This window comes from Pelobates fuscus, chromosome 2, assembly GCF_036172605.1.
Source record: "Pelobates fuscus isolate aPelFus1 chromosome 2, aPelFus1.pri, whole genome shotgun sequence".
Lineage (NCBI taxonomy): Eukaryota > Metazoa > Chordata > Amphibia > Anura > Pelobatidae > Pelobates > Pelobates fuscus.
Window position 1 is genome coordinate 149,002,344 of NC_086318.1, and position 58,264 is coordinate 149,060,607.

The following is a 58,264-nucleotide window of genomic DNA, read 5'->3' on the forward strand; positions in this document are numbered from 1 at the left end:
TTCCCCATAGGATTGGCTGAGACTGACAAAGAGGCAGATCAGGGGCAGAGCCAGCATGATTCAAACACAGCCCTGGCCAATCAGCATCTCCTCATAGAGATGAATTGAATCATTGAATCTCTATGAGGAAAGTTCAGTGTCTGCATGCAGAGGGAGGCTGAATGTTTGGATGCATTTTAGGCAGCACTGCCCAAGGAAGGATCTCTAACAGCCATCAGAGGAGTGGCCAGTGAAGTTATCACTAGGCTGTAATGTAAACACTGCATTTTCTCTGAAAAGACGGTGTTTACAGCAAAAAGCCTGAAGGTAATGCTTCTACTCATCAGAACAAATTCAATAAGCTGTAGTTGTTCTGGTGACTATAGTGTCCCTTTAAGATTTTTCACGTACGTTCAAATCCCTTTGTGATAAGTTGCAATCACTCAGTTGCTTCTGGTACCGGGGTGGTAGTAGGTAGACCAGATAAGTACCAAAGAAAAAAGTTACTTGTCCATTATCTCAAATTCAAGCAAATATTTCCATAACTAGAGGTGTTTAGTACCACTCCAATGGCCATTAGCTGTAAGCTTCCATGCTACATCAAGGCAAACCTCTTATGGGATTCCTAAACTAACAATTCACCTTGCTTCCTTCAGATTCACGTAAAAAAATCTCTAATGAGACAGAGAGGGGTACTTTTCTAAACCCATACATACTTAATAACCTTTATTAGGTAACACATGGGGTGGGCAGCAGCATTGTATCATGGCTGTGTGATACAAGAGCAAATACACAAAAATAAGTCCTGCGATTAGGGAGGCAGCAATGACCATCGTAGACATTAGCCCCGATACATACAATAAAAAAATCAAAGAAAAGAGTTCCAAAATCACAAAGTGCTGTGTGCTTAAAGGCGCTTATATTCTAATCAAGTGTAATCATGTGATATATTAGCAGCTACCACATACATATAGGGGCTCTCAACCCCTACACAATAGATTCCAAAAAAGGTACAAGTGATAAAATATACGTTTCATCACTAGTTGCAATTGTGGAGCGCTTCAAAAATTTAACATTTACCCCTAAGGGTTAACACTACTTTTCAAAGCTGTAGAGATAATAAAACCTATATAGTGTGATATCATTAAAAATAATATAAGGAGTAAAGAGTCGCAATGGGCACACTCACATGGAAACGAGCCACTTGCAACAGTCTCAGATCACATCCACTTGCATATGCTCAGTTGACATTAACCCTCTTCTTTCTTAGATAGTCCTCATATGAGGAAGAGGGAGGAAAAGAAGCAATGTGGCTCCTAGTGCAATAAATCCCAAAAGCGCAAAAAAAAGTGCAGCAAGTAAATGGCTTCTCACCTTTATAGGAGCACAGACTTGGGTCCTGGTATATAAGATAGATGTGCCTTTAACCCCTTAAAGGGAATCTCCAGTGCCAGGAAAACAATCCGTTTTCCTGGCACTGGAGGTTCCCCCTCCCTCCCACCCCTCAACCCCCGGTTACTGAACGGGTGAAAACCCATTCAGTCACTTACCTGAGGCAGCGACCATGTCCCTCGTCGCTGTCTCCTCCTCCGCGACGCTCTTCCTACTGTCTCCGTTGGCCGGTGGGCGAGACTGATCCCGCCCATTGGCCGGGGAGACATAGCCATGCATGCGCATTAGCACTCCCTATAGGAAATCTATGGGGAGGACGTCAGCGTGAGGATGTCCAGCGACGTTCTAGCAAAGGAAATCTTTGCTATGATTCAGGAAGTGACCTCTAGTGGCTGTCTAGTAGACAGCCACTAGAGGTGGAGTTAACCCTGCAAGGTAATTATTGCAGTTTATAAAAAAAACTGCAATAATTACACTTGCAGGGTTAGGAGTAGTGGGAGTTGGTACCCAGACCACTCCAATGGGCAGAAGTGGTCTGGGTGCCTGGAGTGTCCCTTTAAGGACCAAACTTCTGGAATAAAAGGAAATCATGGCATGTCACACATGTCATATGTCCTTAAGGGGTTAAGGGGGCTACTACCCTTCTCTAACAACACATCTTTCTATATAGCAGGAGCCAGGTCTGGGCTTCTAGAAAGGTCAGAAGCAATTTACTTGCTGCACTTATCATTTTGCTTTTGGGATTGACCACACTAGATGCCACATTGCTTCTTTTTGCTCCCACTTCCTAACAGAGTGAGTTGTGACATAACCCAATGCTAAGGAAACCTTTGGTAATATCCATTCTGATATTGCAAAAGGATTTTCTCGTTAAAACAGTAGATAGTGGCCTGTGACCTCCATCTACTGGCTGTCTTTATAATTACATTCAATGTAATTATGAAGGGCACCTGCTTTCCAGCCAATTACACTGTGATCAGCGCTTGGCAGCTGGCAAAGCCTAGCACCAATCACAATCAGCTGTGGACAGGCAGAGAGACCCTGTCAGGGGCTATTCAGAAGTTGGGGGCCTCCCTGAAGCAGCCTGTAGCCCAGAAACACCACGTCTGAGTGCGATCGCTCAGGCACAGTTTTATGAATGAATTTAGAGGGCCCTATAGAGTGCTGCCTTCCAGCTGCCTTAACTATGCACATTAACTATGCCCATTTGTTATTTTATACCACTCAATTTGTGCCAATAAAGTATCACAAAACAAAACACCAAACGTTAGATTTATGCTGTACAGTGCACACCTACAAATTCACCTTCTCAGAGTAACTTTAAAATATTCGGAGTCACATTAGTAACCACAAACCAAATTTCTACCTGTGTGCCTTCCTGTGTATACAGACCCATAATTTTTCTTGCAAAATGTTTTGGGTTGGTACAGCACATCTAGGAAATCAGTATGGAAAGGGAACAATCAGTACTCTGCATGCACTCCTTATACGCATCCACAATTCTGCTGTTAACAAAAGTCCCTGCTGCTTCACCATTAGCAGTATCCTCCTTAAACACCTTGGGTTGACACTCAGTATCGTATCAGTGAATGGAAAGCATTCTGGCCACCGGGGCAGTCCATCAAATTGTAAGGAAGTGCATCTACAATATTAATCATGTGCCCATTCAACAGTGCAGCTCAAGAATGGTACATCACTACTGACTACATTAAAGAACTACTAAACTCACCCAGACATCGTAATTATGTGACCTGGGTGCAGAGGTCCTGTAAAGCATTGCAGGACTAAAAGGACACTATAGTGTTAGGAACACAAATTTGTATTCCTAACGCTATACACTCTTTGACCCTATTTAGGTTTTGGGCCATATCCCATGTGTAGTATAATGTAGTAAAAAAAAAAAGCGCAAAGAAAAATGTTGCTTTCTTTTTTCTCCACAGCGCCGTGTCGTCATTTTAATAGTTGGAAAGGTTGAAATCACGGCTTCGAGCCATGCCTCCAAGCTCTTTGGATAGGGGACCCAGGAAAGTAAGTTCCTGGCTCTCCTATCCAGAGAGCTTGGAGGCATGGCTTGAAGCCGCGATTTCAAGCTTTCCAATTATTAAAATAAAATGTTTTAGGGCAAGTTTTAAAAAACTACCGTAGGCACTATAACAATTTCAATGAGATGAAGTTGTTTTAATGAGTACAGTGTTTCTTTAGATCCATCTGGTGGCTGTCATACCTCTGGCATAGTGGTGCTACCATGGCACTGACCAAGTAAAACTACAAAAAAATAAAAAAAAGTTCAATGCTTTCCTATGAGGAAACATCGAATGTGACTCTGGCCCTCACTGCGCAGCAAGTTCCCAATGCCTCCCTGTGAGTATCATTGGCTAGGACCAACCATGGAATTGGCCATGCCTCTTCCAGGGCGCCATAGGAGCAGTGGTAAAGAAGACTTAGAAAAAGGTAAGTAAATCCCTTTATTTTAATATTTTTATCAAACACGGGAGGGATGGATAGGGGGAACGAGAAGGAGATCCACTTTAAACTTAATTACTTTTCAAATGAATAACATATCACAACACTCTGTATACTGTAATCTCTTTTAAGCATAAAGACAATCCCTATCCAACATTAGGTGCTTGTGAATTCAGCTATTTAAGCTATTGTAAATCATTACAAAAGATTGTATTTAGTATACATGTAAAGAAAGGAAGGGTTCCCACAGGTCCCTATAAAACTAAAATAATAATCATTCAAATATCTCTATCTATAAAAACACAATCCGAGAATGGTCCTTACTGGACGCACATTACAATAAGAATGTCTAGATATTATTGTTCCCATTATCATGTTTAGATATTATTGTCAATATCATGTTTATATATTATTTCCATTATGTTTATATATTATTCCCATTATAAAGTTGATATATTATTTCCATTATGTTTATATATTATTCCCATTATAAAGTTTATATATTTTTGCCATTATAATGTTTAGATATTATTCCCATTATAAAATGTATATATTATTGCCATTATATTGTTTATATATTATTGCCATTATACTGTTTATATATTATTTCCATTATGTTTATATATTATTCCCATTATAAAGTTCATATATTTTTGCCATTATAATGTTTAGATATTATTCCCATTATAAAATGTATATATTATTGCCATTATATTGTTTATATATTATTGCCATTATACTGTTTATATATTATTTCCATTATGTTTATATATTATTACCATTATACTGTTTATATATTATTCCCATTATAAAGTTTATATATTATTCCCATTATACTGTTTATATATTATTCCCATTATAAAGTTTATATATTATTCCCATTATACTGTTTATATATTATTCCCATTATGTTTATATATTATTCCCATTATACTGTTTATATATTATTCCCATTATAAAGTTTATATATTATTCCCATTATACTGTTTATATATTATTCCCATTATGTTTATGTATTATTCCCATTATACTGTTTATATATTATTCCCATTATAAAGTTGATATATTATTCCCATTATACTGTTTATATAGTATTTCCATTATGTTTATATATTATTCCCATTATACTGTTTATATATTATTCCCATTATAAAGTTGATATATTATTGCCATTATACTGTTTATATATTATTCCCATTATAAAGTTTATAGATTTTTGCCATTATAATGTTTAGATATTATTCCCATTATAAAATGCATATATTATTGCCATTATATTGTTTATATATTATTCCCATTATGTTTATATATTATTCCCATTATACTGTTTATATATTATTGCCATTATAAAGTTTATATATTATTCCCATTACACTGTTTATATATTATTCCCATTACACTGTTTATATATTATTCCCATTATAAAGTTTAGCTATTGTACTTTTTCTGTTTTGCCATGTTTTGGCTCAGTATCTATCCGGAGAGGGGATACACTGTAAGGTGATCACACTATATAAATGATACAGTTATAAATGTGACCCCAGCTCAGCAGTAGTAAGCCCACGCAGCAAAGGAACCGGAAGTCTTTTTACCCATTGCCGGAAGTGACGGGTACCGCCGGTTGCCATGGAGACAGGACACGCCGTTGTACTGTAAATCCAGCTCCCGAGGCCGCTATGGGAGAGATGGAAACCGGGGAAAACTCGTACATTATCCGCCCCAACTTCCAACACAAGTGAGTATGGCCGAGTATTTACACTGGCCGGACAGTGAGAGGGGCGATGAGCTAAGTGCAGGGGTTGTATCATTAATATTCGGATTTCACACATACAATATGGCGCATATAAACCAATATAACATGGTCTGTATCACAGGGAGCGTAGCAGAGCTATATATTATACACAGCATCATGTATACATGGGTCATGGGCAGTATAAATAGATATTAATGTTACATGAGTTTCACTTAGTGCCAGATTAGCTGGAGTGGCATAGCTTTATCCCTGCCCTATACAATTACTTTTCACCAGTTCCCCAATCGGCCATTTGTACTAAATCAATGTATATGAGCTCTCTTTAAAAAGAAACACTGGACACACCATAACCACTGCAGCACGCAGAGTGTCCTGATATCCTCCAAGGGTAAGTAGTCAAACCGTTTGTAAACATTTTGATAACATACTCTGAGTCCTTTGGGAGCCAGTCTCCTTCATTGAGAGACGGATATTTTCTGTGTTGGTTAGCTCATTGATTTAGGCTGCTCACCCAGTGTTTTCAACCAATGAGACAGCCCTGAATGGCAAGATTTAGCTCAGAGGAGCTAACTAAAGCTCTGCGCAGGATTGATGCTTAGTGGACCCCAGGTGAGTTGTCAAACCATTTGCAAACATAATGACAAATTATTCTGGAAGGGAGCCAGTGCACTCTTGGCACGATAAACACTACAATGCACTGTAGTGTTTATGGTGTTTGGACTGTTCCTCTAATACAGGGTTATTTACTAATGTGTGAAATGTTGGGAATTGAAAGTGAATTTCAAATTTTAAGGCAACGTAGACTTCGATATGTTGGCCTCAAATTTGACATTCACTTTGATTTCCTGACACTTCACACATTAGTGAGTAACTCTGTAAGTGTGCTATTGACCATAATGTTTTCCACAAACTTGCATTATTATAGTTCAGTTGTAGAGATGTAAAATGCATAATAATGCATTTACACGTTTATTCCTCTCAAAGGAACACTTATATTAACATTATTTATTGTAATATAATCTTTGTTATGATATACCATTTTATAAATTTTATCCACCAGTAATCAGTTGCTGGGCAGTCTCCTGCAGGTGTCCATTCCTCCTTCTCTGAGACCATCCATCTGGATGATCTTTGGTCCAAACCAATGTTTCTCACAGAGATTAGCAAGATGCAGCCGGTTGCATGGATAGGATCGGAGTTTCATTCATATAAATGAAATTCCCATATGAACAAAGTCCCGAAATGCGTCCAAACCGAATGGAGAAACTGTTCTCATTCTGTTAGCAAAGTTGATTAAGCAATTTGCCCACAATTCTCAGCTTTGATCCGTGATCTCGCGATGTTTCCTGTCAGTATTCCCTAACATCCTGTCACTTAGACAGACCTCCGCTGATCATAGCTGGTCAGACGTAGGAAACGTCCATAAGACAAAGTAGTCCCTACTTTGTCTTAAGTTTTAAAGAAAACTAGAGCAGACAGGAAAGAATTGAAGAACAGATCCTGACAGAGGGAGAGAAGAGGAATTGATTGGGGAAAGATAAGTTCGGCATGACAGTGCTGCTTTAAATCCAAATCAAACCACTACGCTCTCTGAGAAGCTTTGGACTGGAGATTTGTCCTCAAGGCTTCCCTTTGAGAATAATTTGACTGGAGATTTCCCAGTGTATTAAAGGTAAGACCTAACTTCCCTAGCCCCGCACCAGCCCCTCCAAGGTAGCTGCTAAAAAAAAACAATAAAAAAAAAAAAAAATCTTCGTGGAGCTGCAGGTCCCAGGAGTCGAGCGATATAAATGTTACATCAGTGGTCACAAAGATTGAAGGACTAAAACTGACAAGACTTGCAGGCTGACTCATTGGGCGAGCGTGGCATTTGCTTAATTCAAGAGCTGGTGGAAGCTCCGTGCAGGATCCTCCAGTTCTCATGCAGGCTGTTACAGGTGCCCAGCAAACTACAGATACGTAATTTTAACTGTATTGGATAAAGATTTATTTTTAACTAAGTTATCTTACAATAAAGAAAGTTTATATTGGACCTTGCCAGTGCAGACCCAACATAACCGATACAGGACGTCCAAAGCTGAAGAATTTTCATCTCCATAAAGCTTTTTAAAGTGACTCAGCAATATGTGAGTTTAACCAGTCACATGTAATAATTGTACCTTTTTTATAACAATATTACTCTATGTTTTCGTGTTTTATGTTTTATTGTTTTAGATATTCCCATTTGAACCAAGTCTGGTAAAGAATTTTATTCCTGCATGTTTTGAGTGCTCTCACCACAATTTTATCTTTCACTATACTGATTTTTTTGTGTGTTGGAGTGATTCACACTTGGTGATAGCAGCACCAAACTATACTTTGTTTCCCAAATAACTTTTACTTGCATATTAAACTACAGATACGTTTTCACATAATTTGCAAATGGTTTGATTACTTTCCCTGGTAAGGCTCCTGGGGACTTCTGGCACCATATATGCTACAGTGGGCTCCTTTAACCCCTTAAGGACACATGACATGCCTGACATGTCATGATTCCCTTTTATTCCAGATGTTTGGTCCTTAAGGGGTTAAGTCTGTTTTACAGATTTTATTTCTCCTATAGATTTAGAACAGCAACAGTAAAAGAGTGTATCAAATCTGTTCTAAAAGAAGAACTCAACAACAAACAGTATGTTGCAGAAGAGGTTCCACAGCTAACACGTTTTCTGTCAGAGACCATAAAAGATAAACTTAAAGGTAAGCTTAAAGCAATATATGGCAAGGAAACAAAAACACAATGACTCTTGTGTGATAATCAGTTTTTGTAGTTTACCCCTTTTTTCCCACATACTTGAATCTTATAATATTTCTCTGACTTTAATCCATATGCATCTGTAATCTTTAACATTCCAGACACAGCTTGTTGAAGTCTTTTGTGTGTCTCACGGCTCCAGCACATAGGATTCTCAATGAGAAGCCTCTGGCTGGTCAGTTCTCCAGCACATATTGAAATTCTGTTCTGGGGAAAGAGGGAAGGGCTTGCAAAGACTGCTTATTTTAATTTTTGTTTGTTTTTTCATATACTCCCACCCTCCCCTCCTAAAGAAAAATGTAGGAAAAATAAATGCACGTTTTCTTTTTGGGCGTATGCTCTAGTAAAAATTATAATAATTTGAGTGCATTTGCCATAGCAAAAAAAATAATCAATAGACTCCCCTTCATATTGACAATATTTCTTCCGAAACTGCAGCTGGCCACTATATAATTGGTGCTGATGAAGCCTGCTATTGTGAGAGAGAATATACAAGTTCCCTCTGCACGAGAGATACAGCAACCCCAAACGATCGTTTCAACCTTGTAAGGTATCATCAGTGAGGTATAGCCAATATCCCTCTAGGCACCGTAAGCAAGGGGTTCACATCTGGATTACCCTTTAATGGACCACTATAGTCACCCTTACCACTTCAGCTCAATTAAGTGGTCTGGGTACCAGGTCCCCCAGGTTTTAACCCTGCTGCTGTAAACATAGCAGTTTCATGCATGCATGCACATTCGGCTCCACTCGGGAGCTGACGTCGCAGAGGGAGGAGAGGTCACCAGCGCCAAGGGAGCCCAGCGCTGGATAAAGGTAAGTGGCTTAATGGGTTTTAACCCCTTCAGCCCAGTGGGTTGGGGGGCCTAATGATTATATAGTGTCAGGAAAACGAGTTTGTTTACCTGACACTAGAGTGGTCATTTAAACTGAAAAAAGCCTGCATGGAATGATTATACTCACCAGAACAAATACAATAAGCTATAGTTGTTCTGGTGACTAAAGTGTCCCTTTAAGAAATATACATACATACTTATTTTAATGGTCATTAATACACATTTTCCATATTCTCTTTTGCCTAGAAATGGGATTTGATAGGTACAAAATGGTGGTGCAAGCTGTGATTGGTGAACAGAGAGGAGAAGGAGTGAAGTAAGTATCATGTGTATTCTAAATTATGAAGTTTTGAAAGAGTACCTAATTGTTGGTTACTGTTAAAGAGTCTGTCACCTCATTTTAGTTATGTACCATTGCATTCTCTATTTTATTAATATTTTGCAAGGACCCCAGAAAGTGGCATTTCTAATTGTATTGTGGAAGAAGCTGAAGCAAAAACTCTCCCTAATAGACATCGTCACCTTTGCTGTGGTGGACATCTTGAATGGTGGGACTCCATCCGCCATGACCCATGTAAAAACAACAGCATAAATGACTGGACACAAGTTTTGAAAAGGTTTAAGGCAGGTTTGGAAAAACACATACAGTGTTTTTGCTAAAAAAAAAAAGAGCCTTGCTCTTGACAGAGCTTGAAAAAGGCTTTGTTTTGAGCTGAATCCTTGTATAAGATTTTCCAGTTAACCTGCCTTGGACCTTTTCACAACTTGTGCCCAGTCCTTCGTGTTGTTGTTGGATCTGCAAGGGATGTGTACTCGTCCATTAAATGTGTGCCTTCTCATTGCTAGTGTTCAGGAGGCGTGAAAATGCCATCCACTTGTGCATATGCAAGAGTGCAACACAAAGCTGAATTGAGGAGAGACCATACACCATCCTTCCACTCTTGCAATAAGTGAGAAGGTGCCTGTTTCTCACAGCTGTCACGGGCTATGGGAATTGGGTAAACATGATACTGTAAACGCCTAAGTTGGTCAATATATGCTTTAATAAGACAACATGGGCCCTACTTTGTTTTATTATAGTTTCTGACTGTATAAATTCTAATGCAGTCTGTAGATGTATTTTATGAAAATGTTATCTTTATGAAATACTCAGGTTAAAGGACATCAGAGCCACTTTAACATATTCTCTACAAACTCTCCATATTTTAATGTACATTACTATCAAATTAATCAAGATTACCTTAAAGAAAAACTGTCACTTGTGAATTTTCCATAAAGATATAATTTGTATGAAAACAACATATATGTTGAGTTGGATATTTATTTTTAACTGAATACCATGACATTGAATCCTCATAAAGCAGTGCTTTAGTTAAGATTATTAGTCAATATGCATTGCAAAAGAAAAGTCAGACAACGCTTGATTTAAAAATTAAAAAATAGAGGGGCTTTTTAAAGCAAGGAAAATAACTGACTTCACCTGTTTAGGGGACAGTATGCATTGACCAAAGAGTTAAAAGACTACAGAAACAGTGTGTTTGAAGAAACTAAATGTAACTAATGGGACTTATAATTTTTTTATATGTTTGTGGATATCACGCCCATGTGTGCATACTTGAGATGACACTTGCTTACAATATACACTGAAACATTCAGTCTAGCGCAGCAGTGAAACACTGTGAATATATAATGGCTAGTGATATGTAAATAACTAACTTTATAGTTTTGTAAATTAATTACGAACATAGATTTAATGTAATTAAAAAAAAGTGTTGTTTTTTTTTTTTTTTTTTTTTTTTAAACGTGATTTAACATCTGAATTTTGTCCAGCCAATTTCATAAGCGGGACGGCTGGGCAAAACGGAATTTAAAATTTATCGGATGTTAAATCTTGGTATTGATGCCTTAATTATAACTATGACATTTGTAAACATCAAATGCCACCATTAACATATATTTATTACTGAGCATGGTGGGGGGGTCTGTATAACAATAGCTGACCAGTTGCTAGTTTTTTAATTACAATGAGATGCTGGCTGCTCACTGTTTCATAGACATGTTTTCACGGTTTGGTAGGTTGCACTCCATGTTTAGTTAACTTGTGGTCGGTTAATATCGTATAGTGAAATACCTTGTGATTGGAATTAAGTCGGTGTGGTGTGCCGGAACCGACGTAGAGGGTAGGCCTGAAAAAGAGGGCCCCCCTGAATGAATTGTATAAGAGGGAGAGGTGGGTGGGGTGAACAGCGTGCGTACGGCAGGTAGGAAGGGGGGGGGGAGTAGCGTTTATATGGAACGCTTAACTCCTCCCACAAATACAGGCCTTACGGCCTTAAACTTGTGGTCGTTTAATATCGTATAGTGAAATACCTTGTGATTGGAATTAAGTCGGTGTGGTGTGCCGGAACCGACGTAGAGGGTAGGCCTGAAAAAGAGGGCAAAAGGAAATGCCACAAAAACACACTTATAGCACTATATAAAATCCGTTGTCTTACTACTCATACGTTGAGAATGTTCCTGTATAATATAGCCGATTCCTAGTGCCTCTAATTGTTTGTTCCGGCGTACTGCTACTGGATGTCGTGCTTATAGAATGGATGTGAAAAATAGGAGCCAGTGGTCCTACTTACTCTAATGACAGGAGTGTGAATGTAGAATCGTATTTAGAAGTAGTTAGGGAATGATTAGTAGGTCAAGTGTCTTGATTGTCTGGTTCGAATGTTGACGTGACGTGGTGTAGTGTTTGTACCTTCTTAAATTTCCTTAGGGAGACATGACTTACCTGTCTGATTATTTGTGATCGTGGAGTTGTAGGGTTCCCGAACCCTTGTATGGTTGCAGGCACATAGATTTAAGACCTGGTTGTGTGGCACGAATGCTGTTTAGGGAGTCTGATACTGTATTCCCATCTGTATGCGTACGTTACTGTAAAGCGATAAACCAATTATCTTTTGATATCTTGTGTAAAATGGGGTATGGTTTGAAAGGCTTGTCAGAAACGTGTATGTCAGTTCGGAATAGTGCGATCGTGTGCGTATGAAGGTTTGAATAAAAGGTGGCAAAAATGTAGAAAAGACTACAGGGTGATCAGTATGCCTGTGAAAGTCATGCTCCACTGATTCTTGGAAGAATGTCACGATTCTGTTATATGTATCTTAGAGCAAACGAATAATGTTCTAGATGATCACTTGAGTCGGGCCCCAACAGCCGAGTGACCGGAAGGGGATGCTAAAATGCGGATTATGCTTGAGAGATGTGAGTTGGGTGAGGTACGAGACTGAGCGACTCTTGGTTAGTCGGCCCTAATAGATACAAAAATGCTGCAATCCCTCGTCCGACGTTGCCTTTGTAGGACATCCTGAAAAAGAACATGACGACAACAACAATGAAATCAAATAACAACAACACGGTTAAGTAAAATAGAACTGGCTGGCTAACTAGTGCCGAAGCGAAAAGCTCACTACCCCGTGACAAGTGAGACCCTGCTAGTAGCCAAGCGGCTGGCGAGAGGCTCTACCTATGATTTGGGCGTGGGGCTCGAGCCACTAGCGTGGTGGCGGGGAGGTGGCCTCTCGGTGAGAGTAAAGATCCAAAAACGTGTCAGGTGAGGCCCTAACTATAAACCCGATAGGTGGGTGAATGCGAGGCACTAACTATGATTTGGGCCGAGGGGCGAAAATCTCCGTGTTGAGATTGGGGAGTTGGCCTCGCGGGACCAGCTACGTCGTACAGCTAAGGCCAGCTCCTAACCCTAGATAGCCAATTCTCTGACCCTAGACTGGGGCTTGATAAGGGGGTAACGCAACGTGCTTGGTAAACCCAAGTTGTGGTTAATGATAGATACCCGGAGTTCCCAGACAGAGACAGAGGAAAAGAAGGGAGTGAAAGGAGGAAGAAAGAAGAGGAAAGGAACTGAAGTCGAGGGAAGGAAAATAATGTGCAGTGTAGTGAAGTACTATGGAGATATAGCTGATAGTACAGTATCGAAAGACCCTGAGGGTGCTGAAGATTTACGTGATGGCTACTATATAACCCTGAAAGGAGATGTATGAAGGCGTTGTGCCAAGAAAACGTTGAAGCAGCTGACGGAGAGAGGAGGGTGAAATTAGCAAGGTAGTGAGTAACAAACGATTGTTACGGGTAGCGAGTACGAATGAAGAGTTGTCGAGTGTAGCCGTGGCCTGACGAGGCAAGGCAGGAATCAAGCCCCCGTACCCCAATATCCAATCGTGTAACAACGTGGCCTAGCAGAGGCAGTTGTTTGGAATGTGAACAAAAACAAAATTAAACCTGATAGAAACGGTTGACAATCGTTTGACTAATTGCCAATTGTGTAACAATTGTTGGGACTGAACGACAACACATTTATACCTGATAGAAACAGGCGACAATAGCGAACCAGTAATTGCCTACAGATAGCAGATGACAATATGAACCAATAATAATAATTGTGAAACTAAAGTAACGTTTGTTTTCCTACAAAATTACACACACGAAAAAAAAATATTTAAAGTCTTGCCTGCATTGTATAACTTACGGAGTTGTCCCCACAACAAGGGCATTACATAAATAACTACCCTAGCCAAAGCTGGGAGTGATAGGACAGACAGTCCAATAACAGTGAGCGAATGGTTATACCCATGGTGAAGCGGCTGAATAATAGATAACCTCAGTAATAATATTCATATTAGCGAAACTTACGTAATCGTAATTGAGACCGGTAATTGTACTGTCAGCTGACCAGTCTGAGTCAACCGCGATTTAACACTAACGGAATTACCTACAATTTGTCGGTTCGATACCCCATCGTGTAACAACGTGGCCTTGTCGAGGCAGTTGTTTGAAAATGTGGAGGAAACTTAATTGTACCTGACAGAAACAGGCGACAATAGCGAACAAGTGATAGTCTAATGATAACAAATGACAGTACGCAACATTAATAGTGATTAGCGGGAAATGAAAAATGGCGGTAACGCCTGAACCTGAGGTAATTCGATACATGTATAACAGGAGTTGCACAAGCGTCACTGTAATCTGGGAGATAAAATAATCCAACATATACAGCGTTTAACTGTTAGATTAACTTGACCCAACAACAGTACATGTATAGTGTCAGGCATTGAGTAGTATCACATGGCATTAGTAATTCCCCTAAGGGGACCCTTAAATAATAGTGTTTAAGATGTGATAGTATTAATGGGGGAAAAAATGGTGAAGGAATGAAAGGCGTTAAAGGAGTTCAGGATGTTATTGCAAGATATAGAGGCCTACTAGATACTCTAAGTGACTAGCCAGCGCCACATTACTTCTAAAGCGTCACTAACAGATTTATGCGTAATTAACCATGAATACATAACCTGCTTGCTTGGCTTATAGGTTTTTAAGCAGTTAGTGATTTTGACAGTAGATGGCAGCACGTATTACTGTGTAAAGTGAATGACCGAGTTCGTGCCTATTGATTCGTGAGTATTAGTGCAGAGTGCTTGGTGTTGACGAAAGGGGCTGCAAAGTGGGCTGTGGAGGAGAGGAACATGGTCGAGAAATAGTTAATTGGTGAAGTGAGTCCTGTTCCAGCTCAGGTCGTGGCTGCGGGTGGCCAGGGATATTGGTATGCAAGGACCAGGGAAATTGGCACACAAGGTGAAAACTTTGTTTGAACTCTATGACCCCATTAGACAGATGCTAGGATTGGATTATACAGTATTTGCCCATTGTCTGGGGCAGTAAGTAGCACAGTGGCCCCAGGTTTATGACAATGTTTAAGGTGGTCACGTTTATAGAAAACACTTGAATTCAGTTAACGAGCAGTAAATGGTTTGATGCAAATATTAATCGAACGTTGGAGCCTCCTGAGAGCCAGCAGAAAGTCAGATTACCCTGGCACCTTATTGGCCTTCCAGGGGTTAAAGGATTTGCAAACACTGCATTTGTTGAGCTTACAATCAATGCAATGGAATATCAAGGGTTTCGAATAGAAAAGAAATGAAAATAAATAAACAAAGCTGCACATTGTAGAATGATAGCAGGCTTCCTTGCCTCTGGGGATTGAGTTTAATTATTAGGTTTATTTGAGTTCCATACTGTTAGTAAGTAAGCATATGTCATAAATAACCTTCCCTGGATGCACTAAAGCAATGTATGCCCTGCTAGACAGCCTGCATTACCTGTATCGGCAGAGGACACAACTCACATCATTATCTCAATTCCAAACATGCAAAGTCTCCCTACAGGGAGCATGATTACTTGAAAGGGACATGGAATTCTGTTAAGGGGGCAGTGAATATGGGGAACAGACTGCAGGTTTGCATATACGTGGCACAGGGTGATAGCGATGTAACTAACTTGAGTAGAGTTATTACTTGTTATTTTAAACATTAATTGCATGTGTATAAAATAACCTACGTATATTCGAGCTAAATATACGACTAAAGTACGGTTGAATTGTAAAACGTAACCCGCTTGAGCATAACCAGATACCCAAATTGAACGAAGGAATTAATATAACGAAATGAATAATTCCCATAATTGCTGGATCGTATATTTAGAGAACGTAAATTGAACGGTGCCGAACGGTGAGAATAGCCGAAACGTGGCTATTCTCACCGATTACCTGCGTTCGTTAGTTAGAGGTTTTGAGTGTCCGTGCGAATGAAGGCCAGCGGGAAAGCAGCGAGGAATGTTGGAACCGGAAGCGCTGCTGAGGAACCGGAAGTCCTGTCGACGAGAGGGAAGCGAGCATACCAAGGTGAACAGCGTGCGTACAGCAGGTAGGAAGGGGGGGGGGAGTAGCGTTTATATGGAACGCTTAACTCCTCCCACAAATACAGGCCTTACGGCCTTAAACATGTCAATACTGTTCAGTGGATTATTCCTGTTTTTATGAATGAAAAAACCTTTATCAACAGATTTTTGCTGTTGAATTTGACAAGCCCATTTCAGGCTTGATAAATGATATTGCATCACAAATTCAATATTTTCAGTGGAAATGGTTTTGAAACTTTTTTCAAAATTAATCTAAAGTCGAAGCCACTCGAACCAAAATTTATCTGCTCCTGATGAGCCTAAAATTGCTTATATTAAGTCTTTTCGAATTGTTAAAAGACTTTTTGTGAGCCAAAAAGCTGCCATTATCACATATCTGCTGATAAATAACATTCAATGTTGTTGATTCGTTATGCTTTTGTCCCATTATGTGTTACTGGACTAGTGTTATATCATTTAGCAGTTGTATTACCCATGTTAAAATAAAATATTCTTTCTTTTCTCTCAGGATGGCAGCTCGGTGCTTCTGGGATGCTGACACAGACAACTATGCTGAATATGTTTTTACAAATGTAAGATAATGATATTTTAATAATTATTATACATAAGTGAACAATGTACTGTTTTTGTTTGCAAATTCCTAAGGTTTCTTTAAAAGGATAGTCCAGGTATGAACTTCTTGCTTACTGTATCTAGATATGTATCAACCACTGCTCACTGCCCATTAGGGCATAAATGTTCATCTGATGTTTAGGCATCTCTTAAGAGGAGATTGCTAAAATTTCAAATTTGGATTCCCCCATGTGGGTTGGATCAGTCTGATATGCAGATGGTGTATGCTATCTTTGCAGTTGAGCTGAAACCTGTGTGGACACCTACCAAAGTTAAAGCAGTTAGTGGGTTATTTTGTTCTCAGTGTTCACATGTGCTTTATTTTTGTTTGTTTAACTAAGTGAACATGTCAGTCTCTCAGTCCTTTATAAAACAAATCATAGAGTTCTCACTTTCCTAACCCATTTTACCCCTTTTTATTTTTTTTATTTTTTTTTCTCCCACGACAGATTATTAGAATTCTGTCATTAGTTGATAAAACAGAAATTTGCAGATTCACCAGGAGCCTCCATGCATGTGTTTAAAAATGGATGCAATAATGGGCGCTGGGCTAGCAGAGTCCTTGAAACACACTAAATAACAAACATAAGCCTTGATGAACTTTCCAATGATTAGTCTACAAAATTCCCATAGACTTAATAATGACTTCTAATTTGGTTTTCTAACAGTATTGAGTCATTTGGAAAGCTTATTAAATCAATGTCATATTTAGCAGCTTTAAATATGTTAAAGGGACACTCCAGTGCCAGGAAAACAAATGGTTTTCTCTCCCTCCCACCCCCCATCCCATGTTGCTGAAGGGGTGAAAAACCCTTCAGTGACTTACCTGAGACCACCGGCGATGCCCCTCGGCGGTGGTTTAGGGTCCGCCACGCTCCTCCCCCGCCGACGTCAGCCGCGCACGCGCATTAGACCTCCCCGTAGGAAAGCATTGGAAATGCTTTCCTATGGGGATTTTTGCAACGCTGGAGGTCCTCACATAGCGTGAGGACGTCCAGCGACGCTATAGCACAGAAAACCTGTGCTATAGACTAGGAAGTGGCTGTCTGTCTAGTGCTATAGACTAGGAAGTGGCTGTCTAGTAGACAGCCACCAGAGGAGGAGTTAACCCTGCAAGGTAATTATTGCAGTTTATAAAAACTGCAATAATTACACTTGCAGGGTTAAGGGTAGTGGGAGTTGGCACCTAGACCACTCCAACGGGCAGAAGTGGTCTGGGTGCCTGGAGTGTCCCTTTAAAGTCCATTTCAGTGGTACAAACTAGATCTGCCTGCAAGTCCAAAATGGAGACAAAATTACTGGGTATTTAATCACCGCTAGAAAATATTTAGGATTTTATAGTGATCAAGACAAAGGGGAACTTGTACTTCTAGAATATACAAATTGTACAACCTTCATAACAATGGCATGATTTTGTGTGGTCTTAATGTGTATTGATTTAATTTTATAGAGGGCATTAGAATGTATATACATATAGAAAAGCAATAACAATGTTTTTACTAAATCTATTCTCTCTTCTTTTTAGGACTATTTATTTTGTGTGGTTGCTGCCTTTGGATGCTTCTACTATTAGTATAAAAACAGACAAATATTTCTTTATGACAAATATTTAAAATGTACATATAACACAATGGGATGCCCTTTCTTCCCTAGAAACATAATATTGATGTAAATAATCATACCAATTATGTCATTCAGTAAGGAATAAAATATGTATGCACTGTTTTGGTTTGTTTAGTATTTATTTACATATATTGCCACACACCAATGTGCTGGGTGCACATCTGACACTCAAAAGGTATATGTATATATACATTAAGATAAATTAAGCTTTATCAGCCACTATGTCAATCCAGCCCTGAAGGTTACCCAATCCAAAATCTCCTACTCTTATATTAGTAAAATTTTTGTTTGCTTTTTTGCGCAGTGCAATCTAGTTACATCTTAGCCGCAATTCACTTGAGTTATTTTGAAACGAATCTCACTGCAGCTTTGAGATCCATTTTAAAAATAGGAGATATCCATTCGACCCATTTCAGATAACCAAATGCTATTAGTGGTTTTTAGTAAATCCAGTGAGCTACAGATGAATTGTAAATAATTGAATGCAGGATAATAAAGCAAACAAACTTTATTCACTATCTAATGAATACACCACATATATCTGCATATTACAAACAAAATAATCCAGCAGAGATGAGATTAACTGCATCACAGACATTCTGCTCCTTCCTACCCACCACCATTTATCTCTTGATATCAGACCTGCCAAATGTATGTTATATTCTATTGATCGCTAGATTAGATTATCTATTTCATTAAGTATTTTATTCTTTTTTTTATTTTCTTGTATGCGCTAAGTAGCCAGGACATATCCCCTATTTTATTTTTATTTTTTTAATATAATAATGTCTTATTTAACCCCTTAAGGACGGAGGCAATTGTACTGACCAAAAACAAAACAGAATTTAAGCTATATGTTTGTTCAACTGTAATTTACCCATTTCATATTAAGTGCACCCATACTCATTATATATAATTTTGCTGAAGAGAAATAGGGCTTTTATTTTTTATTTCACAATTAACAAAATGTTCAAGCTGGACAAATTTGGTAAGTGGTGTCCCTCAGGGTTCTGTTCTGGGACCGCTTCTATGTGGCATATTTATTAATGATCTTGAAATAGGCATTGAAAGCCATATTTCGGTGTTTTCAGATGACACGAAACTCTGAAAAGTAATACAATGTGAGCAGGATATTGCTCTGCTACGGAGGGATTTAGATTTTTAGATTGGGGGACTGGGCACATAAATGGCAGATTAAATTTAATGTAGAAAAATGCAAAGTTATGCACTTTGGAGTAAAGAATGCACAAGAAATGTACACCCTAAATGGTAGTGAATTAGGAATTATAACATATGAGAAGGATTTGGCAATTGTTATAGACTAGAGGTTCCCAGCCCAGTCCTCAAGTGCCCCCGACCAGTCCAGGATTTAGGGATTACCCTTTGTGTCTAAAGTGTGGGTTTTTTTTTTTTTTTTTTTTTGTTTTTTTTTTAAAACACCTTAGACACAGTTGAGTAATCCTTAAATCCTGGACTATTAGGGAGTACTTGAGGACTGGGTTGGGAACCACTGTTATAGACCATAAACTAGGCAAAGTCAATTGTCAGTTGCTAAGGCCAGTAAGGTATTGTCATGTATGAATAGGGGCAATGATTCTCTGGATGAAAATATAATTTTTCCTCTTTACAAATCACTGGTAAGACCACACCTTGAATATGCTGTGCAATTGTGGGCACCTTTCTAATGAAGGATATTATGGCACTAGAAAAAGTGTAGAGACGCGCTTCAAAATTGATAAAAGGAATGGAGCATTTTAGTTACTAAGAAGTTAATAGATTTAAATATTTTTAGTTTGGAAAAACTGTGTCTCAGGGGATATAATAGCATTATACAAATATATTCCCAATGTAAAGCGCTACGGAGTGTGATGGTGCTATATAAATAATAAAATAATAATATTCGGGCCATTAGAAACCATAATCTGGAAATTTATTCATAAAAACTATACATAGGACACAAGGTTATAGTTAAAAGCATTATAAGGCTTGGAATTAAAGAGCGATCTTTATAGCAAAGCTAATATATAGTTCTTTATAGAAGAAGGACTGGGGTAGCTTTTAAAGTGACAAGCATGCATATAATAGATTATAATATGTCTATGACACTTTCATATGTTAAACATTTGAAAGCCTATTTTGGGCGAAATGCGTTGTGTTTTTATGTTCTTGTTATAATAAAAGTATTTTTAGACTACCTATATTTTTAAGGTCAGTCCTTTTACTTTTATCTTTGCTATTTTATCCTGATTTTTTTATTATTTTAAAAAATCCAGTACTACAAAGAAATGCTTAGGTGGGGATTATTCCACTCACGCCTGGTTCATAGAGCAGTGTGGCTGCTCTATACATTGTAAGTACGTTTCATTTTACCTTTTAGCACCAATTTTATCTACAGAGAACACTATGGGCTGTCTTTTGTGCTTCGGTCTTTCATAAATCCTGCATTCCATACATCACTAGAAGGATATCCTACATGTGGGGGAGTTTAAATACCACTGTATGCTGTTTTACTCAGAGCTGGTTATAGCTCTTTTTATTGTAAGTTGGCACTCTTAGGACTTCAGTGTTTGTTTGTAGCTGCAGGTGACATATGCTATTGTACCATTGTTTTTTTTCCCTTATTCTTATGTATTTTATATGCCGACACGTATTTGAGACGTGGAAAAAAGTATTGAAGAATCACCTATTGTCCAGCAATATCCTACATGTGGGGAGTTTCAAATACCACTGTATGCTGTTTTACCTAGAGCTGGGTATAGCTCTATCGAATGTGAGTTGGCATTTCTATTTCTGTGTTGTCCGTGACACCATCTCCTAACGGTTTTGCACTATTGGTCTTTCTTTGTGTTTACTTTTGTTTTTCATATTAACCACTGAGGACCTTATCAAGAACCAAAGAAGACATACCCAAGGCCCACCTTTTTATTTTCAGAGACTCTTTTGTAAATATTATCTCTCATATATTATCCCTCATTTGTTTCATTTAGCGCACCCTGTATTTTTGTTGTTTCTTGTTCTCCCAGATTTATTTAAGGGTTTGAGGGTTGCCCTTCCCCTCAGGTGTGCAGCTCCATCCACCTCTGTGATTAGTACTGTAGCGCTGTTCCACCCCAATCACTATTTTTCCAAGTAGATATCTGACTGCCATTCTGGGGTCAAGAAGGATTTTTTTTTTTACTAGTTTTTTGCACAATTGGAAGTGCTTCAGGCTGGGGTTTTTTTTGCCTTCTTTTGGATCAACAGCAAAAGCAAATGTGAGAAATGCTGAACTTGATGGACTCATGTCACTTTTCAGCTAGGCAACTATGTAAATATAGGGCTTGCCCATTTCAGTTTTTCCACATTTAAATTTGCCAGATTGGTTATGTTGCCTTTGAGGTTTAATGGCAGCCGTGAAATTAATTACCACAATAGAATTTGCAAATGTAGACAACCCAGGGTATTCAAAATTGTGTATGTCTAGTCTTTTTAGTATATAATACAATATATATACTAGTATATAATTTAATTCTTATCACACATTTATATATTTATATATATCTATATCAAAAATGCACTAACACTCAAATTGTATTACAGGGTTAAAAAGGTGATGACTCTAGCATGATGTTTATCCTAATAATTATCAAACTTTGTTGTCGGTGTTAGAGTGAAACTCTGGGCACCAATACAACTTTAGTGCATTTGATAGACTTTGGCCTCAATAATATGCTATATATATATATATTTGCATGCTCAATTCTTGATAGTTTTCATACAGAACAAAAATGTAATGTTTTGCAGAATGCTGCACTATAAGCCTGCATCTTTAGCCACACCTCCTAATGCCACCCGGGAGTAGTGATAGTTTTAGCAGAGGTCTACATTTTTTATGTTTGTATTTGCTTTTAATTCACAGGCTGGCTGCAGACAGTCAGAGAAACTATAAACAGTGATATCCTTGCGTGTCCTCTCCTTCTAATGCAGGTTGCTATGTAGTTCAGATAGTTCAGTACGGTCAGTGGCTGAACTATGTGCATACATTTAGTAGGGAAGTCTTTTCCTGGAGTGTGGCTAAAGAGGCAGGCTTATGGTGCAGCATTCTGCAAAATATATATATTATTTATGCAAAAACAATAAAGATTTGCATAGAAAAAAACAGCATATTAATGAGGTCAAAAATCAAATTCATTAAAGGTACACTATAGTCACCAAAACAACTTTAGCTTAACAAAGCAGTTTTTGTGTATATATCATGCCTCAGAAGTTTCACTGCTCAATTCTCTGCCATTTAGGAGTTAAATCACTTTTGTTTCTGTTTAAGCATCCCCAGCCACACCTCTCCTGGCTGTGACTGACATAGCCAGCATAAAACAAAATGGTTTCCTTTTCAGTCAGATGTAACTTACTTTAAAAGGTTTTATCTCCTGCTTTGTAAATTGAACTTTAAAGGCAAACTATAGTACTCTTGTTATCCTACCTAGCACTATAGGAACCTTTAGTACCCTCTTCTCTTAAGCCATCCTACCCCTCTCACCCCTCATGGTGCTGAAGGGTTAAAAACCCAAGTGAGGTTGTCCTTTGGGGATGGTTCAGGCACCGCCTCTGCTCCTCCACCCCTATCGCAGTAGGACTTCCCCAATAGGAAAGCATTGTATAATGCTTTTCATATGAAGTTTTGGGTGATGCTGGATGTCCTCCTGCAGATCGTGAGGTTGTCCAGCATCAGGCAATGAAAAGTTGCCTAACCCCCGGCAGTTCCACTAGTGCCTGTCTGGTAGACAGCCACTAAGAGGTGGAGTTAATCAAAGATAATTATTGCAGTTTATCAAAAACTGCAATAATAAAAATAGCTGGGTTTAGGGGCCTTGGACTCCGAACCTAGACCACTTTGATGAGCTAAAGTGGTCTGGTTGCTTATAGTGTGCATGTAATCAACAATACAGGAGAATCCTGTAGGGTCTAGCAAGCTATTAACAGAGCAGGAGAAAAGACATTTCAAAATAAACAAAATTCTCAATAAAGGAAATATAAACATTAGATGACTCTTTACAGGAAGTGTTTATAAAGGCTGTGTAAGTCACATACAGGGAGGTGTTACATAGTTACATAGCTGAAAAGAGTCTTGCGTCCATCAAGTTCAGCCTTCCTCACATTTGTTTTTTGCTGTTGTGAATAGGACTGCATCAACATAGTAATTTAACTCATAAACAGCAAAGAACTCAGCACTGAGACTGCAGGGGCATGATCTATACACAAAAACTGCTTTATTAAGCTAAAGTTGTTTTGGTGACTATAGTGTCCCTTTAAAGTTGTATTGGTGCTCGTAGTGTGCCTTTAACTTCTTAAGGACCAATGACGTAAACATAAATCAATGCACTTAGGTCATCACTGTGCTGTTGTTTGCACAGAGATTACTGTCAAAGGGCTTATTATAACTGCTCTTTGAGCACTTAGAACAGCCCCATCCCTAGCATATCTAGGCATTCAGTCTCTCTAACAAGCAATCCACATGCCCAGAAATGCTGAACATTTCCTTTGAAGGCAGCATTAGTATTGCTGTCTGAATCTGCATTCCATGCATTCCTACTGATTGTAAGTGAGAAGGAAATTGAGAGATGGAAGGGGAATATGCTCTCATCACTACAGCAGTGAACTACCCTCTAAAAATCATCAACTGGTTGCCTAGTTACATAGTGACAAAAGATTGCAAATTCACTAACACTGATTTTGACAGGGATTCTTCCGAATATGTAAACTAAATGTTCCAATACCCCACACTACCGGCCCCAACCATGTTAAAAATCAAATCTCAATTAACACCTTCATCGCTGCATTAAGTGTTTAAGGATCACCTTCATCTTTCTATCTGGATTAAGTATGGACACTGCACCCCTAGTACCTCCAAATGTACCCTTAAATGGATTCTATAGTTCCCTATCGCCAGTCCTTACTTTAGAATCCTGTCCAAACCTTGTTCCTTGTGTCTTACATTAGAATTCTGGGGAACTGTCCCCAGAAATCATAGCAAGTGTCCATCCTCAGACACGTTCACTCTATGTTCGGGGCACTAGAACCTGCACATAGAACGGAAGCAGCGCTCCTTGCATGGTCTGCTGCCCTTGGTGGGCTAGCCTGCTAGACCGATTGGCAGGCATTCACTCATCCTGGCTCGCTCCCCTTTATCCTACCCACCAACAATGTTCAGCGGACAGAACTGAAATGTGATGTTAACTACTATATTTCCAACACACATTTAAAACAAAATGGAGCATTGCATGACAAAAAAAGGGTTAAAACAAGGTACAGGCGATTTGCAATGTTTTATTCACTGATGTCATTTCCAGAGTAGTGATGGCAATCCCTTTAATTTTAAAGGAGTCCCAGCATAGATGGGAAAGATTGGTTTTATACATACAAGAAAATAAAGGCACAAACAGACATCTGAGGCTTTTTTTTTTCTGAAGCCTCCCTAAGGGTGTTTAGAACAGACATCCAGCAAACGTCTGGTCTTTAATTTTCACATTCACCGAGCTGTATACCAGCCACACGGAACTCTTCCGCATTCTAGTCTAGTTTCCTGCGGGCTTCTAAGACGCTGCACCTAGCTATGTGCTGGCCATGAGCTGTACTTCCGGGCGGTGCTGTCAGACGCTAACACTAAGTAGCCCCGCCCGGAAACTGGACACAGAGGCACCGGGAGGTGAGTGTATGTGGCAGGCAAGAGGTCGAATCGGGGACTCCACAGCAGATCCCATATTTTTGAGTATGTATTTATGTATGTATGTATGTATGTATGTATGTATGGGGTGAGAAATGCAGGAAATAATGAAATCAACTGAGAGAACACCTAAAAGTGTATGTGCCATGAACTATGCAGGGTGTGTTACTGTCCTAAGGGTGCATATAAGTGGGATATAACCTCTATTTATCATACTTTTTTGTGTCAATATTTGACATATACTTTATTTATAATATAGAACAATGGCAATGATAGATACTTTATAATGCTTTTACTTGTCTTACAATAACATGCTGATATGTTTGAGTGGTTTGTTTGGTTAGTTTTTATTTTGGATCCTTTTTTTGAACCGGCAAAATAACCTATAACATATTGAAAATATTCTATGATATTGAATACTTGCCTACTGAGCTTTCCTGTATAATGTTGATGATCTGTTAGCTCAGTATGTCTTTTAGTTTGTCAGAATTTGATTTTTTTTTTTTTTTGCCTTCACACTTGTAGCAATAGTTTAAAATTTTGCATTTTTAAAAGATGGCAAGTCCTACGAGTCTGATCAACCTCTCCATATCTTTAGCTTCTCACTCCTGATTTATTGATATTTGCTATCCAGGCAACACTGATAAGTAAACTGCAAGTGATAGCTAAACACTAGCAAAAACACAAAGTACACTGCTTTCCTACAACGCTTGCTTAATTTGCAAAGTTTGCTCTGTACTGTTACAGAACTCTATCTAAGATATGTAATATCATTGTATCATAGTCCTGTCCTCTATGTTGGTCTTTGGACTTCTACAGAGAATATAATTGTTGAACTGGCTGTGCAAAGTACAGGCTATTTCATTTCCATTCAAGTCACATATACTTCTGAACCTGCTTTGGCTATAAATTTCACAGCCGTCTCCTAGTATTCTTCCCAGGTCTGTAATTGCTTTGTGCATGTGAGGATGCTATTTATTATTTAACATCTTATTTTGTCCCCCAATGCTCATGAGAATTCTGAATGCTTGATTAAATGTGATACAATACAAATCTCACTAGCCAAACCAAAATAACTCTAATATTCCTTTCCTTTAGCTAGTTTACTTGTGGATGATCTTTGTGGTTCAAAACTCTTTATATGGGATGATATTTTTTACATCAAAGAAGGCTCATCCAAATCTCAGACCTCAAGTTGTTAATGAAATACAACACTTCTGATCATTGTCAACCAGTAATTCCGATTGACAAAGGTTTATAGGAGTTTATTTAATAACCATTATTAGACCAGATAACTAATGAAATATTTTATTCTTAATTTTTCAGTGCCAGATGCCGTTTTCTTCATTGGGTAATTGATAATGATTCATTATGAAAACATTATCCTGATACTCGGAAAGAACATGAGTTAGATATAGGAATAGTTCAAAATACTTCCTTGTTGGTATTATTGTCCAATTTCAGTTTAAATACAAAAATCATAACCTGCTGTTATCTAGTTATTTCTTGTATTGAGTAGTACTGGGCAGTAGTTTAAAAGTTTGCTTGTAAGCCTGAATGCTAGTGACTGTGCAGAATAAAGAATCTCAGTAACCTGGATTATTAGTCACAGTTAAATATAGACTGAAAAATGATACTGTGATCCTGTTAGACAGGAGAAGGCTGATTTGCAGTCTTAATCACTTCATTCCTTGGCAGATGCACTTAACTATTTTTTCTTCTTGTCCCTGCTGTTGAAGGGACTTGATAATCTTGTAAACCCAGTAAGAAACCCTTGTACTAGTAAGCAATATATATTTTGTCAGGGCTTGAAAAAATTGTTTGGAAGCTAGGAGCCAGCTAAAAAAGATAGGAGCCAGTTTTTTTTTTTTTTAAGGGACACTATAGTCTTCAGAACCACTACAGATTAATGTAGTTGTTCTGGTGCCTATAGACTGTCCCTGTAGCCTTTTCAATGTAAATGCTGCCTTTTCAGAGAAAAAGCAACATTTACATTGTTGCCTACTAAGACCTCTAGTGACAGTCACTCAGACAGCCTCTAGAGAGTCCTGTGTCAGTGCTCTGCATGGAGGCGCTAAATGTTACCCATAGAGAACATAAGCAGTTTCCTCCCAATGCTTTCCTGTAGGAAAGCGTTGGCTTAGCTGAGATCATTAAGATGTTAGCTATGGAGGCGGGAAAAGCCACGGCGAAACCAGTATGTCGTTGGGAAAAAAAGGAGTAAAAACACCAATCATGTGATCGGAGGGTGGCAGGTACCTAAACATACACACACTGTCTGACAGACTCGTGCACACACACACACTTTCTCTAACACTCGCAACTTTATATTTTTAATTCTAAAACACCCAGCCTCCCTACCTTTTGGGAGAGATGAGTGGGTTTTTCCTTGGGTCCAGTGGGGCTGCTATTCCTGTGTGCGAGAGAGCAGTGATCTTCCTGCAGCTCCTCTCTGCTCCCTCGCACAGTCTGCAGTAATGCCGGGGCCGGAATGACGTCATATTCCGGCTCCCGGCATCATTACACAGCGTGAGGGAGCAGAGAGGAGCTGCAGGAAGACTGCTGTCTCGCGCGCTGCCCCAACCTCCAACCTCTATGCTCTCCAGGGCGGTCGGCTACATGCTACCTGAGCCGGTCGTCTTCATACAGCCCAGGGCGGCTGACTACAAAGCTCCCTGAGCCGGTCATCTTCATACAGCCCAGGGGGGCTGGCTACAAAGCTCCCTGAGCTGACCGACTCCATACAGCCTGACGGCTCCATTGTTTGCCCAGCCGGCCACTTTAGGTAAAAGGCTGACAAATCCCAGGCACCAGGGAAAAATTTCTAGTCACCATGACGACCTGGTGCCTGGGATTTGTCGAACCCTGCTTTATGTGACCTGATTACACATCAAAATTATGTTATCCAGAATTTGGAATAGCCTATATGATATTGACGATTAGCTGAACTGGGGGAGGGGGGGGTCTGGGTGCCATTTTCCCGCTATAAAATATGTAATTGTTTTTGCAGGAATGGCAGTGTTTACATTGCAGCATTTAAATGCCTCATGGGTTTAAATACTGAAAACCACTAACTAGAGGCATTTCAACAGAAATAGCAGAGTAAAACTTATTGATTGATGGTATAGCCAGTAACTTTTACCAATTCTTGAAATTATTGTATCCTTGGAAAACACAAGACAGAATTCAGTCTTGTCAGTAAAGCAGTAGTGAATATTTCTACTGAAAATTGGTTTATTAAAAGATCACACCAAACTACTAGAGCACTTAAAAGACCACTCTAGGCACCCAGACCACTTCAGCTTAATGAAGTGGTCTGGGTGCCAGGTCCAGCTAGGGTTAACCCATTTTTTTTTTATAAACATAGCAGTTTCAGAGAAACTGCTGTGTTTATAAGTGGGTTAAGCCTTCCCCCAAAGCCTCAATGAGACAGCCGCTAGAGGCGCTTGCGTGATTCTCACTGTGAAAATCACAGTGAGAGCACGCAAGCGTCCATAGGAAAGCATTGATAATGCTTTCCTATGCGACCGGCTGAATGCGCGCGCAGCCAGCCGACGGAACGGAGGAGGATCGGAGGCAGAGATCTCCCCGCCCAGCGCTGGAAAAAGGTACGTTTTACCCCTTTTCCCCTTTCCAGAGCCGGGTGGGGGCACCCTCAGGGCACTATAATGCCAGGAAAACGAGTATGTTTTCCTGGCACTAATGTGGTCCTTTAAGAATTCTTTGAGGCTTCTCAGATAGAAGAACTGGATTCGATGCTTCATAATATTAAAGGCTCACTATAGTCACCAGAACAACTACAGCTTATTGTACTTGTTCTAGTGGGTATAATCATCCCATTCTGACTTTTTTGCAGTAAACACTGTCTGTCTTTTGAGAGAAAATGCAATGTTTATATTACAGCCTCCACTGGCTACCCCTTAGATGGTACCTAGAGGTGCTTCCTTGGGCAGTGCTGCACAATGTGCAGCATTGCCAATCAGTGTCTCCACCCTCTGCCTGGAGACACTGAACTTTCCTCATAGAAATGCATTGATCCATTTAATCTCTATGTGGAGATGCTGACTGGCCAGGGCTGTGTTTGGTTTGTGCTGGCTCTACCAATCCAATACTTTCCTATAGGCAGGCAGATCAGGGGCAGAGCCAGCAGCAAACTGAGTAAAATATAAGATTTGACTATATTTAAGTAGGGCCAGGGATTTTAACACTATGGGGTCAGGAATACATGTTTGTTCCTGATCCTATAGTGTTCCTTTAAGTATTGCTGACACCTCCCATTGCTTCTGTATGAGGCATTGAATTGACTGGGATATTCTCTCTCTAGTGATGATTTCTCAGGGGTGGAGCAGAGATTGGAGTTAAGTAACCGCTTTATTTTACAGAAGGGGGCAGTAATCTAAGTACACTATGTTCTCCAGCATTACAAATGTATAAGTGTTCCCTTACAGGACCAGTTTAGACACCATAACAACTTTATCAAAATTAAGTTATGGTGTCTGGAGGTCCCTTGTTCTTGCTCACCTTTAGGGGATAACCCGTTTACAAGCGATTTAACCCCAAAGTCTGTTCCAGTTCCGGATTTCTGCCCCCTTGTCCTTCCGTTTGTTGAAAAGAGAGAGGCACCACTTTTTGCCTGACATCGGTCAGCAGACGCTTTCAGCCAATCACTGGTTTCCCATTTATAAAACAGGTTGAGAATATACCTATTTTTCTCAAGTTGTTTTTGAGACTGGACAGTCACTAATTGGCTGAGAGCATTAGCTGACAATAAGCAGCGCCCCTATCTCTAGCTTTTCAGCAAACTGAAGGACAGGGGGCAGAGAGATCCAGCGCTGAAACACAGACTTTGGAGTTAAACTGCCTATGACCTGTTTACCTCCTATAGGTGAGCAAGAGACCTACCGGCTTTATAACACCTCTATTTTGATGTTGTTATGGAACCCAGAGTATTGCTTTAAGCAGTAATTTTCTCATTTTTTTGCTAACTTTTATAGTTATAAGATTAACTGTGTGTTAGTGCTATAGTTCACGCAGTACTTGGATTACCTTTTGTCCAGTATTGCATATTTGCAGTCAGTCTTACAACACACCATTCTGACTGACATCCTTGGCCATTAATGTGAAATAGCAGGTGGGCTATGTGCCCTTTCCAGCCTACTATAATTAAAAACCTAGGTGCTGTGAACTCAATCGAGATTAGTTGTACTTGTGGCCAATATGTAAATATATATATATATATATATATATATATATATATATATATATATATATATATATATATATATATATAATGTTTGTTTCGTCTCTGTTTATCCATCAATCCTTCATCCATAGTGTGTTGGCTTTATGTGTGTGGGGTTTTTTTTGGTGAAAGTGATGAGTCTGAGTCATACCACAGATTTAGATTTTTTTTTTTTTTTTTTTTTTTTTAGTTTATAGTCTTTGCCTTAGTAAGTTATCTTTCCCCATACTTATGAAACACCTATTTTGCAACACTCTTGTATCATCTTGTTAGCTAGTGCACTATTATGAAAGACCTTGTTAAATGCACAAACACTTTATGTTCAGTAAGAAATATTATTTTGATTCTGTAACATAATCAAATGTTAGATTGATAATTACGCATCCCCTGCCCATTAAATTACTTGTACATTGTATGTGTGAGAAAATAGCCTAACTCCAATGGGGAAGCCAGGAGTAAAGTCTCAGCCTACCTAAATGAAAATAGAAAGTACTGTTATTCTTTAATAATCAGTAGAAAATAGCTGTGGGTTTCATTAAAGAAATGGAAGGGAAGGGAATCTTTTTGAGCATATAAACAAAGCAGGAAAGACCGAGTCCTCGAATTTATACTATTGATTATGGAAAAAATATTTTCTTTTTTATTCATGCAGGTTGGGTCTATCTTACAACAAACAATATAATTGGGGAGCGCACCAACCTTATGTGAGCTAAGGGTGCGAGGACTACAATTCTGCACCTCCCGTATCATATCCAAATTGGAACAAAAGCTGTCCAACACTTCTCCTGGTGAAACTATTCTGTATTGGCCAAATCATTGTTTCAGCTGCGTGTCTTTATCCAAGCATTCTTCTTTTCTGCTTGATAAAGACAAACGCTCAAAGAGTTTCTGCTTTGGATTGCCAAAATAGGGATATTATTTTCACAATCGGGAGTGCTGTACAATTTTTGAGTCTTTCTTCCTGGCATCCCTTGTATTATAAATTTGGTATATGAAGGGGGGGGGGGAACACTTCCCTACTCTGAAGCTTGAGAATCTACCTTTGCCCCCCTCAGTTTATATTTTTACATGTCAGTTATATCCGGGCTTGACAAAATTGCTTGGATGCTAGGAGCCAGTTAAAAAGGTTAGGAGCTAGTCATTTTACTATGATCTGTGTTTTTTTTTTGTTGTTTTTTTTTTAACCCCTGAGGGTTAATTATTTTTTATTTTATTTTTTTTTTAACCCTCAGGGGTTACATTTATTTTATTAATTAATTTAAATATTTTAAAATGATAAATTTAGCTAGCTGGGGAGGGTGGAAGTTAGTGGGGAATTGGGGGATTTAGTGTTAGGCTAACTTGGGGTTCACGTTATAAAAAGTTTTAAAATAAGTTTTAAAAAGTAAAAAAATTAAGTTAGAAAAAGTTTTAATAACGTTTAAGTGAAAAATAAAAAAAAACCCTTTACCCAGTCCAAATAAAAATTAACCCCTTCCCTGCCAGTCGATCACTGCCTACAGTGATCAAAATACATATCACAGTATTATACTGCGATCTAATTTTTTTTAACCCCTGACGATTAACTTTTATTTATTTTTTAACCCTCAGGGGTTCAATTTATTTAATTAACTAATTTAAATATTGTATAATTAAATATTTTGCTAGCTGGGGTGGGTGGGAGTTATGAGAAAATGGGGAATTTACTGTTAGTGCTGCTTACTGCTAGTTGGGGGTTAACGGTAAAAAAAAAAGCTTAGAAAAATGTTAAATCTGTTAAAAAAAAAAAAAAAGTTTTAAGAAAGTTTAGGAAACTTTTAAAAAAATTAATAAGCAAAACAAAAGTTTAAAAAATAGTTTTAAAAAGTAAAGAAAGTTTTAAAAAGTAAAAAAAAATACATTTAAAAATGCTCATTACCACTACACCTGGAACAAACTAGAGAAAAAATTATCCTACGCCAAGGTTTAAAATATGCCTTTTGAATTACCCCAGGGTGTATTCTTCAATAAATAGTATGTGTTTGTGGGGAAGTTTTAATAACCAACCATAAAAGCGTAAAACTTCAAAGTTAGAAAAAAACTGAATGGCTGCGTCTCAAATGTGCTCCTTCAACATCCACATATACCTGGCAAAGGTACATACTGGGGTATTGCTGTACTCACAAAATATAAAGAAAAGATCTCCTTAGGTTGTCTAACTAAGAGACAGCCATATGGAGAGGTACCCAGTCCAATTCCGTAAGTATAATAAGAAAAAAATAATAAATAATTTTATTAGATAGAAATTGTATATAAAAGTACAAATCTAAGTAGATAGAGAAATGCCTACCATCAGAACATAGACAAGGTGGCTAAAAATTAGCTTACTATGACTATATATATAGACCTTCTAACTAGAAGGAAAAAATACTGAATAGTACTGGGGGTACTCCTGGAAAACCCACAGGGGTATATAACTCAGGACTCTATCTAACATAGAAAAAAGCACACAAAATTAAAACATAATAACTAATGGAAAACGATCTCAATTAAAGGAGCCAGAGAGAACAGTGGGGAGACCAGGCACAATACAAAGGGTGGCTAAAGTAATAGCCTACCATAGAAAGTACTCACTTTCCAGACTCAAAAGGGAATGAGTACACTGGTGCTGGGGCTAAATCCGCAATGAGAGGGGAGGGAGTATGAAAGGAGAGAGGTAATGTCAAAGTAATAAATGACTAATATAATGCAATCATGAAACATATATACCTCTCCCCCCACTTGCCAAATCCCACACAACCATCTCTGTGCTTAAGCCCTATGCTCCTCAGATGACACCTTCGAGGGTGTCCTAATCTTAGCACAAAGCTACAGGAATAGTGGAGAGACCAAGCGAAAAAATAGGCAGAGGCTAGACCGCCTACTAGAAAAGCTGCTACCTTTCAAAACAAGAAAGGAGATAAACTCACTAATGCTATGGTGTAGGGTATATGGAAAGACAGTGAGAGAGTAGTCGGAGAAATAAGGGAGAGAGGTTAGGTGAGGACGATAGGTATAAAACGACCAAAACTAATAAACCTCTCCCACCACCTCTCCCACCCTTTGCAAACTCCGTTACCCCTGATGACGGCGTGTGGAACACGCTGAAACGCGCGTCGGGTTTTAGCCTTCACTTCACTCACGTTTGAGCACCCTGCACAAATGATATGATTTGACACTATTTCTAACTATTGGACCTTCTCTATTATTAGCTTGAGCCAAGATTAGAACACCCTCGAAGGTGTTTCATAGGAGCATAGGGTTTAGCACAGCGTGAGACTGTTTGTTGGGAGTTTGCAAAGGGTGGGAGAGGTTTATTAGTTTTGGTCGTTTTATACCTATCGTCCTCACCTAACCTCTCTCCCTTATTTCTCCGACTACTCTCTCACTGTCTTTCCATATACCCTACACCATAGCATTAGTGAGTTTATCTCCTTTCTTGTTTTGAAAGGTAGCAGCTTTTCTAGTAGGCGGTCTAGCCTCTGCCTATTTTTTCGCTTGGTCTCTCCACTATTCCTGTAGCTTTGTGCTAAGATTAGGACACCCTCGAAGGTGTCATCTGAGGAGCATAGGGCTTAAGCACAGAGATGGTTGTGTGGGATTTGGCAAGTGGGGGGAGAGGTATATATGTTTCATGATTGCATTAAATTAGTCATTTATTACTTTGACATTACCTCTCTCCTTTCATACTCCCTCCCCTCTCATTGCGGATTTAGCCCCAGCACCAGTGTACTCATTCCCTTTTGAGTCTGGAAAGTGAGTACTTTCTATGGTAGGCTATTACTTTAGCCACCCTTTGTATTGTGCCTGGTCTCCCCACTGTTCTCTCTGGCTCCTTTAATTGAGATCGTTTTCCATTAGTTATTATGTTTTAATTTTGTGTGCTTTTTTCTATGTTAGATAGAGTCCTGAGTTATATACCCCTGTGGGTTTTCCAGGAGTACCCCCAGTACTATTCAGTATTTTTTCCTTCTAGTTAGAAGGTCTATATATATAGTCATAGTAAGCTAATTTTTAGCCACCTTGTCTATGTTCTGATGGTAGGCATTTCTCTATCTACTTAGATTTGTACTTTTATATACAATTTCTATCTAATAAAATTATTTATTATTTTTTTCTTATTATACTTACGGAATTGGACTGGGTACCTCTCCATATGGCTGTCTCTTAGTTAGACAACCTAAGGAGATCTTTTCTTTATATTTTGTGTCATTTTCCCGAGGGTTATCCCCTCTTTACCCAGTCTAGGTGACCACTTTTCACCTTTTGAGTCGGCGACAGAGTTGAGGTTTTCCTTCCTGTCTTCTGGTCTCTTAAGGTTTCATTTATATTATTATTGCTGTACTCAGACCACATAGCTGAGCAACATATGAAGTATTATACAGTGGTAGCACACATAAGGTTTGCAAAATATACTGTGCAAACTCACTTTTTGTGTCAGAAAGGCAGAAAAAACGCTTATTACCACTACACCTGGTACAAGCTAGCGGAAAAATGATCCCATGCTAAGGTTCAAAATATGCCTTTTGAAAAACCCTGGGATGTCTTCTTTAAGAAATGGTATGGCTTTATGGGGTATTTGGATTATATAGCCTGGTAAAATACTCTAAAATGGGACATGGGCACAGCGTAAAAATTAAAAGTTTGAAAACAAATGGAATGGCTGTGTCCCAAATGTGCCCCTCCGATGTTCACATATATCTGGCAAAGGTACATACGGGGGTATTTTTGTACTCAGCAGACATAGCTGAGCAACATATGAAGTATTATACAGTGGTAGTACACATAAGGTTTGCAAAATATGCTGTGCAAACTCACTTTGTGTGTCAAAAAGGCAGAAAAACGCTTATTACCACTACACTTGGTACAAGCTACCAGAAAAATGATCCCACGCTAAGGTTCAAAATATGCCTTTTGAAATACCCTGGGGTGTCTACTTTAAGAAATGGTAGGCCTTTGTGGGGTAGTTTGAATTTAAAACCTGCGAAGATGCTTGGAAATTGCACATAGGCCCAGCGTCAAAATTCAAAGTTCGGTAAAAACTGATATGGCTTGGTCTCCTATATGGCACTGTAGTGCCAAAGACCTTCATTGGGGATGTATTTTTACTCAGAAGACTTAGCTGAGCATAATTTGGGGGTTTTGAACTTAGTGGCACATACGAAATATACAAAATGCCCAGCAAAAATGCAATCCGTATGTAAAAAAAAAAAAAAAAAAAAAATGCCCAAAATTATTTTTTACCACATACTTTGGCATATATTGGTGAAAAAATGGGGGCATGTTAAGGCACAATATGCACCATATGAGATACCCTGGAGTGTGTACTTTTACAAATGGTAGGCCTTTGTGGGTTTTTTTGAACAGTCAAACTGTTATAATACCCCAAATGGAAGCATAGGCTCATTAAATCTGTCTCTCAAAATTCTACTGTGAATACTGAAAAGGACAGGTCTCCTGTATGGCACTGTAGCTTCACGAAATAGTGCCAAAGACATACAATGGGGGTGTCCTTTTACTCAGAAGACTTAGCTGAGCATAATTTGGGGGGTTTGAATTTAGTGGCACATATGAAATATACAAAATGCCCAGCAAAAATGCAATCCATATGTAAAAAATGCACAAAATATTTTTTACCACATACTTTGTCATATATTGGTGAAACAATGGGGGCATGTTAAGGCACAATATGCACCTTATGAGATACCCTGGAGTGTCTACTTTTACAAATGGTAGGCCTTTGTGGTTTGTTTGTTTTTGGAACAGTCAAACTACTATAATACCCCAAATGGAAGCATAGGCTCATTAAATCTGTCTCTCAAAATTCGACTGTGAATACTGAAAAGGACAGGTCTCCTGTATGGCACTGTAACTTCACGAAATAGTGCCAAAGACATACAATGGGGGTGTCATTTTACTCAGCAGATGTAACAGAACACAAAATAAAACTTTGTACAGGAATAGCACACACCAACTTTACAAAATATACAAGAGAAGTTCTTTGTTAGCCTGTGGTGTCTATTATATATATAAATATATACTTTTGTGTGGCAATTTTGTTTTCTTTTATGGCTATTAAGCTTACAAGACAAACATACCAAATTCTAAAATCGCTCCACATTTAAAGTTTATTTTACTCCTTGTGCTTTGTGACCTGTAACTACCAAGAGAAACTTAAAATCCAGGGCACATTATATATTCTGTAAATCAGAACAACTAAATGAATTTATTTTCAATTACTTTCCTTAACATGCATTAATTGTGCACACATTATTATTGCAAAAACTGTAAAAAAAAAAAAAAAAAAAAAAAAAACTCAACATTTTTCATTTCTTTTGCATGTTTCTGTAATTTTTTATAATAAATAAGCATTTATGTAGATATGTTACATCAAATTAAAAACCTTTCTGTCCTTTAAAAAACGGTATATAATATGCGTCGGTGCAATAAATTAGTCAAATGTAAATTGCAGTTGAACGCAAATAGCAAAAAATGAAAAACAATGCCGTTGTCATTAAGTGAAAGACAAGCTTCTGAAGCTCTGTCCTTAAGGGGTTAAAGATATTTTAACCGTTCTTAAAGTTTAGGAAATACAACATTTAAGTCTAAAAACCTGTAATATTTGAAAATGTCCATAACAATACCTTTTCAATGTAATTCCTAACTGCTTCATTATCTATATCTGTGAGGTCACTGGACACTCTGTGTACCAAAATAATGTTTTTGATCAATTAGAAGGTTTTAAATAGAGGATATTTTCACTTTCATTAGTGATCGAACACCTGTATCCCATTTTTGTATTTTTATAGGTGTGGCAATACAATATTCATGTCATGAGAACCTTCCCTTATGTGAGGTTATTGCCTGACATAATATTTAATTTTATATGGTTGTAATCTGCTTTGGAAACATCTTGAATAGGAGAATACCTTGATCTATATCCATCCAGAATCTTGAGACTGTTTTATAAAGTTAACCAAAAGTTAGCATTTGAGCTAAAAAATATTTCTATATCATACTTAACAATAGATAAATAATCAGTGACATGTGATGTGTCCATGTATAAAAAGAAAAGCATGTATATACAAATATTAGTGCACCCTGTTGGTAATTATGCAGAACTCAAGAAACTAATAAACATGTTTCTTTTTGACCAGATGAGAAGTTATTCTTTCAAATGGTAAGAGTGCCAAACTTACAAGAAATGGAGGGCCATGTGTTTTTGTGCTCACATGTTTAATTTGATATTTGGCTCCTTCTCTCTCCCCCCCCCCCCCCCCCCCCCCCACCCTTTGTTTAATAAAGTTGTTGGGAGAAGTATACTATATAAAGAGTTTTCATGATGTAAATATTTCTATTTGTAGCTTATCTTCATCATTTCAATAATGGAATCTCAGAACTCGCTCAAACTCTACTCCCGGAAGCGGAGAAAAGATCCTGCAGACCCCAATGGTACAGCAGATGAAGACCCTGTTCCTACAAAAATGCCACGTGAAACACATGTTAGTAATGCTGTTTAAAGATTGCCTTTTTTTTTTTTTTTTTTTATTAGAACATTTGTGCTTGTTTCTTTATCGTCACACTTAAGTTACACAAACACACTATATGAACAAACTTATTGGGACACCTGATCATTTCACCAACATGGACTTTTATGACATCACATTCTAAATACATAGAGATTAATATGTAGTTGGTCCACCCTTTGCAGCTATAACCGCATCAACTATTCTACGAAGGCTTTCCACAAGATTTGGAGTGTTTTTTGTGGGAATTCTTGCTAATCCTTCTAGTTGAGCATTTGTGAGGTCAGGCACTTATATTTTACAATAAGGCCTGGCTTGCCATTTCCTGTCCAGTTCATCCCAAAGGTATTCGAGCCCGTCAAGCTCTTCTTCTACACCAAACTAATGTGACCATGTCTTTATGGACATGCTTTATGCATTGGAGCTCAGTCATGCTGGGATAGAAAATGGCCTTCCACAAACTGTTCCCACAAAGTTGGAAGCAAAACATTGTCCAAAATCTATTGGTATGCTGGAGCATTAAGATTTTACTTCACTGGAAGTGTGAGGGACCTAGGGAGGCCAACCCCTGAAAGACAGCCATGTCATTATGCCTCTTCCACCAAACTTTACAGTTGGCACAATGCAGTCAGGCAGGTAACATTCTCCTGGCATCCGCAAAACCCAGATTTGCCCATCAGACTGTTTAACACAGAATGGTGACTCGTCACTCCACAGAACACTTTGAAACTGCTCCCGATAGCAGCGTGCTTTAACCCCTTAAGGACCAAACTTCTGGAATAAAAGGGAATCATGACATGTCACACATGTCATGTGTCCTTAAGGGGTTAAACCAGTGTTCCCCAACCCAATACTCATGGCCCTACAACAATCTTGTATTTATATATTTCCCTGTTTTATTCCAATGGAGATACTGACAAAATCTGGACTGTTGGTGGACCCTAAGGACTGGGTTGGGGAACACTGCTTTAAACCACTCGATCTAATGCTTGGCATTTAAATTGGTGATATGAGCACAGTTGTTGTGCTGATCTTGTGAATTCTTTTGAAAGTTTGGAACTATTCAGCTATGCAATCAACAGAGTGTTACATTTTTCTCACAATGCCCCTCAGCACTTGGTGACCCCTTTCTGTGATTTTATGTGGTCTTCCACTTTGTGGTTGAGTTGCTGCTGTTCCTAAACACTTCCACTGTCCAATAATGCCACTTGACCATGGAATATCCACCAAGGATGAAATTTCACAAACTGACTTATTGCAAAGGTGGCATTCTATGACCGTACCACACTTGAATTCAACAAGTTCAGAATTACCCATATTTTATTTTCACAAATGCTTGTAAATGCAGACTACATGACTAGGTGATTTTATACACCTCTGACAATGGGTCTGAATTCAATAATTAAGAGGTGTGTCCCAATATTTTTGTCCATTTAGTGTATACATAGATATATCTGGGTAAAAACATGCCATCATTTGGCCACATGGTGGCAGCATTTTACATTGTATGCCATCTCCAAGATTACGAATTGCAATGAATACATTATATATTGTACAGCGCTATGGAATTTGACACATTATTGATAATATACACTGATCAGCCACAAATTTAAAACCAATGACGGGTGCAGATAATTACATTGATTATATCATTACAATGGCACCTGTCAAGGGATGGGATATATTAGGCAGCATGTGAACTGTAAGTTCTTGAATTTCATGTGCTCGAAGCAGGAAAAATTGGCATGAGAAAAGATATGAGTGACTTTGACAAGGGCCAGATAGTGATGGCTAGACAACTAGGTCAGATAATCTCCCGGGATGCAGTGATTAGTACCTTCCAAAAGTGGTGCAAGGAAGGACAACCAGTGAATCTGTGGCAAGCACAAGAGGGCCCAAGACTCATTGATGCAAACGGGGTTTAAAGTCTAGCCCGTATGGTCTGATCACAAAGAAAAAGCAGGACTTAAGGGATCTACTGCATGTCTTGATGCCAGATACCACTGGACACATTCAGAGATCTTGTGTATTCCATGCCTTGACGCATCAGAGCTGTTTTGGAAGCACAAATGGGACCTTCATGATATTAGGCAGGTGGCTTTAGTGTTGTGGCTGATCAGTGTATAATTTCTGAGTATATATAATCTTTATTTTGAGGGGTTATGGATTTCATTTGTCACTGTTATGCATTGTTTGGTAAAGTGGACACCCCTTCTGTTTAGTGGGTTACAGGACTACATTTTTTTATGTATCCAGTGGTGCAATTTTCATTGACAAGCAATATTAGTATAATAGCACATGCTACAGAATTTGGTAACATTCAAATTTGCATGATCACTTTCCATTTAGAGCCCAAATATGAAATAGAATTCACTGTTTAGTAGATGAACTCCAATAAAAGCAAGCATGCATGCATTTAATAATGCGTTTTTTTTTTTTTTGTTGTTGTTTTTTTTAATTGGGGGCATATATAAACAGCTTGCAAAAGCTACAAATCTCTTGTCTACAGCCTTTGCAAGTTGTCTCATTCTAACCCCGCCTAGACTTCCTGTGACTGTAAAAATCACAGACTTCTCAATGGAGCTCAATGAAAAGTCTTTTCGGCAGCTGCTCTGGGAAATTGTCATTCTTTTGAGTTGATCTCCACTGAGATAACCAAACCAGGAAGTTACAGAACCCCTTGACTTATTGTCAGCTAAGCAGGTGTAACATTTTTTATAGAATTCTGCACTTGTTGTAAAATGGAAAAAAAGAAATGGCGCACTCCTCAGACCTAAAGCATTTCTGCATGGGTGTCTTGAGGATTGTCCCTTTAGGTGCTGCTGTTGTGTGAAATAGAAAACAAACAGGTTTAGTACACAGCTGTCCCTTCTGCAAAACCAGTGAAGCAATATATCCAGTAATGTGATATGGTGCATTCAATTCGCTATCCAGGTTGAGGGTCATGCAAAAGCCTTAGTTGGCCTCACCTACCAGTGACATTTCTTTTGGTCAGCAATACTCTGAAATGCTAAATAGAGGTAAAGGTTGGTAAATGATTCTGTGCTTTAACTGTAAATATTTATGTCCTAGATGAGCTTATGGCAGAATCTTTTGCTCTCAGTTTAACTTTCATCATCGAGTGGATGCTGAATATCTTTGAGGGTTTTCATATTTCTAACTAATTTTAGTTTGGTTATTTGTTGCTTGTTGAGTGTTATAACTTTGCATGGTCTGTTCACAAATTATGTGGAGTCACTTGCAACTTATGTGATCTCTAGTCAGCTGTTAATGTCATATCACATTACGTTAATGTGTGCTTTAATAAAGAGGTCAAATCAAGGATATCTTGCTAGATTAATTTTGCTGGCGAATTTCAGAACGGCTGTCTGTGCATGAAATAGAACTCAGCCACCACAATCGTGGATTATGGCCTGTTTCTTTTAGGAAGGCCTAACGCTATTCGTTATGAAATTTGGATTTCAGAATACAAATGTGATTTTTCAACTTGAAGTACGTCAAACTAACTTGGCCCTTTGAGAATAGTGATGGGTCCTGAGGCAGAAATACAATTGAAACATTGTCACTTTTTTTCGCTCAGTACTATTTTGTTCAGACAACAGATGCGCATGGAATACATTTGACTAACAATCTATTCATGTTTAAGATTTAAAAAAAAACAAATAATAGAAGCAAACCATTCAGCAGTAATTGCTATGACATTTACAGTATGTCAGTTTTATTTATTATTAAACAAAATTGCAATTCTTCATTCCCTTTATTGAACTCTACAAACTCCTGGAAATTGCTAATACTTTTAGAAACTTGTTCCATCACGAAACAAACTATGGCATGACTTTAGAGCAGTCAAGGAGTACACTGTATCAACCGTCACAGATTTGAATGTATGTGGTCAATAGGTAGTGCACATAAATCATAACTAAGGAATTCGAAGATGCAATATACAGGCTATTATATCATTTAGCATTGTTGCCATTAAAATAGATGTGAAAAAAGGTGAATTGGTGGCACATTTCCCACGTTAAATTACTGTAGGACATCCCTGGTATTAGGGTACTGTGATGTTTGATTTTATGTAACCATGTAAAACAGTATTTTTTGTGTGTGCTGTTCCTTTCTGTGTTGTGTATTAAAATTGATGAGGTCATTCTATGTCAGAAGAAACCAAAAATGAAGTGTGTATATTGCACTTTTATTGCAGGGTGTCAGCCAGCCTGCGCCCTTCTCAGACGAGCTGGAAATTGACCTCAGTAAACCATACAAACGAGTTACCATGGAAGAAGCAAAAAGGGGAACCCCACGTAAGTCTAAGACCAAACTTGCAGTGTTTAAAGGATACCTTTCTCATTCTCTCACTTGTTAAACACTGGCAGGGTTATTAACTAAAGTGAGAATTGAAAATTAATTTTAAATTCAAGGTCAAAGTAGCCAAACTGAAAACATAGCTGACTCAAAGTATTTTTTTTTCCATTTCAGCTATTTTGACCTTAAATTTGTGCTCTTCTGGGGTGAACAGTGCAACCAAGGTAATTTTTATATTTAAAAAAAATATATATGCATCTCTGCTGCACGTCATTTCCCCATGATGATCCCAGGCATGTACTGAGAACATGCACACTAAGACATTCCTTCCTAAAAAATATTCACCCTCATGGCCCTTCTGGGGTTATTTCATTCCCATAGTATTGGCTGAGCTGGACAACTTTGGTGAGATTTGTTGCGAATTCATAGCTAATTCAAAATGCATTAAAATTTAAGGCTAAAAAAATCTGTACTGGAAGCATTAGCTGATTTGCGGAATTTTTCCAGTTCAGTTATTTTGGCTTTAAATTTGAAATTCACTATATATTCCCACCAGTTCTCATTTTATTGAATAGCCCTGTTAGCTATTGGGTTGTACATAAATCACATATCCCGATGCTTGCATCAAGGAAACTAGAAACAACTGTATTACTTGCAGAAAAATGTCCTTCTCACACCCATGTTTCTTATTGTAAAGAGAATATGTTAATGATTTAAAATTGATACTGCTTCATATGAGGGCTACCGCAATAGAACAACACTATTCTTTGTTGATGATCTTCACATGGAAGGTGCTACATTGTAGTATTTCATATACAAATGTTGCAGGAGGAACATTTTCAAGGCTGTACTGTTGTTAAAAAAAAAAAAAAAATTCTCCTAGGTTGTTTTTCATTAATTCCCTTCTCTCCTTTGTCACATTTAAATTTGCATTCTGCAATATATATATAATATATAAACCTGTGTCTGGGTTCCCTGCTTTGCATTCTAAATTTGTTTCTATATAAACTATTTTCCAATTTTGCTGCATATTTATATAGTCAGAGCTTTATCAAAGGAAAATAATGTGCTCTAACAGGAAAATATGCTTAAGAACGACCAATCACCATGAACACCAGTAGAATGTCTCTCAACATTTAGTGCTTTGGACACAGAACAGAACCTATTTTGCATTGATAAATATCCTTCAGAGAGTGATGAACTCATGTGGAGATACATAGAAGGGTTTGCATGCAGGTTTTTAAAATCTTGCCAAAACTGTAGAATAATCCATTTCTGAATTTACTGTGGTTGATTTTTGTTTCTTTTGTAGCTGACAGACCAGTGAGAGTTTACGCTGATGGAATATTTGACCTGTTCCACTCTGGGCACGCACGAGCTTTAATGCAAGCAAAGAACCTCTTTCCCAACACATATCTGATTGTAGGAGGTAGGATGTGAATCCTGAGATTATGCACATTCTCTCTTGGATGGTGGTTCACAGGTCTCTTGTTTGTTCATAGCCAACACTTTCCAAAGAATTTGTAGCCACACAGGAATACTGCAGATTCTGTGTTTACTGTGCCAAGCGTATATATGCAGTACAAAAACTCCACTCATAAATGTTCCAGGGCATCATATATTTATTTGTTTTAATATTCCATATCCAAAAGTAAAAAAGCTGACCAGGTGCAACGGAGACCATTCGTTTTCTGACCACGGTTTGCTGGCACTTGCAGAGTCTTTCCAAATCTCAAACATTAAAACATTTGAATACAGTTATCCAAACTGTTATTCTGTTCTATTAAGTTAAAGGGACACTATAGTCATCAGAACCTCTACAGCTTTATGTCATTTTTCTAAAGCCTGTCCCTGCAAAGCACTCAGACGGCCACTAGAGGTGTTTCCTGTGTCAGTGCTGAACTGTGTGCAGCACCTACATTCAGTATCTCCACGCTCTGTATGGAGTCGCTGAATGCTAAATGCTCCTCATGCATTGGAGTTGGTTTTGCTGCGCATGCGCAAATGTCTCCAAATACTTTCCTATGGGAAAGCATATGATTTACCTGAGATCAAGATTGAAGATATCAACCATAGAGGCAGAGCCAGCCGCAACAAGACGAGGGAGAAGAGGTAAGTAAACTATCCTTTAAACTCCACAGAGAGGGGAGCTAGGCATCTGAACCAGCCACTCCAGCCCTATAGTGTTAGGAATACATGTTTGGAAAACAGGACTACAAACTGAAAAAATAAAGGAGTCCCTCTAGGGTCCTGATGGTTAAACTGTCCCTCTCATCTGTCGCTCTCCTTCGGCACCCACACTGAGTGTGTGCACGAGGGAGGCGATCGTCATGGGAAGAAAAGTATAGTGAGGAAAGAAAAAAATAAACCGACTTGAAACTAATAACTTACAATTTAAAGCCTTAGCAGATCTTGGTTAGGCAGACTGTGGTATGGGTGTCTGACTAGGCCCAGATGAAGCCTGGTAAAATGAGGCTCTCCACATGGCACGGCAGTCTGGTGTTCCTCTCTGTGGCACTTGTCCGGGTCCTGCACCAGGGGCAGCACGAGTAACCGGTGCCCTCGATGGCAGCTTTGGCAAAGGAGGCAGCTGTAGGGTGTGTAGGACTGTCGCTGGATCTTCGTCAGCAGATAGGGTTAAAAACCCATCTTTGTAGGGTATCACTAGTGTCCTAGTTGCTCCCCAACGATACTGTATGCCACCCTTTCTCAGCCGCCTTGTGACTGACATAAATCTCCAAATCGCACCCTCTTCAACATTTACTGTCGGGGTATTTCTAGCTTTAATGGAAATATCCCTTGTGACAGCTATAATGTCTCTGGGTGCATCTGCAGGGGCAGTGGGTGATTTACTAACTTGAAACACTGATCGTATTGGTGGTGTACTATTGACCCCCAGTGCTCCAGCCACCTGATTTGCAAAGTCCAGAAGTCTCTCGGGGCCCACTGTTTCTGGTGCTCCACATACGCAATCGTATGTTCTTGCGCTGATATCTCGTTTCCAATGCAGTGACTGTGTGAGAGAGTATGTCCAGCTGCGATCGATTCTCAGTCACACGGTTCTCTCTGTCCCCTTCTTGTGATTCAATCTCGCTGATGCGCCGAGATAGGCCACTCATTTCCGCCTGTATCCCAGCCAGATCAACCTTCCACAGCTCTCGTAAGTTCAGCAGGAGCTTCTTTATATCCCCTTTGGTGGATGGAGAGGTGTCGGTATCAGACTCCGTTCTCCGATCTATCCTGCTCGGAGCCTGTGAGGACTCCTTCGTGGGAGTCATCCGATTCTCTGGAATCCTGGGGCATATCATGCGCCATCTTGGTCAAAGGCTGTGCCTGCGGCCTGTCAATTGATCTGCATATGTCAGGCATAAGGGCCCCCTCTCGTTGGGCTAACTTTTCCTGTTGGTGCCCATCTCTCTGTGTGGGGATCGGAGTGTAGTAGATACTAAAATATCTCGCAATTTTCGTGGCAAGAATGTCAATTTTAGGTCAAATAGAACCGGAGCTCCTCTTGGACACGTCTGGTCTGTTGCTCAGCTAGCCATGCCTCCAGTTTCCTGCAGTGTTTTGTGTGTGAACAGTGTGCCCTCTTCTTTTTTTCATTTTGCATACACCAATTGTACAAATCTGTGGAAAATCCTGTCTCTTTAGAATTAATATTAAATATACACTTTTTTTTTATGCAAAATCTTGCTAACCTTGCTATCCACAACTTTTGAGGATGACTAGTCCACTTTAATCATTGTATACTACTGTCATTTAGGCTCATTTACCTTAAATATGAAATTATCTTCATAGAGTTATCTTCATAGATTGTTTTATTTTTCTATGTTAACTGCGTGTAAACAGACAAGACAGCATGTTATAACATAGCTTTATGGTTCAGATATTTCTAGATAATTGTCATTGTTGTAGCTAGAAATAATTGAGCTAACTCTCTTAAGCCCGACAATAACAAGGATCAAAATATTGACCAGTGATATGTTAGCACATGAAATCCAGAGAACTTGGTTCTTTGTCATATGTTATAACTATATAATATATATAGCACTTCAGAATATGTGGGTACCCAATCAATGGATGGATTTTTTTAAACTGGGGAAACTTTTTTTTTTTTCCTTCTTAGTCTGCAGTGATGAATTGACTCACAACTTGAAGGGCTTCACAGTGATGAACGAGGCAGAACGTTATGATGCAGTTCAGCACTGCCGCTACGTGGATGAGGTCGTGAGGAATGCCCCATGGACTCTCACCCCCGAGTTTTTAGAAGAGCATAGGGTGAGGGAGAAACCACATCTCATGCAACTCAATATTTCCTCTATTACTAACAATTGTATTGGGGTTTTAAGAATATCTTTGGTGTATGAAGTAGGGATAATTTGGCTGTGCTTGTCAGCTGTTTAGAGAAAAGCCCTCTTGAATTTCTCCTTAACAGTGGTACTAGTATTATGTGAACATATATTCGCTTTAGGGTTTCTATAGCTTTAGGGTAATTTTGTTCTAATATTTCGCATTCCTTTTTATACGTTTAGTGAAGAAGGGTTTGCTTGGATACATAAAGAGATTAATTAAAATAGCAAAAAATTGAGTTTGGCTGTTTCAGTTGGCTTAGTCACTGTTAGCCGGGATTAACATTATAGAAACATAGAACATAGAATGTGACGGCAGATAAGAACCATTCGGCCCATCTAGTCTGCCCAGTTTTCTAAATACTTTCATTAGTCCCTGGCCTTATCTTATAGTTAGGATAGCCTTATGCCTATCCCACGCATGCTTAAACTCCTTTACTGTGTTAACCTCTACCACTTCAGCTGGAAGGCTATTCCATGCATCCACTACCCTCTCAGTAAAGTAATACTTCTTGATATTATTTTTAAACCTTTGTCCCTCTAATTTAAGACTATGTCCTCTTGTTGTGGTAGTTTTTCTTCTTTTAAATATAGTCTCCTCCTTTACTGTGTTGATTCCTGTAACGGATCACCTGGCACCCCGACTTGGTACCTCCGTTAATGGATGCTCCTAGTGCTTCCTGAGGACTCCAAGCACTCTGGCAGACACCATAATCACCGAATCCGAGAAACCTTTAAATTCTCCCAAGCGTATGAATGCTGTAGACCATTGAATAGGAACCATACGAATAGGCTTGTACTCCTAGCAGTCAACTGGAACAGCATACATTAAATCCTTCCCCCAATAATGAGACGACACATCACTTTGAGGGTAAAACAGGAACTCTGGACTGGCTCATCCAGCCTGGCTTTTATTTCCAACTCACACATACAGGCCACACCCAGGGGGAGGCATAAAAGAACCAATGACATAGATGTTACCTCCCACACATCCCCTCCCCTTAGTGTGACACATAATCCCATTATGCATACAGTGTAACATATACTTTTACACAACTTTCATAACTTTAAAACCATACATCACATTCACATAAAAATACATATCCACAATCAATCCATTCAGGGGAACAACATATTAAAAAATGGCATGAATCCGACCAGGGGTTAAAAAGTTACTAAAAGTATCTTTTGTTCCTTTCTGGCTGGCAGAAAAACATCCCCACAATGCACCCTGGTTTCCTCCCTTCTGCCCTGGAGTTAATTGGAGAAGTAATCCAATTACCCAGGACTAAAGGCAGACTCCATTAACCACATGGTTGCAAAACAACATAAAACACTTTAAAATACATAAAGTCACATTTACACATAACACACAGACATTTCACCTATCCCCAGATAGCTGGGATCTGCACGCACAAAACTACCGAATAGCGCGCAGATCCTACTCACACAGTACAATTGCCATGGAGCTAAAGTCTTTCCCATAGTCTTTCATTATATAGATAGGCTCCATGGTATGGCTATCTGGGGTATCACATTCCCATAAAGTCTGGTCCATAGTCCAAAGGCAAGAGGCGGGCAAGCAGCCCCCTCCAAGGACACGTGGCGAGTTCGGTTTCGCCACACTTCTCCCCTTTACCCCCCAGACTAACAGGGTATCTGACCTCCTGCCGGTCCGTGCCCTGGTTAGTCCAGCAACCCACCCATGAAGCACAAACAGCAGTACCTCCCACCCACAATAACTGGTTACTACACCTGGGTAGAGGAGAACTTTGTCCAGGTCCAGGTGCCTCACCACGGCTGTGTGGGGGACTGGTAGTCTGCCTTGGTGGGTTGCTGAGTGGGCAGAGACCAGCGGTACTCTGCCCTGGTGCCAGCGCTACCACTGAAGTAGCCTGATTGGAGCCTGGTTGTGGGAGGGGGAGACCGACCGTCTCTCCTCTGGGTACACAGCTCTGCTGCTGGAGACAGACTGTCTCCCCTTTGGCTAAACAGCCCTGTCGTGGGGGGGCAGGACCGACCGTCCCTACCCCCTGTGCTGGAAGTGCAGAGACCACTGTCCCATCTGCACAGGTGTGGGGCTTACAGTCTCCCCCTGGTACATTAAGCTGCCGCTGGGGAGAGGTGGTAACCAGCTCCTCTCCCATTAGAACACTCTGCCGCTGGGGAATGGAGACTGGGCTCTCTATTCCCTGTACATTAATGATCCGCCGCTGGGGAGAGATGGTAACAATCTCCTCTCCCATACATACTTCCCGTCTCTGCGGAGGGAGACCGACTGTCTCTCCTCCCAGCACAGAGTCCTGCTGAGGGGGAAAGGGGGCTGGGCTCTCCATTCCCTGCTGGATACTCTGCCGCTGGGGAATGGAGACTGGGCTCCCAATTCCCAACAAATCACACTGCCGCTGGGGAGGGAGGACGGCCCCTTCAGCTCCCTGTAAATTGGGCGCAGAGACCACGGTCCCATCTGCGCTGGTGTGGGGCTTACTGTCTCCCCTTGGTGTGCTAAGCTGCCGCTGGGGAGAGGGCTGACCCTTACACACTTTCAGCCGCTGGGGAGCAGGGCTGACCCTCTGTACTCCCTGTAGGCAGGGCGCAGAGACCACGGTCCCATCTGCGCTGGTGAGGGGCTTACTGTCTCCCCTTGGTGAGCTGTGCTGCCGCTGGGGAGAGGGAATAACAAACTCCTCTCCCTTACACACCTTCAACCGCTGGGGAGAGGGGATAACAGGCTCCTCTCCCTGCACCGTAGACTGCCGCTGGGGAGCAAGAACGGCACCTTCAGCTCCCTGTAACGCACACTGCCGCTGGGGATCTGGGCCGACTGCCCAGCATCCCTGTAGGGCCGGTAGAGAGACCGCAGTCCCATCTCCACCTGCCATCTGTGAGTCTTCCCAGGACCAATCCGTGAGGCCTCTCAACATTTGTGAGTAAGGGCCACCTGCTTCCCCACCTGGCAACTCTGGCTGCTGCTGGGGATCTGGGCCGGCTGCCCAGCATCCCGGTGGAGAGACCTTGGTCCCATCTCTACCTGCCTGTTGTGGTTCCTCACAGGACCAGTCTATGAGGACCCCCACTTCGGGTTCTTCCCGCCGCCTCAGGGAAAGACGGCTAACCTCCTCGGATGCAGCCTCTACTCGGCTGCTGTAACGCTCCTGCTGCTGAGCATACTTCCTCTCTTTCGCCAACCGGAATTCTCGGTCCAGCCTTGTGTTTCGCTCGGCCATGACCTGGTTCCAGATCACCCGGCGTGTCTCCATGGGTATATCATCCCCATACTCGGCCACTCGCTGCCTCACCTCGGCCAGCCAATCATCTCCAGAGCCAGAACCTTCCATACTAGTCTGCTCCCAGGGGCGCTGCACGAGTGCTAGCGTTGCCCTCAATTTGTAAATCCAAACAGTGTCTCTGAGCTGCTTTACCTCGCACTAGGACGCCATCCCACCGCTTGCCACCAATGTAACGGATCACCTGGCACCCCGACTTGGTACCTCCGTTAATGGATGCTCCTAGTGCTTCCTGAGGACTCCAAGCACTCTGGCAGACACCATAATCACCGAATCCGAGAAACCTTTAAATTCTCCCAAGCGTATGAATGCTGTAGACCATTGAATAGGAACCATACGAATAGGCTTGTACTCCTAGCAGTCAACTGGAACAGCATACATTAAATCCTTCCCCCAATAATGAGACGACACATCACTTTGAGGGTAAAACAGGAACTCTGGACTGGCTCATCCAGCCTGGCTTTTATTTCCAACTCACACATACAGGCCACACCCAGGGGGAGGCATAAAAGAACCAATGACATAGATGTTACCTCCCACACATCCCCTCCCCTTAGTGTGACACATAATCCCATTATGCATACAGTGTAACATATACTTTTACACAACTTTCATAACTTTAAAACCATACATCACATTCACATAAAAATACATATCCACAATCAATCCATTCAGGGGAACAACATATTAAAAAATGGCATGAATCCGACCAGGGGTTAAAAAGTTACTAAAAATATCTTTTGTTCCTTTCTGGCTGGCAGAAAAACATCCCCACAATGCACCCTGGTTTCCTCCCTTCTGCCCTGGAGTTAATTGGAGAAGTAATCCAATTACCCAGGACTAAAGGCAGACTCCATTAACCACATGGTTGCAAAACAACATAAAACACTTTAAAATACATAAAGTCACATTTACACATAACACACAGACATTTCACCTATCCCCAGATAGCTGGGATCTGCACGCACAAAACTACCGAATAGCGCGCAGATCCTACTCACACAGTACAATTGCCATGGAGCTAAAGTCTTTCCCATAGTCTTTCATTATATAGATAGGCTCCATGGTATGGCTATCTGGGGTATCACATTCCCATAAAGTCTGGTCCATAGTCCAAAGGCAAGAGGCGGGCAAGCAGCCCCCTCCAAGGACACGTGGCGAGTTCGGTTTCGCCACAATTCCCTTTATGTATTTAAATGTTTCTATCATATCCCCCCTGTCTCGTCTTTCCTCCATGCTATACATGTTAAGATCCTTTAACCTTTCCTGGTAAGTTTTATCCTGCAATCCATGAACCAGTTTAGTAGCCCTTCTTTGAACTCTCTCTAAGGTATCAATATCCTTCTGAAGATAGGGTCTCCAGTACTCAGTACTATGTACAGTACTCCAAGTGAGGTCTCACCAGTGTTCTGTACAATGGCATGAGCACTTCCCTCTTTCTACTGCTAATACCTCTCCCTATATATTATAGTACAGAGAGAGCATTTAGCTGCAAGGGAGAAACATTTGTAATAACAGAATGATCCAAATCTCACACCACAGCTCCTATGACTGCTGACAGTTGCTATGTATTGTATCTAATGTACCATACCTAATATTTCTTCTGTATTTCCACAGATTGATTTTGTAGCACATGATGATATCCCTTATTCGTCTGCAGGAAGTGACGATGTCTACAAGCACATAAAAGATGCAGGTGAGTCTGATGCCATACCCATCCACATATTCCTTTTTAGAAGTGTGCCTTCCCAACCTACTGATTGGCTCTCAATCTGAGGTTATTATTGGGGGGGGAATTTACTTTTTTTCTTTATTCATTTACTCTTTTAATGCAAATATGAAGGTAGCTAGTGTATTCATTATTTAATAGTTAAACATACATTCAAATATCACAAATTCCTTGTTAAAGTTCATTGCCAGGACATTTATTGTAACAAATGTTACTATATTTCCCATGATTCCTTTCTCTTTTCATGGCAAGCCATCTGAGAAATCCAACTTTTAGGAACAGAAAGAAATCCATGGGGAAAAAGTAGATTTGCACAAATGCCAGGAGAATGTTTTTTTTTGTTTGTTTGTTTTTTTTAAATACCAGAGTGCATTACCTGCTTCCGTCACCATCCGCAATAATTTAAATTTGACATATTTTACTATGTCTCCGGAACATGCATATAATGTGTACATATAGAAATATACTGTAAATGTCATAATTTACCTTTAATCCCATCACCAGTGAGCCGCCTACCCTACAAAATCAAATAATAAAAGAAAACCACAAATCTCAGTCTTCATGATGTGTCAAGGAAAGTAATGTGTAGAATCAAGGCATCCAAATTTGAGCATAGTTTGCTGTTTAGGGACACCGAACAATTTAAATCACTTAAATAAGTTTCTTCATCCAATGCATAAATAATTAGGGTTGTAAACATATATGCAGTGAATGGTGAAACTGGCCTCCCTTTCCTTTCGAAAGGATCACAATTATTAACAGAGAAGGGCTGGTTAAATTTATAGTATATACAGTAGGTTTTAATAGTGCAATATAAATAAATCTTACATGTATATGCAAGGATTATTGCACTGTTTTTGGCAGTCTAAATTACTACATAGACTGCATCATGTGTAAAATGTCTGACTATAATGCCACGTCCTTACATTATCTAGTGGAAATGGTACAGTAACCTGCAGGCACTTTACAAGGTTGATGGGGTTGAAATTATGCTGGTCTATCTCTCTGCGCCTACTAGGCACAGGAGAGATGATTTCGTTATTTTGTGGTATTAGAAGTCTGCAGAGTAGTTAAGATTCCGAAATAAATTGTGTTGAAACTTCAGCGAATTAGCCTTGCATATATTATTATTATCGCCATTTATATAGCGCCAACAGATTCCATAGCGCTTTACAATATTATTAGAGGGGGGGAAATTTAACTATAAATAGGACAATTACAAGAAAGCTTACAGGAACGATAGGTTGAAGAGGGCCATGCTCAAACGAGCTTACAGTCTTTAGGAGGTGGGGTATAAAACCCATTAAGACAAAACAGGGAAGAGTTAATTCATCTAGGTAAAAGTTTTTTAAGATAAATCCAGGATTTATCAGGGGTGTAGATGGTATGGATATCACTGTTTATGGGACCAGTTCTATTTATAGCTGTACTCCAAACTAGAAACCCACCGTCTTCAAGTGTTACACTAACAGGGTTATTCCCCAAACATTGAATTTTCGCAAATTAAATCCTAACCGCAAAACTAAAGCAAAAATAGCAATGTTGTTACTGTGGTTGAGTTTGCGAATTTTTCCAGGTCAGCTTTTTTTTCCCTCTTGTTTTTTCATTTAGTTTTCAAAACTTAGACGTTGATTTAATAGCACTGCAGGATGAATGGCTACAAGGTAGGCAGTACTTGCCATTATTTTACCATCACAAAACTTGAACTGACTAAGGTTTAAAGCGGCTCTGTCAACTCCTGGGTCATTTGCATATTTTCAAAGACCCTTGTTGGTGATATCTCCACTCTGGGGACAGTGATTCGGAGGAGCAAAAGAGATGAGCTTATATGTACCTGAGCAGTTGTGCAAATTGACTAAACTTGACAGCGATGGCAATGCCTTTTTTCAAGTTAGGGATTTACAATAAGACAAAGTAGTCCCTTTTTCATCTTATGCCTATTTACTGCGTTTGGAATGTCAATTAATTTAAATAAAGATTTTTCATTATATAATGCTTAAATTATTTTTTGGGTTGAAAGAGCTGCTTTCCACCGCAAAAATCTGTGTAGTGCTGTTTTGGGGGTGTTTTCCCCCCCCCTTTTCTGCAGTTTTTACACTATTGATTCATAATCGTTAAACTTCTTTGAATGCTTTCCCCTCACAGGTATGTTTGCTCCCACAGAGCGTACAGAAGGTATATCCACATCTGATATTATAACCAGGATTGTACGAGATTACGATGTTTACGCTCGTCGGAATTTGCAGCGTGGTTACACCGCCAAGGAGCTTAATGTCAGCTTCATCAATGTAAGATATGAGTGTGTTTTGTGCTAAAATAATTGTACACAAAACGTTTGTCTGCATTTACATTTAATGGTATAGATTAAAATATTTTGTAATTCAAATGAGATTTTAAGAGAAATTGCTGCAAAGGAATACATTCTGCTCCATGTTACTTCCAGGAGAAGCGATACAACCTGCAGGAGCGAGTCGACAAGGTTAAAAAGAAGGTAAAAGATGTGGAGGAGAAGTCAAAGGAGTTTGTGCAGAAAGTGGAGGAGAAAAGTATAGACCTTATACAGAAGTGGGAAGAGAAGTCCAGAGAGTTCATTGGGAACTTCTTAGAAATGTTTGGTCCTGAGGGAGCCTTGGTAAGACCTTGCTTTATTCGTTGGCTTGTCTTTTTCTTTGGAGAAACTAGTATAAATTATACAGGATTAAAAAAAAAATAATAATAATAATTTTGACATAATGGTCCGTACAAATAATTCCCATGCTGTCTTTGTAAGTTCAAAAAATGCTAAAGAAAGTGCTACATGGACAATCACACACAACCCTATATGGTAATCTGATAACGCTGTTGCATACACACTTCTCTTAGATTTACATTAGAAAGCTTTTCTATAGGGTACTAGTTTTACTAGGTTAAGATAGTTGTGTATTTTGTACCAAGTTTGAGGAAGAGACATTACGACAGTGGTGGTACTATGTTAAGCGTTCTCTTCTATTCTTCCACTTGTTAGCCTTCTGGTGCATTACATTGTTCTGTTTGGCAACTACTATGTTATGCAGAGAGAGCTGCTGTGTGCTGTTATGTCATAGTTCTGCGTTCTTGTAACCTACAAATGATCTGCTAGTTTAAACATTTTGTACATTTCAACAAGGTTAGTGTGCATTAAAAGTGCAGTAAAAAAATTTTTTTTTTAGGTATAAATGTGAGTTATTAGATGACAGGATATTTTGGAGATTCTTTGATTTTCATTTCAGTTAAGTAACTATTTCCTGTTTGTTCCAGAAACACATGTTGAAAGAAGGTAAAGGCAGAATGCTCCAGGCTATTAGCCCAAAGCAGAGTCCTAACAGTAGTCCTACCCGTGATAGGTCCCCCTCCCCATCCTTCCGCTGGCCCTTCTCTACGAAGAGTTCTCCACCTGCTTCTCCAGGAAGACGTTCACGGGCCACAACTCGTGCCTATGACATCAGCGAGGATGAGGAAGACTAGTAAGACTTCACTCTTCTGAAATCTTACCTTCAGCTGCTAATTTCATGTCCTCTGAGATCCGGAACTGCGGCAACTCAGTGACGAAAAATGCACTCAGTCTAAGTCTTTTACATCCAGCATTGTGAGCAGAATGGTTGACAAAACTGAGTTTGACAGTAGTTTCAACTCTTGCTTCCTCCCTACAAAGATCAATTATATGTTTTGCATTTTTTTTAATGAAACATCCCTTCCTTTTTTTTTAATGAACTCTGTGTACTTGCTTTGTTATTGATTTACTTTTCTGTTTCAATGTTTTATCGCATGAGGTCATTCTTGTCTCCTGTTCTCATCAATTGTATTCGATACTACATTTCCTTTTTGCACATTTCCTCAGCTGTGAACTCCCACTTCAAGAGGCAGTAGAGGATTTCCATGTAAATAGATGAGTTCTAGGACTGGATGTGACATAGAGGGTGGCGGAAATTGTCACAGTATTGGAGGCATTCATTAAATCCCACTGAACTGGGACTATGGGGGTTGTGACCAGTGGAGGATCTTAATTGTATTTAATCATTAACCCCTTGGAGTCTAGCCATGTTGCATTAAAAGTGCCTGTTGTCATAACATTTTGATGTGATATTTGTTACCTCTGTTGTCTTTCATATGTATTACCACATACATCTGACACTTATAACCACATACTTCTCCTTCTTGGCCTCCCTGCAGTTTTTTGAATTGATATTTTTAATTTTTAACCTAAAGAACATCTTTACACAGAATATGCATCTACAGTTTTTGCTACAATATTTTAAATATTATTTAAGTAAGTCAAAAATATAATGTGGAACATGTTTTGTGACTTGGGTTTTAGATATTACATTTAAAATGCACCTGTAATAAGGGTTATTTTAACTAAAATCACCTCTATAGACATTGACTATAAAATATATATATATATTTTTGAGATATGAACATTACTTGCATTTACTCCAGAGCCACCATGTCCTCAATAAACACCCACATGCTTGGTAACACTTCCACATGCAGCAGACTTCCTTCCTGTGCCAGAAGTGTTGACTGCGGAGTAACCATTGCAACCAGAGCACATATGTTATGTTTGCTATTCTAGATAGCAGTAGGACCAACCACTTGTTAGATGGGTTCTCCTGCTCTTCCTGTCCGTATATTTTTCAGCATAGAGGTTTATGGCAACTTTGTGCAAAATAACTGACAGGTGAGGAAGGAATCTATCCATAACAATCCAAACACATAAATCTATCCATAATAACTCTAAACACATAAAGTAGTAAAGCTTCCTGAGTATGCTGTGTGTGACCTATTTGTCCCCTCTTTCTTATTTTAGATAAGAGCTGATTTCAAAAGACATCAGACATATTTTATCTTTCTTCTTTATTTTGTAAAAAGAGCATAAATGGATTAACAGAATATATGTATACGTTAAGCACAATGACAGTTGAACATCAATAGTACATTACTTTGTGTAGCACATTCAATGTCATATGTCAACAGTTGTCCATCCACTGCTCTCTTTTTTAAGATGGAACACCTGACCCCAGCACCGTGAACACACAGGTCTTATCCTTGGGGCAGAGGAACCACACACATACAAGGTTAGGGAAATGAAGGGTCAGAGTAGAATGGGTCAAGTCAGTCTTCCCCCCCCTGTGCTAGACTTTGCTATCTTCACTGACTCTCTGTTCACAATAACCAAAACTACTATGAGGTAGTTTTGTAAACTATCACTATAAGTTAACCATGCCTGTCACACATTTTCAAAGGCTGCTTCAGTGTTGCGAACTTGCGCTGTTACCCCTTCCATTAAGAAATTATCTTTAACCTTCAAAATAATTTTATCATTATCCAGGATTCCAGAGCTCATCCATACCTGCACCAATGCTCCCTTAGATACTTTGTTGTGGCAATACACAATCTAAGGGTTTAGCCAGTAAAAAGTTCCATGGGTCTGTCTAAATAAGACTAAGTCAGATTGTGCTCAGTAAAGCCCCTACCCTTTCCAAATATTCCTGAACCCTAGGGCAATCCTACCACATGTGGATATGTTTCCTGACCTTCGCAGTCCTTCCAATAATCATCTGTCGTGGTCTTTCACATTTTGCAGTGCTATCCCAGTGTCGTGTACCGTATATATCGATATAAAATGGTATAGGTCTTCTGCTGATGGGTGATGCATATTGATGATTAGGCTGTAGCCTCCCAGTCCCCTCCCTGTAATGTTTGCCCAAGGCCAATTTTTCTATATATTTCAGGATCCCCCAATCCCCTGCAGTGTCACTGAACGTGTGCGTATAACTTTGAAATAAGCCCTTTCTGCATCTTTTTCTACATTCAGAAGTACTAAAAAAAAAGGTCAAGGGCCTAGTGGCCACCCTGACTTCCTCACCCTGAGCAAAATCCCTCAGCTGTAAGAACCAAAAGAAGTCTCCGGTTGTCAGGGGTGCGAGTTGTTTGAGATCTTCGAATGTAAGTAAGTGTTCATCTGGGTTAAAGTGGCCATATCTCTGGGCTCATATGTTTTCAATGCCTTGGAAATCTATAGCCTGGAGACCTGGTATAAAAGCAATGTTCCTCAGAAAGGAGGTGAGATGGGATGGAATCGTTGTACAAATCAGCACTTTTATCAGTCTTCTTAATTACACCTTCCCAGCTGTCAATCAGTGATTAAGTGCATTAAGTGGCATTGTCATGGCCGAATCCTGTTGTGTTGTTTTTTTTTTTAACCCCCCCCTCCCGACTCCACTACATCTAATTGTCCCCCTAGTCACCCCAATGTTACCTATTTTTTTATATTTATTTTCTGCCGGACCTAGGTCCTGGGCTCTGCCATCTTTGTGTGGGTCATCTACCCACACTAGACAGCGCTGTGAAATTCCCGCGCATGCCCAGTTAAACACTTGGGCATGCAAATGAGAATTTAATCTATTAATTTGTCAGAAAGCCGAATAAATTAATTAATTAATTAATTAATAACTTCAAACGAATCAACGAAGACCTCTTTGTTCGTTCGTTTGTTTTTTTACAAGGAGGGAGCTACCGGCGCGCAGCTCCCTCCTTGGAATATGTAAAAATAGAAGCGGAAGGGAGCAGTGCTCCAAAGCCCCCCAATATGACCCCCATAATAGCATAAGGGAGATTTAAATCTCCCATATGCCCCTACTCGCTATGGGCCCTGAATGGAAATAAGGGGTGGACCTATTGTCCTCCCCAGACCCCACCCATGGGCGGCAGGTGGGGGCCCTAAATGATTATTGTGGACCCATTGTCATCCCCCCCGGCCCTTACCCATGGGCAACGGATGGGGGCTAAATGTACACGCCCTCCCAGGTGTCTAGGAGTCCCCAATCCCCTAGTCACCCCCACACCCAAAAGAAATTTAATAAAGACCAACCTACCGCCTTCACCCTAAAAATAGTAAGGGGG

At 39.5% G+C, this 58,264-nt stretch overlaps 2 protein-coding genes across 4 annotated transcripts; both read left to right on the top strand.

Moving 5' to 3' along the window:
• Positions 1 to 5,446: 5,446 nt before the first annotated feature.
• Positions 5,447 to 18,313, top strand: DYNLT2B (dynein light chain Tctex-type 2B). Its single transcript, XM_063441091.1, has 5 exons — positions 5,447 to 5,569; positions 8,190 to 8,323; positions 9,461 to 9,530; positions 16,485 to 16,548; positions 18,114 to 18,313. The coding sequence occupies exons 1-5, from the start codon at positions 5,511 to 5,513 to the stop codon at positions 18,159 to 18,161; spliced, it is 375 nt and encodes a 124-aa protein (XP_063297161.1). The 5' UTR covers positions 5,447 to 5,510; the 3' UTR covers positions 18,162 to 18,313.
• Positions 18,314 to 24,765: 6,452 nt separating this feature from the next.
• On the top strand, positions 24,766 to 55,429 carry PCYT1A (phosphate cytidylyltransferase 1A, choline). Of its 3 annotated transcripts, none has more exons than XM_063442846.1 (9): positions 24,766 to 24,893; positions 37,515 to 37,652; positions 41,878 to 41,977; positions 43,291 to 43,407; positions 46,105 to 46,256; positions 51,232 to 51,310; positions 53,489 to 53,631; positions 53,787 to 53,975; positions 54,620 to 55,429. In XM_063442846.1, the coding sequence occupies exons 2-9, from the start codon at positions 37,536 to 37,538 to the stop codon at positions 54,824 to 54,826; spliced, it is 1,104 nt and encodes a 367-aa protein (XP_063298916.1). In that variant the 5' UTR covers positions 24,766 to 24,893; positions 37,515 to 37,535; the 3' UTR covers positions 54,827 to 55,429. The 3 variants fall into 3 exon arrangements, with proteins under 3 accessions (XP_063298916.1, XP_063298917.1, XP_063298918.1); XM_063442847.1 differs by having other exon boundaries at positions 24,880 to 24,956; XM_063442848.1 differs by lacking the exon at positions 24,766 to 24,893 and adding an exon at positions 25,777 to 25,852.
• The last annotated feature ends 2,835 nt before the right edge of the window (positions 55,430 to 58,264 follow it).

Bases quoted from the DNA above. Each gene is read 5' to 3' on its own strand.
- DYNLT2B (XM_063441091.1), top strand. From the start codon at position 5,511: ATGGGAGAGATGGAAACCGGGGAAAACTCGTACATTATCCGCCCCAAC. The intron at 8,324-9,460 runs GTAAGCTTAAAG...TCTTTTGCCTAG, and splicing joins CATAAAAGATAAACTTAAAG to AAATGGGATTTGATAGGTAC. The intron at 9,531-16,484 runs GTAAGTATCATG...CTTTTCTCTCAG, and splicing joins CAGAGAGGAGAAGGAGTGAA to GATGGCAGCTCGGTGCTTCT.
- PCYT1A (XM_063442846.1), top strand. From the start codon at position 37,536: ATGGAATCTCAGAACTCGCTCAAACTCTACTCCCGGAAGCGGAGAAAA. The intron at 46,257-51,231 runs GTGAGGGAGAAA...GTATTTCCACAG, and splicing joins AGTTTTTAGAAGAGCATAGG to ATTGATTTTGTAGCACATGA. The intron at 53,976-54,619 runs GTAAGACCTTGC...TGTTTGTTCCAG, and splicing joins TTGGTCCTGAGGGAGCCTTG to AAACACATGTTGAAAGAAGG.